We start from the raw sequence: 72,089 nt of genomic DNA, 5'->3' as shown, positions 1-72,089 counted from the left end.
CACCCACACAATAATGCACTGAACTCCCAGATGCTGACACTACACTGCTATTGTGTCTTGTGGGATCCTGCCTAAGACTTGTGGCTCAGTGCAAATGATGCTAATATCACTGTCTCACCCCTTAGCCCTTCTGTGTTTATGCCTTCTTGGAACCCATCTGCCTAATTCTCACTTACACCACAGAGAGCAAGCACAGCCTTCAGAGTCAGAAAGTAAGTGCAGATGTCTGGACTGAAGGTAAAAGCTACCCAGACAAAATATCAAGATACAAGCAATACATATAGGGGACTCCTCTGTAGAAAGAGGTTCTGAGGAAAGAGCACACTGAACTACAGGGCACTATAGGAAATCTTCAAGAGCACCAGAGTGGCTCAGTCTGTTAAGCATCTGTCTTTGACTCAAGTCTGGATCCAAGCCAGGGGCTTGGAATTGATCCTCAAATCAGTCTTTCTGTTTAGTGGGGAGCCTGCTTCTTCCTCTCCTGCTCTTGCCGCCCCCCCATGCTTGTGCTCTCTCTCTCTCTGTCAAATAAATAAACAAAATATTTTTAAAAGAGGAACTCTTCATAAAGTTGCTTTTCTTCTTCTTCTTCTTCTTCTTCTTCTTCTTCTTATTTTTCTTCTTCATGTTCATCTTCATTTTCATCTTCTTCTTTGAGAAAGACAACATAAAAGTGTGGGGAGGGACAAGGGGAAAAGGAGAAAAAGAATATTTTCTATATTTTTAGAAGATTTATTTATTTATTTATTTATTTATTTATTCATTCATTCATTCATTCATTTATTGAGATAGAGACAGAGAAATTACAAACAGGAGGATGGGCAGAAGGAGAATCAGACTCCCCGCTGAGAGGGAACCTGATACAGGGCTCCATCCAAGGATCCTAGGATCATGACTTGAACAAAAGGCAGTTGCTTAACTGACTGAGCCACACAGGTGCCACAGAAGAGGGATAATCTTAATCAGGTTATATGCACAGCACAGAGCCCAATATGGGCTTGATCTCATGACCCTGACATCATGACCTGAGCTGAGATCACGAGTGAATGTTTAACCAACTGAGTCACCCAGGTCCCTTTAAAGTCACTATTTTTTAAGACCAGAAGATGTAGCTGATTTTTCTAACACAAAGAAAAGGGCACAGAGAGATCAACAAAATAAGAACATAAGCTTTTGTCTTAAATAAAAGAATATGATAAAATCACAGCAGGAGATCTAAGTGAAACAGAAATAAGTAATATACCTGAATGAGAAATTTATTTAGTGTTCATAAAGATACTCACTGAGCTTCAGAAAAAGGTGGAAGACCTTTTTGTGACCCCTCACAGAGATAAAATGAACATATCAAAAATAAAGACCTGAGTAAGTATAATTACAAATAATAGTAGATGGAATAAGTAGTAGATTGCAAAAGGCAGAGGAATGTTTAAGGTCCTGGAGGATAGAGTACTAGATAGCAATAAAGCTGAACAAATGAGACACAAATAAACACTAGGTGATGGAAATAGACTTGGAGGACTCAGGGAATCCATCAAGTATAACATTCACATTATAGGGATACTAGAAAAGAAGAGAGAGAAAGGGAGAAGAAATTTTTTTGAATAAATAATAGATAAAAATCCCCAAATCTGCGGAGGAAAACAGAGTTCTAAATTCATTAGCCAAAGAGATCCCCAAATAAATTCAACTCAAAGAGGTTCACACCAGGACTCACAGAAATTAAAATAGCAAATAGTACTTAAAAAGAAACAATATTAAAGGTGGCAAGATGAAAGAATACAGTTATAAACAAAGAAACCCCCAAAAGTTGTCAACTGATTTTTAACCAAAAACATTGCAGACCATAAGGGAGTGTCATGATATGTACAAAATGCTTAAAGGGAAAAATATTGAGCCAAAAATACTCTATCCAGCAAGCCTGCTATTCAGAATAGGAGGAGAGATAAAGAGTTTTCTACCAAAAGAAGAACAAAACAGTTCATAACAAAGAAACCAGGCCTGCAAGAAATACTAAAGAGAACTATTGATTGGAAAAAAAAAAGAGAACAAAAGTGACAGGATAAATTAGGGAATACAAAAACAGTAAAAATGAATATTTCTGTAAAAATCATTAAGATGTAAAATAAAATTCCAAGTGTGTGAAATCTGCAAGGGAGAGGAGAAAAGAATTATTTCAAAATTAAGCAAATAATAAAGAATAGGAATAAGAATAAGGAGAAGAATCAGCAGTGACTATCAGCTTAAAGGAGATGTGTACACAGAGGACATTATATATAAACCAAATGATAACCACAAATTAAAAAAAAATAGTTATGTCAAAAGCAGAGTGAAAAATTTAAGGATATTATTAAAGAATACCAACGGACCATGAAAGAGCAAGAGAACAAAGATCAGGGGGAAAAAAAAACTGCAAAACAAACAAAAATCAAGCAATAAAATGACAAACAATGCAGATTTTTCAACGATTATATTGCACATAAATGGATGAAATGCTCTAATCAAAACACATAGGATGATAAAATGCATAAAAAAGCATCCACAGACCCTTATCAATTTTCACATATCTTAATATCTTTTCACTCATAACAGTTCAATTCATGAGACCAAATGCTGAGCAATAAATAGAACATTTAGCCAAAAGCAGACAAAAAGAAAAAAGAAAAAAACCCTAATAAAAAAAAGGGACATTGTTATAACTTCTGGATATTCATTATTCATATATAATAATATTCTGAATATTCTGAATAGCACGCTCCTGTTTGCTAAAATTTGTGATTGTTTATTTATCATATAAAACAAAACAGAACAAGGAAAGAAAATGAAAACAACCAAATCTGGTTTCCACCAGGAGGCTGAGATGTCTTGCCAATAATTGCTGCAATGGATGGAGGTGAAGACCCTGCACTCAGCTGGTTCTCCATCAGGATTGCAGCTGCATTCACTTTCTTTGAGGCCAGAGAACTATACTGAGATAGTAAAAATGTACCCACAGAACAATGTTTCACTTTTATTTTAGGGTGAGATTATTTTCATTTATTCATGACCATACAGAATGATGCTCCCTGGGTTTCTGTTATATATAACCTATCAAAAATAAAGACAGTCCAGAACACAAAATAAAAATATATTCAGCATAGGACGAAGAAGAAGAAGAAGAAGAAGAAGAAGAAGAAGAAGAAGAAGAAGAAGAAGAAGAAGAAGAAGAAGAAGAAGGAGAAGAATCCATTTGCTGACTATAAGAGATTTATTCAGGGGCACCTGGGTAGCTCAGTGGTTTAAAGCCTCTGCCTTCAGCTTGGGTCATGATCCCAGGGTCTTGGGATCAAGCCCAATGTCTGGCTCTCTGCTCAGCAAGGAGCCTGCTTCCCTTCCTCTCTCTCTGCCTGCTTCTCTGCATACTTGCGATCTCTGTCTGTAAAATAAATAAATAAAATCTTTAAAAAAGAGAGAGATTTTTTTCAGACCTAAAGACATCTGAAGAGTGAAAGTGAGGGGGTAGAGAAACATACATCATGCAAATAGAGGTCAAAATAAACCAGAGTCCTAAAACTCTAATATTGGATGGAGTAGATTTTATAACAATGACCATGACAAAAAAACAAAGAAGGCACTATATGATAATAAAGGGAATAGTGCAAAAAAATTAATTAAAAAATAAGTTAAAATAATTGTAAATATTTGTGCACCCAGTATGGGAGTGCCCAAATACATAAAGCAGCTACTAACAAACATAAAATAAACAATATTAAAACGCCTCATTTATATCAATGGACAGATTATCTAAACAGAAAATCAACAAGGTAACAGTGTCTTTGAATGATATAGTGGATGATGCTTATAATAGCTGTATTCAGAATGTTACAACAAAAACAGCAGAATATGCATTCTTCTCAATACACAAAGAATATTTTCTCAGGATAAATCACATACAAGGATGCAAAACAATACTCAACAAATAAAGAAAAAAAAAAAAAGGATTGAAGTCAAGTGTGCCTGGGAGGCTTAGTCAATTAAGCATCTGCCTTTAGTTCAGTTCATGATCTCAGGGTCCTGGGATTGAGCCCCACATTGGACTTTTTGCTCAGCAGGGAGTCTGATTCTCTCTCTGCCCAACCCTGCTTGTGCTCTCTCTTTCTCTCTTTATAATAAATAAATAAAACATGTTAAATATATTGAAGTCATACCCTGCATCTCTACTGACCACAATACTATGAAAGTAGAAATTTTCCATAAGAAAAAATATGAAAAGAGCACGAACACATGGAAGTTAAACAACATACTACAAAAGAATGAATATTTTAAGCAGGAAATTAAAAAAAAAGAAATAATAAAGCACGTGAAAAAATGAAAATGAAGACACCATGGTCCTAAACCTTTGGAACACAGCAAAAGCAGCTCTATGAGAAAAGTTTATAGTAATACAAGCCTAGCTGAAGGAGAAAGAAAAATCACAAACAACGTAAACTTATGCCTATGGGATCTAGAAGAGGAACATACAAACAACAGACGAACAGAAAAAAAAAAAAAGAAACAAAGAAAGAGAAATAATAAAAATTAGAGCACAAATAACAACAACAACAAAAAGGCTATAATAATGAATGGAGCATTAAAAAGAATACAATTCCTCCTCCCCAAAATAGAACAGATTAAACCTGGAGCTAATATTTTAAAAGGTCAAACAAAATTGATAAAACTCTAGCCAGTCTCATAAAAATCATTAATTAATAAAAACAAATAAAGAAAAAAAAGAAAGTTAAAGGACTAAAATAGACAAAAATCACAAAATGAAAGAGAAGAAATAATGAATATCTCCACATAAGTACAAAGAATTGTATGAGAATGAAAAACTGTATGTGAAAGATTGGTCAAGTTAGATGGAATGGATAAATTTCTAAAAACATATAAACTATTAAAACTTAATCAGCAAGAAATAGAAAATACAAACAGAACAATTACCAATAAGAAATTTAATAATAAAAGACTTCAACAAAGTACATTTAGAGGGAACATATGTCAACATGATAAAGACCATTAATGAAAACATTACTGTGAACATTACACTCATTTGGGAAAAACTGAGAGCCTTTTATTCTACGTCAGGAATAAGACAAGAATGTTCATTCTCATTATTTTTATTCAACATTGTAGTGGAAGTCCTAGCCACAGCAAATAGACAACAAAAAGAAATAAAACTATATGGCTTAATAAGGAAGAATTGAAACTTTCCTATTTGCAGATGACATGATACTATATACAGAAAACACAAGAGACTCAACAAAAAAATTAAAACTGATAAATTAATTCAGTTAAAATTGCAGTACATAAAATCAGTGCAAAAAATATGTTGCATTTTTATAAAGCAATAATGAAGCAGCAGAAAGAGAAATAAAGAAAACAGTATCACAACTGTACTAAAAATAATAACACACCTAGAAACCTAGAAATACACTTAAGGAAATGAAAGATCTGTATTCTGAAAACTATAAGACATTTATGAATAAAATTAAAGCTGACATGAAGAAATGGAAAGATAATCTATGTTTATGATCTTGAAGAACAAATATTGTTAAGACAACCCACATAATGGGAGAAGGTATTCACAAATAGCAATACAGATGAAGGGCTGATATCCAAGATCTATAAAGAACTCCTCTAAATCAACACACACAAATCAGATAATCATGTCAAGAAATGGGCAGAAAACATAAACAGATGGGGATTAAGGAATGCATTTGTTGTGATGAACATAGGGTGATGTATGCAAACGTTGAATCACTATATTGTACACCTGAAACTAATATAATAGTTTATGTTAAGTATACTAGAATTAAAACATTAAGAACTGAATTTAACTTTACCACACAATCTTACAACCATGCCCCTATATATTTATCCAAAGGATATTTATGTACTAATAAAACTGCAGAAGGAAGTTTATAGCAGGTTTATTTTTAGTTGCTAAAATATGGAGGCAACCTAGATGCTCTTTTGTACATGAGTGGGTAAATAATTATGGTACATGAAGAAAATGGGATATTATACATCAATAAAAGGAAATGATCTAGCCACAAAATCACATGGAGAAAATTTAAATGTATAGTACTAAATAAGAAAAGTGAATATGAATAGGTTGTATATTGTATGATTCCAGCTACATGACATTCTGGGAAAGTCAAAAATATGGAGACAATAAAATGATTATTGAAAACCTGGTCTGATGGGGGTTAGGGGACAAAAATGGGCAGGGTATGATGTAGTTTTGTGGTAGTTAGTACAAATGCTCTATGGAACATTATATAATGAATGTATGTCATTATGTGTTTTTCCAAATCCATAGATGTTAAACACTAAGAGAATCCCTAATGTAAACTATGAACTTTGGATTAATCATAAGGTTTCAGTGTAGGTATACCTTTGTAAAAAAAATGTGATTCTGATGACTTATTACTCAGGAAGGTTATGAATTTGTGGATGTAGTTGTTAAACAGAAAATTTCTTTATTCCCTATCAACATTTTAATCTAAAACTGTTCTAGAAAAAAAATGAAGAAAAATACTAAGAAATAATGTGTGTAAAATTGTAGTTGATACTTTTTATTAAAAATGCAACAAAAACAACAACCTCTGCAGTGACATTTTCATGGAATTATTTCTTAGACTGTATATAATGGGATTGAAGGTTGGAGGCACAATTGTGTAGAATATAGAAATTAAAAGGTCACTAATGGAAGGAATCCTTGAAGTTGGTTTCAGATAAGCAAAGATGCCAGTGAAGAGAAATAATACAACTACGACCAGATTATCCATTCATCTGTTGATGGACATCTAGGTTCTTTTCATAGTTTGGCTATTGTAGACATTGCTGCTATAAACATTCAGGTTCACGTGCCCCTTCAGATAACTACATTTGTATCTTTATGATAAATACCCAGTAGCACAATCGCTGGGTCATAGGGTAGTTCTATTTTCAACATTTTTAGGAAACTTCAAGCTGATTTGCAGAGTGGTTGCAACAGCTTGCATTCCCACCAACAGTGAAAGAGGGTTCCCCTTTCTCCGCATCCTCGCCAGCATCTGTCATTTCCTGACTTGTTAATTTTAGCCATTCTGACTGGAGTGAGGTGTTATCTCATTGTGGGTTTGATTTGTATTTCCCTGATGCCGAGTGATGTGGAGCACTTTTTCATGTGTCTGTTAGCCATCTGTATGTCTTCTTTGCAGAAATGTCTGTACATGTCTTCTGCCAATTTCTTGATCAGATTACTTGTTCTTTGGGTGTTGAGTTTGCTAAGTTCTCTATAGATTTTGGAAACTAGCCCTTTATCTGATATGTTGTTTGCAAATATCTTCTCCCATTATGTCAGTTGTCTTCTGGTTTTGTTAAATGTTTCCTTTGCTGTGCAGAAGCATTTGATCTTGATGAAATCCCAATAATTCATTTTTATCCTTGCTTCCCTTGCCTTTGGCGATGTTCCTAGGAATATGTTGCTGTGGCTGAAGTCGAAGAGGATGCTGCCTGTGTTCTCCTCAAGGATTTTAATGGATTCCTTTCTCTCATTGAGGTCCTTCATCCATTTTGAGTCTATTTTCCTGTGTGGTGTAAGGAAATGGTCCAATTTCTTGATTCCACATGTGGCTGTCCAATTTTCCCAACACCATTTATTGAAGAGGCTGTCTTCTTTCCATTGGACATTCTTTCCTGCTTTGTCGAAGATTAGTTGACCATAGAGTTGAGGGTCTATTTCTGGGCTCTATTCTGTTCCATTGATCTATGTGTCTGTTTTGTGATACTACTATGCTGTCTTGGTGATGAACGCTTTGTAATAGAGCTTGAAGTCTGGAATTGTGATGCCACCAACTTTGGCTTTCTTTTTCAATATTCCTTTGGCTATTCGAGGTCTTTTCTAGTTCCATGTAAATTTTAGGGTTATTTGTTCCTTATCTTTGAAAAAAAATGGATGGTATTTTGATAGGAATTGCATTAAATATGTAGATGGCTTTAGGACTAAATATATAGATTGCTTTAGGTAGCATAGACATTTTCACAATATTTGTTCTTCCAATCCAGGGGAGGAGTCAAGATGGCGGAGAAGTAGCAAGCTGAGACTGCTTCAGCTAGCCGGAGATCAGCTAGATAGCTTATATAAAGATTGCAAACACCTGAAAATCCATCGGCAGATCGAAGAGAAGAAGAACAGCAATTCTGGAAACAGAAAAACAACCACTTTCTGAAAGGTAGGACCGGCGGAGAAGTGAATCCAAAGTGACGGGAAGATAGACCCCGGGGGGAGGGGCCGGCTCCCGGCAAGCAGCAGAGCAACCGTGCACAAAATCAGGACTTTTAAAAGTCTGTTCCGCTGAGGGACATCGCTCCAGAGGCTAAACCGGGTGAAGCCCAAGCGGGGTCAGCGTGGCCTCAGGTCCCGCAGGGTCACAGAAGGATCGGGGATGTCTGAGTGTCGCAGAGCTTGCGGGTATTGGAACGGGAAAGCTGGCTGCAGAGACAGAGCCGACAGTAAGCTTACAGCTCGGTGTTACCTTGAACCGGTCGCAGGCTCGGTGAGCTCGGAGCGCGGCCGGAGGTCAGGCAGACGGGAGTAACTGGGCGCTGTTCTCTGAGGGCGCACTGAGGAGTGGGGCCCTGGGCTCTAGGCTCCTCCGGGCCGGAGACCAGGAGGCCGCCATTTGTATTCCCGACCTCCGGAACTCTACGGAAAGCGCTCAGGGAACAAAAGCTCCTGAAAGAAAACCTGAGCGGATTACTCACCCCGGCCCGGGGTAAGGGCGGTGTAATTCCACCTGGGGCAAAGACACTTGAGAATCACTACAACAGGCCCCTCCCCCAGAAGATCAACAAGAAATCCAGCCGAGACCAAGTTCACCTACCAAGGAGTGCGATTTCAATACCAAGGAGAGCAGCAGAATTCCAGAGGAGAAGAAAGCCAAGCACGGAACTCATGGATTTTCCTGTGATTTTTTTTAGTCTTGCAGTTAATTTAATTTTTTCTTTTTCATTTTTTTTTTTCTCGCCTTCGGGTAAAATTTTTTTTTAACTGTTACCTTTTTCTTTTTTAACGATTTTTTACTAGTTTATCTAATATATATATATTTTCTTTTTTAAATTTTTCTTAGGTGTTTTCTTTTTTTAAAAAATTCTTTTCTTTTCTTTTCTTTTTCTTTTTTTTTTTTTTCTTTCTTCCTTTTTGAACCTCTTTTTATCCCCTTTCTCCCCACTCACGATTTTGGATCTCTTCTAATTTGGTTAAAGCATATTTTCCTGGGGTTGTTGCCACCCTTTCAGTATTTTACTTGCCCCTTCATTTACTCTGATCTGGACAAAATGACAAGACGTAAAAATTCAACACAAAAAAAAGAACAAGAGGCAGTACCGAAGGCTAGGGACCTAATCAATACAGACATCGGTAATATGTCAGATCTAGAGTTCAGAATGACAATTCTCAAGGTTCTAGCCGGGCTCGAAAAAGGCATGGAAGATATTAGAGAAACCCTCTCGAGAGATATAAAAGCCCTTTCTGGAGAAATAAAAGAACTAAAATCTAACCAAGGTGAAATCAAAAAAGCTATTAATGAGGTGCAATCAAAAATGGAGGCTCTAACTGCTAGGATAAATGAGGCAGAAGAAAGAATTAGTGATATAGAAGACCAAATGACAGAGAATAAAGAAGCTGAGCAAAAGAGGGACAAACAGCTATTGGACCACGAGGGGAGAATTCGAGAGATAAGTGACACCATAAGACGAAACAACATTAGAATAATTGGGATTCCAGAAGAAGAAGAAAGTGAGAGGGGAGCAGAAGGTATACTGGAGAGAATTATTGGGGAGAATTTCCCCAATATGGCAAAGGGAACGAGCATCAAAATTCAGGAGGTTCAGAGAATGCCCCTCAAAATCAATAAGAATAGGCCCACACCCCGTCACCTAATAGTAGTAAAATTTACAAGTCTCAATGACAAAGAGAAAATCCTGAAAGCAGCCCGGGAAAAGAAGTCTGTAACATACAATGGTAAAAATATTAGATTGGCAGCTGACTTATCCACAGAGACCTGGCAGGCCAGAAAGAGCTGGCATGATATTTTAAGAGCACTAAATGAGAAAAACATGCAGCCAAGAATACTATATCCAGCTAGGCTATCATTGAAAATAGAAGGAGAGATTAAAAGCTTCCAGGACAAACAACAACTGAAAGAATTTGCAAATACCAAACCAGCTCTACAGGAAATATTGAAAGGGGTCCTCTAAGCAAAGAGAGAGCCTACAAGTGGTAGATCAGAAAGGAACAGAGACCATATACAGTAACAGTCACCTTACAGGCAATACAATGGCACTAAATTCATATCCCTCAATAGTTACCCTGAATGTGAATGGGCTAAATGCCCCTGTCAAAAGACACAGGGTATCAGAATGGATAAAAAAACAAAACCCATCTATATGTTGCCTCCAAGAAACACATTTTAAGCCCGAAAACACCTCCAGATTTAAAGTGAGGGGGTGGAAAAGAATTTACCATGCTAATGGACATCAGAAGAAAGCAGGAGTGGCAATCCTTATATCAGATCAATTAGATTTTAAGCCAAAGACTATAATAAGAGATGAGGAAGGACACTATATCATACTCAAAGGGTCTGTCCAACAAGAAGATTTAACAATTTTAAATATCTATGCCCCCAATGTGGGAGCAGCCAACTATATAAACCAATTAATAACAAAATCAAAGAAACACATCAACAATAATACAATAATAGTAGGGGACTTTAACACTCCCCTCACTGAAATGGACAGGTCATCCAAGCAAAAGATCAGCAAGGAAATAAAGGCCTTAAATGACACACTGGACCAGATGGACATCACAGATATATTCAGAATATTTCATCCCAAAGCAACAGAATACACATTCTTCTCTAGTGCACATGGAACATTCTCCAGAATAGATCACATCCTCCTCGGTCCTAAATCAGGACTCAAACCGGTATCAAAAGATTGGGATCATTCCCTGCATATTTTCAGACCACAATGCTCTAAAGCTAGAACTCAACCACAAAAGGAAGTTTGGAAAGAACCCAAATACATGGAGACTAAACAGTATCCTTCTAAAGAATGAATGGGTCAACCGGGAAATTAAAGAAGAATTGAAAAAAATCATGGAAACAAATGATAATGAAAATACAACGGTTCAAAATCTGTGGGACACAACAAAGGCAGTCCTGAGAGGAAAATATATAGCGGTACAAGCCTTTCTCAAGAAACAAGAAAGGTCTCAGGTACACAATCTAACCCTACACCTAAAGGAGCTGGAGAAAGAACAAGAAAGAAACCCTAAGCCCAGCAGAGAAGAGAAATCATAAAGATCAGAGCAGAAATCAATGAAATAGAAACCAAAAAAACAATAGAACAAATCAACAAAAAGTAGGAGCTGGTTCTTTGAAAGAATTAATAAAATTGATAAACCCCTGGCCCGACTTATCAAAAAGAAAAGAGAAAGGACCCAAATAAATAAAATCATGAATGAAAGAGGAGAGATCACAACTAACACCAAAGAAATACAAACTATTATAAGAACATACTATGAGCAACTCTATGGCAATAAATTTGACAATCTGGAAGAAATGGATGCATTCCTAGAAACATATAAACTACCACAACTGAACCAGGAAGAAATAGAAAGCCTGAACAGACCCATAACCAGTAAGGAGATTGAAACAGTCATTAAAAATCTACAAACAAACAAAAGCCCAGGGCCAGACGGCTTCCCGGGGGAATTCTACCAAACATTTAAAGAAGAACTAATTCCTATTCTCCTAAAACTGTTCCAAAAAATAGAAATGGAAGGAAAACTTCCAAACTCATTTTATGAGGCCAGCATCACCTTGATCCCAAAACCAGACAAGGATCCCACCAAAAAAGAGAGCTATAGACCAATATCCTTGATGAACACAGATGCAAAAATACTCAACAAAATACTAGCCAATAGGATTCAACAGTACATTAAAAAGATTATTCACCACGACCAAGTGGGATTTATTCCAGGGCTGCAAGGTTGGTTCAACATCCGCAAATCAGTCAATGTGATACAACACATCAATAAAAGAAAGAACAAGAACCATATGATACTCTCAATAGATGCTGAAAAAGCATTTGACAAAGTACAGCATCCCTTCCTGATCAAAACTCTTCAAAGTGTAGGGATAGAGGGCACATACCTCAATATCATCAAAGCCATCTATGAAAAACCCACCGCAAATATCATTCTCAATGGAGAAAAACTGAAAGCTTTTCTGCTAAGGTCAGGGACACGGCAGGGATGTCCATTATCACCACTACTATTCAACATCGTACTAGAGGTCCTAGCCTCAGCAATCAGACAACAAAAGGAAATTAAAGGCATCCAAATCGGCAAAGAAGAAGTCAAATTATCACTCTTCACAGATGATATGATACTATATGTGGAAAACCCAAAAGACTCCACTCCAAAACTGCTAGAACTTGTACAGGAATTCAGTAAAGTGTCAGGATATAAAATCAATGCACAGAAATCAGTTGCATTTCTCTACACCAACAGCAAGACAGAAGAAAGAGATATTAAGGAGTCAATCCCATTTACAATTGCATCCAAAACCATAAGATACCAAGAATATACCTAACCAAAGAGACACAGAATCTATACTCAGAAAACTATAAAGTACTCATTAAAGAAATTGAGGAAGACACAAAGAAATGGAAAAATGTTCCATGCTCCTGGATTGGAAGAATAAATATTGTGAAAATGTCTATGCTACCTAAAGCAATCTACACATTTAATGCAATTCCTATCAAAGTACCATCCATCTTTTTCAAAGAAATGGAACAAATAATTCTAAAATTTATATGGAACCAGAAAAGACCTCGAATAGCCAAAGGGATATTGAAAAAGAAAGCCAATGTTGGTGGCATCACAATTCCGGACTTCAAGCTCTATTACAAAGCTGTCATCATCAAGACAGCATGGTACTGGCACAAAAACAGACACATAGATCAATGGAACAGAATAGAGAGCCCAGTAATAGACCCTCAAATCTATGGTCAACTAATCTTCGACAAAGCAGGAAAGAATGTCCAATGGAAAAAAGACAGCCTTTTCAATAAATGGTGCTGGGAAAATTGGACAGCCACATGCAGAAAAATGAAATTGGACCATTTCCTTACACCACACACAAAAATAGACTCAAAATGGATGAAGGACCTCAATGTGCGAAATGAATCCATCAAAATCCTTGAGGAGAACACAGGCAGCAACCTCTTCGACCTCAGCCGCAGCAACATCTTCCTAGGAACAACGCAAAAGGCAAGGGAAGCAAGGGAAAAAATGAACTACTGGGATTTCATCAAGATCAAAAGCTTTTGCACAGCAAAGGAAACAGTTCACAAAATCAAAAGACAACTGACAGAATGGGAGAAGATATTTGCAAACGACATATCAGATAAAGGACTAGTGTCCAGAATCTATAAAGAACTTAGCAAACTCAACACCCAAAGAACAAATAATCCAATCAAGAAATGGGCAGAAGACATGAACAGACATTTCTGCAAAGAAGACATCCAGATGGCGAACAGACACATGAAAAAGTGCTCCATATCACTCCGCATCAGGGAAATACAAATCAAAACCACAATGAGATATCACATCACACCAGTCAGAATGGCTAAAATCAACAAGTCAAGAAATGACAGATGCTGGCGAGGATGCAGAGAAAGGGGAACACTCCTACACTGTTGGTGGGAATGCAAGCTGGTGCAGCCACTCTGGAAAACAGCATGGAAGTTCCTCAAAATGTTGAAAATAGAACTGCCCTATGACCCAGCAATTGCACTATTGGGTATTTACCCTAAAGATACAAATGTAGTGATCCAAAGGGACACATGCGCCCGAATGTTTATAGCAGCAATGTCCACAATAGCCAAACTATGGAAAGAACCTAGATGTCCATCAACAGATGAATGGATCAAGAAGATGTGGTATATATACACAATGGAATACTATGCAGCCATCAAAAGAAATGAAATCTTGCCATTTGCAACAACATGGATGGAACTAGAGCGTATCATGCTTAGCGAAATAAGTCAAGCAGAGAAAGGCAACTATCATATGATCTCCCTGATATGAGGAAGTGGTGATGCAACATGGAGGCTTAAGTGGGTAGAAGAATAAATGAAAGAAGATGGGATTGGGAGGGAGACAAACCATAAGTGACTTTTAATCTCACAAAACAAACTGAGGTTTGCCGGGGGGAGGGGGTTTGGGAGAAGGGGGTGGGATTATGGACATTGGGGAGGGTATGTGATTTGGTGACTGCTGTGAAGTGTGTAAACCTGGTGATTCACAGACCTGTACCCCTGGGGATAAAAATATATGTTTATAAAAAATAAAAAAATTAAAAAAAAAAACAAATGTAATAACATTCATATTACAGAAATCTAGGAGAAGAATGAGAAAAGGGGAAGAAAATTTATTTGAAGGCATAATAGCTGAAAACTTCTTTCAGCTGGGGGAAGAAACAGATACCCAGTTCCAGGAGACAAAGAGAATCCCTATACAAATCTACAAAAGCAGATACACATCAAGACATTTGTTAATTTGCAAAATATATGAATTTTTTAAAAACCAGCAAAATAAGAAAACAGTAACATACAAGAGAAACCCTGAAAGGCTAGCTGGGGAGTTTTCAACAGAAACTTTGGAAACCACAAAGAAGTGGCATGATATATATTAATAAAAGTGCTGAAAGGGGGAAAATAGGAAGCTGAGAATCCTCTATCCAGGAAGACTATCATTTGGCATAGATGGAGATATAAAGTGTTTTCAAACAAAACAAGAACAGAAACAGGAAAGCAATTCAAGACCACTATGTCACACCTGCAAGAAATATTAAAGGGAACTCTTTGAGTGAAAATGAAAGAGCAAAATTGAAAGTATGGAAGGAAACACAAAAGCAGTGAAAATAAATATTTCTGTTAAAAATAACTTAAGGAACTCACAAAGTAAAAGTATATGAAATATGACAGCATATAATCGTCCAGTTTACACACTTCACAGTACTCACCAAAGCACATACCCTCCCCAATGTCCATAATCCTACCCCCCTTCTCCCAACACCCCTCCCCCCTGCAACCCTCAGTTTGTTTTGTGAGATTAAGAGTCACTTATGGTTTGTCTCCCTCCCAATCCCATCTTGTTTCATTTATTCTTCTCCTACCCCCTTAAGCCCCCATGTTGCATCACCACTTCCTCATATCAGGGAGATCATATGATAGTTGTCTTTCTCCGCTTGACTTATTTCCCTAGCCAATCTTATTATATAGAAAAGAGAAAGACCCAAACTAATAAAATCATGAATGAAAAATTAAAGAAAACAACCAACATCAAGGAAATACAATTTTAAAAGCATATTATGAGCAATTAAATGCAAACAAATTAGAAAATCAGCAAGCAATGGATGCATTTTTTGGAAATTTATGAGGTACCAAATCTGAAGCAGGAGGAAACAGAAGACCTGAACAGACACATCACCAGCAAGGAAATTGAAATAGTAATAAAAAAAAAATCTCACAGAACTCAAGAATCCAGAACCAGATGGCTTCCTGGGGGAATTCTCCAATCATTTAAAGGAGAGCAAATGCCTACTCTTCTGAAGCTATTTCAGAAAGTAGAAACGTATGGAAAACTTCTAAACTCTTACTATCAGGCCAGCATTACCTTGATCCCAAAACCAGACAAAGATCCTATCAAAAAAAAGAATGACAGACCAATATCCATGATGAATATGGGTGCCAAAATTCTCATCAAGATACTAGCCAATAGGATCCCTCAGTGCATTAGAAATATTATTCATCACAACAAAATGGGATTTATTCCTGGGCTTCAAGGGTGGTTCAATATCTACAAATCAATCAGTGTGGTACATCACATTAACAAAAGAAAGGACAAGAAACATATGATCTTCTTAATTGATGCAAAATAATTGACAAAATACCGCATTCTTTCTTGATTAAAAGTCTTCATAGTGTAGGGATAGAGGGAATCTACCTTAATAATATAAGGTGAACATATTGACTATAATTCAATGTAAGTCCACATCGACTATCATTCACAATTGGGAAAAGCTGAAATCTGTTTCTCTAATGTCAGGAATATGGCAGGGACACCCACTATCACCACTGTTATTGAACACAGTAATAGAAGTCCTAACCTCAGGAATCAGAAAACAAAAAGAAATAAAAGATATCCAAATTGGCAAAGAAGACGTTAAACTCCCACTCCACAGAGATGCCATGATACTGTATGTGGGATACCCAAGCACTCAATCCCACAATTGCTAGAACACACACAGGAATTTATCAATGTGGTAGGATTTAAAATCAATGCACAGAAATATGTTGCATTTCTATACGCTGACAATGAAACAGATGAAAGAGAAATTCATGAGTTGATCCCACTTAGTATTGCACCCAAAACCATAAGATACCTAGGAATAAACCTTACCAAAGCAGTAAATTATCTGTACTCTGAAAGATACAGAAAACTTATGAAATAAATTGAGAAAAACACAAAGAATTGGAAAAACATTCCATGCTCAGAAGTTGGAATAAAAAATATTGTTGTAATGTCTATGCTACCCCAAGCAATCTATGCATTCAGTGCAATCCTTATCAAAATGCCATCGACTGGGGCGCCTGGGTGGCTCAGTGGTTTAAAGCCTCTGCCTTCAGCTCAGGTCATGATCCCAGGGTCCTGAGATCGAGCCCCGCATTGGGCTCTCTGCTCCATGGGGAGCCTGCTTCCTCCTCTCTCTCTGCCTGCCTCTCTGCCTACTTGTAATCTCTGTCAAATAGATAAATAAAATCTTTAAAAAAATAAATAATGCCATCGACTTTTTTTTTTTTCACAGAGCTGGAACAAACAATCTCAAAATTTATATGGAACCAGAAAAGACCCCCAGATAGCCAAAGGAAAGTTTAAAAAGAAAATCAAACCTTGGGGCGTCACAGTGCCAGAATTCATGCTATAATACAAAGCTGTGACCAGTATGGTAGTGGCACAAAAACAGATGTATAGATCAATAGAATAGAATAGAGAGCCCAGAGGTAGATCCTCAACTGTATGGTCAACTTAATTTCTACCATGCAAAAAATAATATCCAATGCACAAAGCACAGTATCTTCAATAAATAGTGCTGGGAATATCAGACAGCCACTTGCAGTAGAATGAAATTGGAGCTTTCTCTTACACCATACACAAAAATAGACTCAAAATGAATGATAGACCTAAATGTGAGATAAAAATCTATCAAAATTCTAGAGGAGAACACAAGCAGTAACTTCTTTGACAATGGCCACAGGGACTTCTTCCAAGACATGTCTCTAAAAGCAAGGGAAATAAAAGCATAAGTGAACCATTGGGGCTTCATCAAAATGAAAACCTTCCACACAAGAAAGGAAACAGTCAGTTGGGTGGCTCAGGGGGTTAATGACTCTGTCTTCAGCTCAGGTCATGATCTCAGGGTCCTGAGACCAAGCCCTGCATTGGGTTCTGCTCAGCGGGAAGCCTGCTTCTCCCTCTCTCTCTGCCTTCATCTCTGCCTACTTGTGATTTCTGCCTATCAAATAAATAAATAAATAAAATATATACAAAAAGAAATAAACGAAACAGTCAACAAAAACTTTAAATGCAACCAACAGAATGGGAGAAGTTATTTGTAAATGGCATATCAGATAAAGGGCTAGAATTTAGGGTCTATAAAGAACTTATCAAACTAAAGACCAAAGAACACATAATCCTATCAAGAAATGGGCAGTGGATATGACCAGACACTTCTCCAAAGAAGACATACAAGTGGTGAAAGACACAAGAAATATGCTCAACATCACTTGGCACTAGGGAAATTCATATCAAAACCCAAATGAGATACCATATAACACCAGCCAGAAATGCATAAAATTAACAAAACAGAAAACATAAAATTTTGGTGAGAATGCATAGAAATGGTGATACTCTTACATTGTTGGTGGGAGTATCTACTGGTATAGTCACTCTGGAAAACAGTATGGATGTTCCTCAAAAAGGTGAAAGGAGAGGTACCCTTCAACCCAGCAATTACACTACTATAATTTATCCTAAATTCATATGTAAAGAGATCATCCAAAATCTTACACAAAGGGAAGGACATTGATAGGGAAGGACATTGTTAGGGAAGATTGGGACACTGGAAAATGGATTGAAGATATTTATGTAGATTCAAAATTGCTGGCAAGTATGAACCTGAAGCCTCTGAACATTTTTGATAATGTAATAATTCCAAACTATCCCCCTTATTTGAGAGAATCAACTAACATCACAGCATCTCCCTTATTTGAGAGAATCAAGTAACCCACACAAAGAATTATTCTATTGGATTCACCTGTGAGAATTCTGTACAAGGATGTGAAATTCTCTTTTTGACAGATTTCTAAATTTTTCTCAGTTCTTCCAGTGACATAGGGAGATTACAATTTCAACAGAATATAGAAAGAACTACTTGTATTAAAAACAGTGTTTATGCACTAGATGAGTCACAGGATATTGACAACTTATGTTGGAAGAAATCTAGATTGTATGCATGGAAGTTGATTCTAAGGGTGTTTGATTCAAGATAATGTTATATAAAGTAGAAACAGTACTCATTTCCGCAGATATATTCATTCAAAGTTTATAACTCAATGTGTTGTTTGAGTACATAAAAATGTATTGAGTACGATTTTGTTACAATTTTGCACTCCTGTTATTTCACCTTCCCAGTGCCAGAGCTTAATGGCAGCTCCCTCCCCTTTCCTTTTATCTTCTGCTATCTGCCTGCAGAATCACAGATCCCTGATTTATGCCGTAGATAGATAGATAGATAGATAGTTAGGGGACAAGATGGTGGGGAAGTAGGAGGAGGCGCCTTTTCAACCTGTACCCTAAAGTGAGCTGATTACCTACCAAGGAACTCTAATCACCCATGAAATCAGCCTGAGATCAGAATTATACACTCTGGATCTCTACAGGGGCAGAAGACAAAAGTGGGCAGGTAAAGCGGACTGGGAAAGGCAGACTGATATCGGAAGATAAACAAAAGGGGGAGGGAGCCACCAAAGGCAACTGGTTGGAAAGTAATACCCCAATACGAAAATGCTCTGTGTCTGGGGACCAGCATTAACTTGGAGACTGGTTGAAAGCACTCAAAAAGAGCAAAGGATCATGGGGGGGGGGGGGGGGGAAGTGTAGGAATTCCAGCGGCTAGGGAAAGGGGCTTAAGTCTTGGTCCCAGCACAGCCTCTCCTGGCGCTGAGCCAGAGAGAGTGCAGTGGAGAAACCAGAACTTGGTCCCTAAGCTGCCAGCGTGCTTGAGAATGCGTGGGTTCTGGCTCCTGTGAGGGGATGGGAGCCACGCCAGATGGCAGAACATGCAAGCCCTGCTACAAAGCCTGAGATACCAGTGTGAGTCCCTCATACTCCCCTGAGAGAGTTACGACAGCCCAGCTGGTGCTCTTTGACCCATGCCATTGTTTCAGAGCCTAAGACGGGCATCCCAATCCCTCATCTGACAGAGGTTCGCAAAAGCCCAACCTGGTGCTTTTGGACCTGCACCCCTTTCTCAGTGCCTGAGATGCACGCGAGCGACCCATAGCGGCCCCTGAAAGAGGTGCGCACAAGCTGGGCACTCTTAGACCCAGAAAGACCAGGAACTCCCAGCCTGAGCCAGCAGGAAAATCTCAGTGTGTGATCCTTGCTTGGAATCTCTTTGGCGGGTCTGGAGCTCCCAGACTGCCACCACTGCTGTGGTTTTGGGTACAAGCAAAAGATTCTGCTTCTCCAGGGACTGTGATTCTGAAACTGGTCTGCCAGCGGCAAAGGGGGAACTCGTATGGGCTTTGCAGCCAGACTGAAGCTTCTCTCTGAGAGGGAGGTCAGGGTGCAGTCTGTTTACCTCTAAAACTAGGGGGAATTAACTCAGGGAACATCATTGACTGAAAACCCACGTGGCAGGCCCCTCCCCAAGAAAACAAACCAAGAAAAGAAAAAAAAAAAGACTGCAAGAGAACAACCACCACTACTTCATAGGACAACTTCTATTTTTAACTCATTCCCACTATTCTGGTATATATATATATATATATATATAAATTTTTTATCCAATTTACCATCACAGTGAGCTGTCCTGTATTCAAATTCTATAATAAACTTCTAACCTGAACTTTTTGATACATACACCTGTTTTTCTTTTACATTTCTATTTTTTTTGAATTTCTTTTTCTTTATTAACATAAAAAGCTATGGATGACCAAACGGAAATGAATAGGGCCGAACTGAAGCGACCAGACAGTATGTTCACAATGTTAGGGCTGAGCTGAAAGCTACCAGGGATGAACTTCACAATGCTCTCAATGAGTTCCAATCTAGTCTAAATTCTCTCAAAGCTAGGGTAACTGAGACAGAAGATAGAATTAGTGATCTGGAAGACAAACAGATAGAGAGAAAAGATCAGGAGGAAGCCTGGAACAAACAGCTTAGAAGCCACGAAAACAGAATCAGGGAAATAAATGGTGCCATGAATTGTTCCAACATCAGAATTATTGGAGTCCCTGAAGGGGAGGAGAAAGAAAGAAGTCTAGAGGATATAGTGGAACAAGTTCTTCATGAAAATTTTCCCAATCTTGTGAATGGAACCAGCATTCATGTACTAGAGGCTGAAAGGTCTCCACCCAAGATTATACATTACAAAAAAACACCAAGACACCTAATAGTCAAATTGAGGAATCATAATTGTAGGTATAATCTACTGAAAGCTGCCAGGGCAAAGAGGCTCCATAATTACAGAGGAAAGCCCATCAGAATAAAGTCAGACCTGTCCACAGAGACCTGGCAAGCCAGAAAGGGCTGGCAAGACATATTCAGGGCATTACTGAGAAGAACTTGCAGGCAAGAATACTTTATCCAGCAAGACTGGAGTTTCCAAGACCAGCAAGGGTTAAAAGAGCATGCAACCACCAAGCTGAAACTGCAGGAAATATTAAGGGGGGTTCTATAAATGAAGAAAAATCCTAATAATAGCATTGAACAGAAATATAGTGACAATCTACAGAAATAAAGACCTCAAAGGTAACTCAATGTAAATAAAAATGTATCTATTAATAACCATTCTCAATGTGAATGGCCTAAATGCACCCATAAAATGGCACAGGGTTGCAGATTGGATAAAACGATAGGACCCATCCATATGTTGTCTACAAGAGACCCATTTTGAACCTAAAGATACACCCAGACTGAAAGTGAAGGGATGGAGAAGCATCTTTCATGCCAATGGGCCTCAAAAGAAGGCTGGGGTAGCGATTCTCATATCAGATAAATAAGATTTTAAACTAAAGAATGTAATCAGAGATACAGAAGGACACTACATAATCCTTAAAGGGACAATCCACCAAGATGATCTAACAATTGTAAATATCTATGCTCCCAGTATGGGAGCAGCCAATTACAAAAGAAAACTGTTAATCTAGGTAAAGAGTCATATGGATATGAATACACACTAATCGTTGGAGATCTTAACACGCCTCTCTCAGAAATAGACGGATCATCGAAGCAGAAAATCAATAAAGACACAAGAGCATTGAATGACACACTGGACCAGATGGACCTCGTAAATATATACAGAACATTCCACCCTAAAACAACAGAATACTCATTCTTCTAAGGGCACTTGGAACCTTGTCCAGAAAAGACCACATACTGGGTCACAAATCAGGACCCAACTGATACCAAAAGACTTAGATGATTCCCTGCATATTCTCAGATCACAATGCTTTGAAACTGGAGTTCAATCACAAGGAAAAGTTCAGAAGGAACTCAAACACCTGGAAGCTAAAGCCCACCTTGCATAAGAATGCCTGGAACAACCAGGAGATCAAAGAAGAACTGAAACAATTCATGGAAACCAATGAGAATGAAGACACTTTGGTCAATAAAATATGGGATACAACAAAGGTGGTCCTAAGGGGGAAATACATAGCCATCCAAGCCTCCCTCAAAAAAATGAAAAATTCAGAACACAGCAGCTGTCTCTACACCTTAACGGACTGGAGAATCAACAAGAAATCAAACCAACTCCACACATAAGAAGGGAAATCATCAAGATTATAGCTGAGATCAATGAGGTACAAACCAGAGATACAGTAGAACGTATAAATGAAACTAGAAGCTGGTTTTTTGAAAGAATCAATAAGATCGATAAACCACTGGTCACACTAATCCAAAAGAAAAGAGAGAAAGCCCAAATTCATAAAATTATGAATGAAAAGGGAGAGATCACAATGAACACCAAGGAAGTAGAAAAAATCATCAGAAGTTATTATCAACAGTTATATGCCAATAAGCTTAGCAACCTAGATGAAATGGATACATTCCTGGAAAACTAAAAACTCCCACAATTGAACCAGGAAGAAATTGACAACCATAATAAAACAATATCTAGTAACGAGATTGAAATGGTGATCAAAAAGCTCCCCCCAAAAAAAAGAGCCCAGGAAATGACGGATTCCCTGGGGAATTCTACCAAACTTTCAAATAAGAAATAACACCTATACTCCTGAAGCTGTTTCAAAAAATTGAAGCAGAAGGAAATCTCCATGACTCTTTCCAAGAAGCCAGCATTACCCTGATCCCCAAACCAGGCAAAGACCCTACCAAAAAGGAGAATTTAGACCAATATCACTGATCAATATGGATGCTAAGATTCTCAACAAGATACTAGCAATCAGGATCCATCAACACATTAAAAAGATTATCCACCATGACAAGATGGGATTCATCCCTGTGTTACAAGGATGGTTCAACATTCTCAAATCAATCATAGTGATAGAACAAATATGAGAAGACAGAAGAACCACATGTTCCTCTCAATTGATGCAGAAAAAGCATTTGACAAATTCCAGCATCCGTTCCTGACTAAAACGCTTCAAAGTTTCTGGATAGAGGGAACATCCCTGAAGTTCATAAAATCTATCTATGAAAGACCCACAGCAAATATTATCCTCAATGGGAAAAAGCTTGCAGCCTTCCCGTTGATATTAGGAACACAACAAGGATGCTGACTCTCACGACTCTTGTTCAACATAGTATTAGAAATCCTAGCAACAGCAATCAGACGACAAAGAGAAATAAAATGTATCCAAGTTGGTAATGAAGAAGTTAAACTCTCTCTCTTTGGAGATGACATGATTCTTTATATGGAAAACCCAAAATAATCCACCCCCAAACTACTAGAACTCATACAGCAATTCAGCAATGTGGCAGGATACAAAGTCAATGTACAGAAATCAGTGGCTTTCTTATACACAAACAATGAAAATACAGAAAGTGAAATTAGAGAATCGATTCCATTTACCATAGCACCAAGAACCATAAGATACCTGGGAATAAACCTAATCAAAGAGGTAAAGGATCTGTACTCGAGAAACTACAGAACTCTCATGAAAGAAATTGAATAAGACACAAAAGGATGGATGACCATTCCATGCTCTTGGATGAGAAGAATAAAAATTGTTAAAATGTCTATACTGCCTAGAGCAATCTATACTTTTAATGCCATTCTGATAAAAATTCCACTGATATTCGTCAAAGAGCTGGAGAAAATCCAAAAAATTTGTATGGAACTAGAAGAAACCCCGAATTGCTAAGGAAATGTTGAAAAACAAAAATAAAAGTGGGGGCAACACGCTACCTGATTAAGCTTTACTACAAAGCTGTGATCACCAAGACAGCATGGTCCTGGCATAAAAGCAGACACAAAGACCAGTGTAACAGAGTAGAGAGCCCAGATATGGACCCTCAACTCTATGGGAAAATAATCTTTGACAAAGCAGGAAAAATATGCAGTGGAAAAAAGACAGTCTCTTCAACAAATGGTGTTGGGAAAACTGGGCAGCTATATGTAGAAGAATGAAACTCAACCATTCTCTTACACCGTACACAAAGATAAACTCAAAATGGATAAAAGACCTCAATGTGAGACAGGAATCTATCAGAATCCTAGAGGAGAACATAGGCAGTAATCTCTTCGATATCAGCCACAGCAACTTTTTTCAAGATATATGTCCAAAGGCAAACGAAACAAAAGCAAAAATAAACTTTTGGAATTTCATCAAAATCAAAAGCTTCTGCACAAAAAAGGAAACAGCCAAAAAAACAAAGAGGCAACCTACGGAATGGGAGAAGATATTTGCAAATGACAGCACAGACAAAAGGTTGATATCCAGGATCTATAATGAACTCCTCAAATTCAACTCATACAAAACAGACAAGCATATCAAAAAATGGGCAGAAGATATGAACAGAGACTTCTCCAATGAAGACATACAAATGGCTATCAGACACATGAAAAAATGTTCATCATCATTAGCCCTCAGGAAGATTCAAATTAAAACCACATTGAGATATCACCTTACACCAGTTTAATGGCCAAAATTAACAAGACAGGAAACAACATGTGTTGTAGAGGATGTGGAGAAAGGGGAACCTTCTTCCACTGTTGGTGGGAATGCAAGTTGGTGCAGCCTCTCTGGAGAACAGTGTGGAGATTCCTCAATTAATTAAAAATAGAACTTCCCTATGACCCTGCCATTGCACTCCTGGGTATTTACCCCAAAGATAAGATGTAGTGAAAAGAAGGGCCATCTGTACCCCAATGTTTATAGCAGCAGTGGCCACGGTCGCCAAACTGTGGAAAGAACCAAGATGCCCTTCAACAGATGAATGGATAAGGAAGATGTGGTCCATATACACGATGGAATATTATGCCTCCATCAGAAAGGACGAATACCCAACTTTTGTAGCAACATGGTCGGGACTGGAACAGATTATGCTGAGTAAAATAAGTCAAGCAGAGAGAGTCAATTATCATATGGTTTCACTTATTTGTGGAGTATAGCAAATAGCATGGAGGATATGGGGTGTTAGAGAGGAGAAGGCAGTTGGGGGAAGTTAGAAGGGGAGGTGAACCATGAGAGACTATGGACTCTAAAAAACAATCTGAGGGCTTTGAATTGATGGGTGGGTGGGAGGTTGGAGTACCAGGTGGTGGGTATTATAGAGGGCACGGATTGCATGGGGCACTGGGTATGGTGAAAAAATAATGAATACTGTTATGCCAAAAATAATTAAAACAAAACAAAACAAAACAAATAGATAACTTTAAAAGCGCAAATATTTATCTTAATATGTGAAATTCCCTCCTATTGATTTTGCAATCAGGCTCAATAATTAATATTTAGCATAACCAAAACAGAATTTAAGATTTAGCATTAAATATTCCTATAGTTCAATATTGTTTCTATTGATTAAGTTAGACGTGTAAAACCAAACAAGTTCTTTTTTTTATCTTAAAATAAAGAGTACTTTGAAACCAACCACCTATTTCCAATTAATTACTGTGTTAAAGGGATATAGGTCCATATTTTGATGTAAAAATATGTGCATACAAATATAAGATAATTAATATTTGGCTATAAAAGAGAATGAAGTCTTGCCATTTACAATGACATGGTTGATCTAAAGAACATAATGCTGTGTCCCTGTTCCCATCAAACTCACAATGATTTATTTTTTAAAGATTTTATTTATTTGTCAGAGAGAGAGAGAGAGGGAGAGGGAGAGAGGGCACAGGCAGACAGAATGGCAGACAGAGGCAGAGGGAGAAGCAGGCTCCCCGCTGAGCAAGGAGCCTGATGTGGGACTCGATCCCAGAATGCTGGGATCATGACCTGGGCCAAAGGCAGCTGCTTAACCAACTGAGCCACCCAGGCTTCCCTCACAATGATTTTTGATTGAGCATCTCTGACATGCGACACGCCAATATGTGTTTTCCTTGGTCTGCCTCCAAGTTCTAAGAGGAAAAAGGGTCCCTAATGTTTTTTGCCTCTGACAATACTTTCTCTGATAAAGGGCAAGGCTCTTAACACAGGTTCAAATAGACCTTTATAAAGTTCATGGGATTCTCCAGGACGTCAGACTTTGATATGTGCCTAAATTTCATTTCTCAGATTCTAAAGCCTTTGAGACTCTGACCTCATCTCTTATCTCTGATTTGAGAGTTGACACTACTGTATTTTCCCCACTGATATAAAAGATGAGATCTCACTGGATCTCATTAGAATAAGCCAACCAGCATCCCTTTAATCATTCATTATATGTTTTTTTATGATTGAATTCTAATACATTTATTTGCTTCTCAAGTTTGTAACAATTTACATCTAGGTCTGCATACACTGGGCTAGCGGGAAAATCTCAGTGTGTGATCGCTGCTTGAAACTTCTCTGGCAGTCTGGAGCTTCCCAGACATCTGCCGCTGCTGTGGTTTGGGGTACAAGCAAAAAATCCTGTGTATCCAGGGACCGCGACTGGGAACCTGCTCTGCCAGCGGCGAAGGGGGGATTTATTTGGGCTCTGCATCCAGACTGAGGCTTCTCTCTGAGAGGAAGGTCAGGGTGTAGTTCACTTTCCTCTAAACCTACAAAAACCATCAAAAGTGGTCAAGGTGAGAAAGAAAAACAAAAGTGAACAAATATAAAAACCTCCAGAGAACAAAAGCCTGAAAAAAAAAAAAAGTTTCCTAAGAGCCCACCCGCTTGAGGGGGAGCAGGAGGACTTAACTGAAAGAACATCATTGACTGAAAATCCATGTGGTATGCATGCCCCTCCCCCAGAAAATCAACCAGGAAAGGAAAAAAAAAAAAAAAGACAGACAAGAGAACAGCCACCATTACTTCATAGGACAATTTTTATTATTAATTAATTCCCACTATTCTGGCTCATTTTTTATATAGTTAATTTTTTATTATTATATAGATAATTTTTAACCTATTTACCATCACAGTGAGATGTCCAGTACATCAAATTCCAAAATAATCTTCTAACCTGAGCTTTTTGATACATACACCTGTGTTTTCCTTCTGCATTTCTATTTTTTAAATTTCTTTTTTTTAATTTTAGTTTAGTTTAGTCTAGTTTATTCCTTTTTTAAATTTTTATTTTCTAATATTCATATAGAGTTAAACTTCAATTTAATCCCCTTTCCCCAGTTAATCCTCTCCTATAGGTAAAGCAATTCCTAATCCCCCCTTATCTTAGGAAAGTTGAGTCCTTTAACAAAGATACCAAGATAAAGCCAGGAAGAATCAAAACAACCTTCCTCACCCACACTGAGAATTTACAACCACTCCCCCATCTTTTTCTTCCACCAGTATTTCTGTATTTCTGTTTTTGTATTTATCCTGATAGTATATAAATCTTGCACTCAGGGTTGTTTTTGACAAGGTTCTTACTTTATTGGCATATATATATATTTTTTTTTCGCTTGTCATATACTTTTATCAGTCTTTTTGTTTGTCTGTGTCTTTTTGTATACTTCATAAATCTTAACTTGGGGCTCAATTGGGCTGAACCTTCTCTTTTATCTCACCTCTTTCCTGTCTTTCTCCCTCTCTCTTTGTTCTTTACCTTTTCTTTTTCCTATCATTTGGGTGGGGAACCCTGATGGCTCAGAAGCATTCCAGGGTGCACCTGACTGCACCACAGTCAATACACCCAGCTACACCCGTTCAGCCATCTCTCACCAAAATTACTAGAAGGAGGAATGCCCAACAGAAGAAAAATACAGAGGATGGGCCTTCTGCAACAGAGCTAATGGCTCTCAACATAGACAATATGTCGGAAAGAGAATTCAGGCTAACAATTATCCAGGCAATAGCTAGGTTGGAGAAAGCCATGGGTGACCAAACAGAACTGTTTAGGGCCGAACTGAAAAGGACCAGACATCATGTTTTCAATATTAGGGAAGAGCTGAAAGCTACCAGGAATGAGCTTCACAATGCTCTCAATGAGTTCCAATCTAATCTAAATTCTCTCAACGCTAGAGTAACCAAGACAGATGATAGAATTAGTGATCTGTAGGACAAACAGAGAGAAAGGATCAGGAGGAAGCCTGGAACAAACAGCTTAGAAGCCACAAAAGCAGAATCAGGGAAATAAATGATGCCATGAAACGTTCCAATGTCAAAATTATTGGAATCCCTGAAGGGGAGGAGAAAGAAAAAAGTCTAGAAGATATAGTGGAAAAAGTTCTTCATGAAAATTTTCCAAATCTCGCTAATGGAACCAGCTTTCATGTACTAGAGGCCAAAAGGTTTCCCCCCAAGATTACAGATTCTCGAAAGTCCTCGAGACACCTAATGGTAAGAATGAAGAATTATAATTGTTGGCAGAACCTCTTGAAAGCAGCTAGGACAAAGAAGATCCTTACATACAGAGGAAAGCCCATAAGAATAATGTCAGACTTGTCCACAGAGACCTGACAAGCCAGAAAGGGCTGGCAAGATATATTCAGGGCACTGAATGAGAAGAACATGCTGCCAAGAATACTTTATCCAGCAAGACTGACATTCAAAATGGATGGAGGGATAAAGAGTTTCCAGGACTGGCAAGGCTTAAAAGACTATGCAACCATCAAGCCGATACTGCAGGAAATATCAAGGGGGGCTTCTTTAAAGGAGGAAAAAGCCCAAGAATAGCATTGAACAGAAATATTCTTTTCCTACCCTGCAAGCCCCTGCCATTGCATCTCAACTTCCTCATATCAAGGATATCATATGATAGTTGTCTTTCTCCAAATGACTTATTTCTCTAAGCATAATACCCTCTAGTTCCATCTGTGTCATCAAAAATGGCAAGATTTCATTTCTTTTGATGGCTGCATAGTATATATAATATCTTTTTATCCATTCATCTGTTGATAGACATCTAGGTTCTTTCCATAGTTTGTATATCTTGGACATTGCCGCTATAAACATTTGGGTGCATGTGCCACTTCTGATCACTGCATTTGTATCTTTCTGGTAAATACCCAGTAGTGCAATTGCTGGGTTGTAGGGTAGCTCTATTTTCAACTTTTTGAGGAAACTCCATGCTGTTTTCCATAGTGGTTCCAAGAGCTTACCTTCCCACCAACAGTGTAGGTGGGTTCCCCTTTCCCCCCATCCTCAACAGCATCTGTCATATCCTGACTTGTTAATTATAGCCATTCTGACTGGTATGCAGTGTTATCTCATTGTGGTTTTGATTTTTATTTCCATTATGCTGAGTGATGTGGAGCACTTTTTCATGTTCTGTTTGCCATCTGGATTTCATCTTTGAAGTCCTCTGCTCATTTCTTAACTGTATTCTTTGCTCATTGGGTGTTGAGTTTGATAAGTTCTTTATTGATTTTGGATACTAGCCCTTTATCTGATATGTCATTTTCAAATATCTTCTCCCATTCTGCCAGTTGTCTTTTGGTTCTGTTACCTGTTTCCTTTGCTGTGCAAAAGCTTTTAATCTTGATGCAGTCTCAATAGTTTATTTTTGTCCTTGTTTCCCTTGCCTTTGGCAATGTTCCTACGAAGAAGTTGCTGTGGTTGAGGTCGAAGAAGTTGTTGCCTGTGTTCTCCTCAAGGATTTTGATGGATTCCTTTCTCACATGGAGGTCCTTCATGAATTTTGAGTCTATTTTCATGTGTGGTGTAAGGAAATGGTCCAGTTTCATTTTTCTGCATGTGGCTGTCCAAGTTTCCCAACACCATTTGTTGAAGAAACTGTCTTTTTTCCACTGGACATACTTTCCTGCTTTGTCAATGATAAGTTGATCATAGAGTTTGGGGTCTACTTCTGGGCTCTCTATTCTGTTCCAATTATCTATGTGTGTTTTTGTGCCAGTGCCATCCTGTCTTGATGATGACAGCTTTGTAATAGAGCTTGAAGTTTGGAACTGTGATGCCACCAACTTTGGCTTTCTTTTATAATATTCCACAGGCATTTTGAGCTCTTTTCTGGTTCCATATAAATTTTAGGATTATTTATTTCATTTCTTTGAAAAGATAATGGATGGGATATTGATAAGGATGCATTAAATGTGTAGATTTCTTAAGGTAGCATAGACATTTTCACAATATTTGTTCTTCCAGTCCAGGAGCATGGAACATTTTTCCATTTCTTTGTGTCTTCCTCAATTTCTTTTATGAGTACTTTATAGTTTTCTGAGTACAGATTCTTCGCCTCTTTGGTTAGGTTTATTCCTAGATGTATTATGGTTTTGTGTGCAATTGTAAATGGAATTGACTCCTTAATTTCTCTTTCTTTTGCCTTGTTGTTGGCGTAAAGAAATGCAACTGATTTCTGGGCACTGATTTTATATCCTGACACTTTACTGAATTCCTGTACAAGTTCTAGCAGATTTGGAGTGCAGTCTTTTGAGTTTTCCACATATAGTATCATATCATCTGCAAAGAGTGATAGTTTGACGTATTCTTTTCCAATTTGGATTCCTTTAATTTCTTTTGGTTGTCTGATGGCTGAGGCTAGGACCTATAGTACTATGTTGAATAGCACTGGTATTAATAGACATCCTTGCTGTGTTCCTGACCTTAGCAGAAAAACTCTCAGTTTTTCTCCATTGAGAAGGATATTGGCATTGTGTTTTTCATAGATGGCTTTGATGATATTGAGGTATATATCCTCTCTCCCTACACTTTGAAGAGTTTTGGTAAGGAAAAGATGCTTTACTTTGTCAAATGCTTTCTCATCATCTATTGAGAGTATCATATGGTTCTTCTTTCTTTTAATAATGTATTGTATCACACTGATCGATTTGCAGATATGTTGAACCAATCTTGCAGCCCTGGATTAAATCCCACTTGGTTGTGGTGAATACTCCTTTTAATGGACTATTTGATCCTATAGGTTATTGTTTTGGTGAGAATTTTCAGATCTGTATTCATCAAATATATTGGTCTGTAATTCTCTTTTTTTTGATGGGATCCTTGTCTGGTTTTGGGATCAAGGTAATGCTGGCCTCACACAATGAGTTTGGAAGTTTTCCTTCCATTTCTATTTTTTGGAACAGTTTCAAGAGAATAAGACTTAATTCTTCTTTAAATGTTTGGTAGAATTCCCCTGGGAAGCTATATGGCCCTGGGCTCTTGTTTGTTGGGAGATTTTGATGAATGCTTCAATCTCCTTACTGGTTATGGATCTGTTCAGGTTTTCTCTTTCTTTCTGGTTTGGTTGTGGTAGTTTATATGTGTCTTGGATTGCATCCATTTCTTCCAGATTGTCAAATTTGCTGGCGTATAGTTGCTCATAATATGTTCTTCTAATTGGTTGTATTTCTTTGTTGTTGGTTGTGATCACTCCTCTTTCACTCATTATTTTATTTATTTGTTTCCTTTCTCTTTTCTTTTGGATAAGTCTGGCCAGGAGTTTCTCAATCTTAATTCAAAGACCCAGATCCTAGTTTTGTTGATATGTTCTAATTTTTTTAAACTATTTCATTGATTTCTACTCTGATATTTATGATTTCTCTTCTCCTGATGGGTTTAGGCTTTCTTTGCTGTTCTTCCTTCAACTCCTTAGGTGTAGGGTTAGGTTGTGTATTTGAGACCTTTCTTCTTTCTTAAGAAAGGCTTGTACCACTATATATCTTCCTATCAGGACTTCCTGTGCAGTGTCCCACAAATTTTTAATGGTTGTGCTTTCATTATAATTTGTTTCCATTTTTTTTTTCAATTATTCTTTAATTTCCTGGTTGACCCATTCATTCTTTAGAAGGATGCTCTTTAGTCTCCATTTATTTGGGTTCTTTCCAATTTCCACTAGTGACTGAGTTCTAGTTTCAGAGCATTGTGGTCTGAAAATATGCAGGGAATTATCCCAATCTTTTGATATTGGTTGGGGCCTGATTTGTGACCCAGCATGTGATCTACTATAGAGCATGTTACATGGGCACCTGAGAAGAATATGTATCCTGCTGCTTTAAGATGGAATGTTCTGAATATATCTGTGATGTCCATCTGGTCCGGTGTGCCTTTTAAGGCCTTTATATCCTTGTTTATCTTATGCTTGGATGATCTTTCCATTTCAATGAGGGGAGAGTTAAAGTCCCCTACTATTATTGCATTATTGTCAATGTGTTTCTTTGATTTTGTTATCAAGTGCTTTATATTGTTGGCTGTTCCCATGGTAGGGGTATAGATCTTTAAAATTTTATATCTTGTTGGACAGACCTTATGAGTATGGTATAGTGTCCTTCCTCGACTCTTATTATACACTTTGGCTTAAAATCTAATTGGTCTGATATAAGGCTTCCCACCTCAGCTTTGTTTCATTCTTTTAAATTTCTTTTTATTTATTTTTAGCATAACAGTATTCATTATTTTATAACCACACCTAGTGTTGCATGTAATTCATGCCCTCTATAATACCCATCATCTGGTACCCCACCATCCCACCCACCCGCCAAATCAACCACTCAGATAGTTTTTTAGAGTCCATAGTCTCTCATGGTTCACCTCCACTTCCAATTTTTCCCAACTCCCTTCTCCTCTCTAACTTCCCATGTCTTCCATGCTATTTGTTATACTCCACAAATAAGTGAAACCATATGCTAATTGACTCTCTCTGCTTGACTTATTTCACTCAGCATAATCTCTTCTAGTCCCATCCATGTTGCTACAAAAGTTGGGTATTCGTCCTTTCTGATGGAGGCATAATAGTCCATAGTGTATATCGACCACATCTTCCTTATCCATTCGTCCGTTGAAGGGCATCTTGTTTCTTTCCACAGTTTGGCAACCGTGGCCATTGCTGCTATAAACATTGGAATACACATGGCCGTTCTTTTCACTATATCTGTATCTTTGGGGTAATTACCCAGTAATGTAATTGCAGGGTCATAGGAAGTTCTATTTTTAATTAATTGAGGAATATCCACTGTTCTCCAAAGAGGCTGCACTAACTTGCATTCCCACCAACAGTGTGAGAGGGTTCCTCATTCTCCATATCCCCTCCAACACATGTTGTTTCCTGCCTTGTTAATTTTGGCCATTCGAATTGGTGGAGCATAGATATTTACAATTGTTAGATCATCTTGGTGGATAGTCCCTTTAAGGATTATGTAGTGTCCTTCTGTATCTCTGAGTATAGTCTTTAGTTTGAAGTCTAATTTATCTTATATGAGAATCGCTACCCCAGCCTTCTTTTGACCCCCCATTGGCATGAAAGATGCTTCTCCATCCCTTCACTTTCAGTCTGGGTGTATCTTTAGGTTCAAAATGGGTCTCTTGTAGACAACATATGGATGGGTCCTGTCGTCTTCTCCAATCTGCAACCCTGTGCCATTTTATGGGTGCATTTAGACCATTCACATTGAGAGTGATTATTGATAGATATGTTTTTATTGACATCCAGTTACCTTTGAAAAATTTCTTTCTGTAGACTGTGTCTATATTTCTGTTCAATGCTATTCTTAGGATTTTTCCTCTTTTATAGAAACCTTGATAATATTTCCTGCATTGTCGGCTTAGTGGTTTCATAGTCTTTTAAGCCTTGCTAGTCTTGGAAACTCGTTATCGCTCCATCCATTTTGAATGTCAGTCTTGCTGGATAAAGTATTCTTGGCTGCATGTTCTTCTCATTTAGTGCCCTGTATATATCTGGCCAGCCTCTTCTGGCTCTCCAGGTCTCTGTGGACAGGTCTGACTTTATTCTGATGGGCTTCCCTCTGTATATAAGGAGCCTCTTTGCCCTGGCCACTTTCAAGAGATTATACCTACAATTATAATTCCTCAATTTGACTATCAGGTGTCGTGATGTTTTTTTGAATGTATAATCTGTTTGTCTTCCAGATCACTAATTCTATCTTCTGTCTCAGTTACCCTAGCTTTGAGAGAGTTTAGATGAGATTGGAAGTCATTGAGAGCATTGTGAACCTCCTTCCTGGTAGCTTTTAGCTCCGCCCTAACATTGTGAACATCCTGTCGGTCGCTTTCAGTTCAGCCCTAATCAATTCCATTTGGTCATCCATGGCTTTCTCCAACCTAGCTATTGCCTGGATAATTGTTAGCCTGAATTCTCTTTCCGACATATTGTCTATGTTGATAGCCATTAGCTCTGTTGCAGAAGGTCCATCCTCTGTATTTTTCTTCTATTGGGCATTCCTCCTCCTAGTCATTTTGGTGGGAGATGACTGAACAGATGTAGCTGGATGTATCAACTGTGATGCAGTCAAGGTGCACCCTGGAACACTTCTGAGCAATCAGGATTCCCCTCCTAAACTAGAGACAAAAGAAAAGAAAAAGAAAAAGAAAAAAGAAAAGAAGAAAAAAAGAGAGAAAGAGAGAGAGACAGGAAAGAAAGGGAAGATGAAAAAGAAGGTTCAGCTCAGATGGGCCTCAAAGTAAGATTTATGAAGTAGACAAACAAAAAGAGATAAAAAGACTGATACAAGTATATGAGAAGAGAAAAAAAAATATATATATGCAAATAAAGAAAGAACCTCATCAAAAAGAACCACAAATGTAAAATTTATATGCTTTCAGGACAAACACAAAAAACACAGAAACACTGGTGGAAGAAGATGGGAGAGTTCTTATAAATTCTCAGTGTGTGCTAGGAAGGTTGTTTTGTTTCTTCCTGGATGTATCTTGATATATTTGTTAAAGGACTCAACTGTGCTAAGATAAAGGGGATTAAAAATTGGTTTACCTATAGGGGTAGTATTGATTGGGGGAAGGGGATTACTTTGAAATTTAATTCTATATGAATATTAGAGGATAAAAATAAAAAGGAATAAACTAGACTAAACTAAACTAAAATTTAAAAAAAGGAATTTAAAAAATAAAAATGCAAAAGAAAAACATAGGTGTATTTATCAGAAAGTTCAGTTTAGAAAGGTATTATGGAATTTGTTGTACTGTACAACTCTCTGTGATGGTATATAGTTTAAAAAAATTACCTATGTGTAAAAAAAAAAATGAACTGGAATATTGGGAAGGAGTGAACAACACATGTTTTCCTATGGAGCAGTGGTTGTTCTCTTATAGTCCTTTTTTTTTTCCTCTTTTATTTTATTTTTTTCTTTCTTGGTTTGGTTTCTGGGGGAGGGGCCTGCCACGTGGGTTCTCAGTCAATGATGTTTATGGAGTTAAGTCCTCCCGCCCCCCTCAAGGGGGTGGACTCTGTGGAAACTTGTTTTTCAGGCTTTTGTTCTCTGGTGGTTTTTATGCTTGTTCACTTTTTTTTTTCTCTCACCTTGACCGCCTTTGATGGTTTTTGTAGTTTTAGAGGAAAACAAACTGCACCCTGATCTCCCTCTCAGATGGAAGCCTCAGTCTGGGTGCAGAGCCTAAATAAGTTCCCCCTTGGCCGCTGTCAGAGGAGGTTCCAAGTTGCAGACCCTGGGGGTGCAGGATCTTTTGCTTGCACCCAAAGCCAAGACAGTGGCAGCTGTCTGGGAGCTCCCGACCACCAGAGAGGTTCCAAGCAGCAATAGCACACTGAGATTTTGCAGCTGGTCCGGGTTGGGAGTGCCTGGTCTTGCTGGGTCTAAGAGTTCCCGGCTTGCGCGCACCTCTTTCAGAGGTGTCTATGGGTCGTGCGTGTGTCTCAGGCACTGAGAAAGGGGTGCTGGCCCTTAAGCACCAGGCTGGGCTTTTGCACACCTCTGTCAGGGGAGATTTTGGGGTGCGCGGCTTAGGCTTTGAAACAATGGCGCGGGTCAAAGAGCGCAGGCTGGGCCTTTGTAACTCAGTGGAGCATGAGGAACGTGTGCGTGTATCTCAAGCTTTGTGGTATGGCTCGCGTGTTCTGCCAACCAGCATGGCTCCCATCCCCTCACAGGAACTAGAACCCATGCATTCTCAGGCTTGCTGACTGCTTAGGGACCAAGAGCTGGTTTCTCCGACGCACTCTCTCTGCCTAAGCGCCGGGGAGGCTGTCCTGGGACTGGGGACTTAAGCCCCTGTCCCTAGCCACCCAGATTCCCACAATTTCCCCCTGCAATCCTTTGCTCTTTTGAAGTGCTTTCAACCAGTCTCCAAGTTAATGCTAGTCCCCAGACACAGGCCACTCTTGCTCATATTGGGGTATTACTTTCCAAAAGGTCGCCTCTGGTGGCTCCCTCCCCCTTTTGTTTATCTTCTGATATCCGTCCTATGTTCCCACTCTGCTTTACATGCCCACTGGCGTCTTCTGCCCCTGGAGAGATCCAGACATGTATAATTCTGATCTCAGGCTGATTTCATGGGTGATTGGAGTTCTTTTGGTAGGTAATCAGCTCTCTTTGGGGTACCAGCTGAAAGGGCGCCTCCTCCTACTCCCCCACCATCTTGTCCCCCTGCTGTATTTATCCTTTATGATGGCTGAGTAATATTCCATTGTATATGTGAACCCCATCTTCTTTATCCATTCATCTTTTGAAAGATATTTGGGTCCTTCCACAGCTGGGATATTGTGGACATTGCTGCTATGAAAATTGATGTTCAAGTGTCCCATATTTTCACTACATGTGCAACAACATGGGTGGAGCAAGGGACTATTATGATAAACAAGTCAGCCAGAGAAAAATACTTGATTTCACTCACATGGTATGGAATCACTCTTATGGTATTTAAGAAAGAATACACATAAACATGCGGAGGGTGAAAGAGAGATAACCAGAAAACAGACTCTTAACTATAGGGATCAAACTGAGGAATCCTGGAGGGGAGTTGGTCAAGGAGATTGTTAAATAGGTGATGGGTATCAAGGAGGTTACTGGTTGTGTTACTGAGAATTTTATGCAAGTGATAAATCACTAAATTCTATACCTGAAAGTAATTATTATTCTGTGTTAAATAACTGAAATTTATTTTTAAAAATATTATATTTATGTATTGGACAGAGAGTGAGAATGAGCACAAACAGGGCTAATGAGAGAGGGAGAAGCAGGCTCTTCTTCAGCGAAATTTTGAGAAATCTACTTGAATATTGACAGGAAGTGCACTGTGTATTCTTCCAAGATCAACTGAAGACTTTTCTCATAAAGGGGATGGTAACGTATCCAAGAGAAACAAGTGATCTTTTTTCCCTGATTCAGTTATAGTATCATGAGAGATGGATAATTAAAACGTGACTTGTGTTTATTTAATTTACTTGGTTGGCTACTTTGGCACTACTTTCAAATTCAGAATTATTTTTTCCTGTTTGAGAGAATGAAAATCCAGCAAAATGTTTTATTTTATTTTATTTTTATTTTTAAAAGATTTTATTTATTTATTTGTAGAGATCACAAGTAGGCAGAGAGGCAGACAGAGACAGAGGAGGAAGCAGGTTCTCTGCCGAGCTGAGAGCCCAATACAGGGCTTGATCCTAGGACCCTGAGACCATGACCTGAGCTAAAGGCAGAGACTTTAACCCACTGAGCCACCCAGGCACCCCCAGCAAATTATTTAGATAAATCTTGTCCTTCTGGCAATAGGGCCGAAGGAAAAAAGGAGAAAAAGAATAATATCTCTAAAAAGGGCCTAAACCTAAGGAAGTATGTTTAGAAATAAGACCTTTTGAAGTTTATTGGAGACCCCGGTATTTTAACTATTTTAGTACTCTCAGGAAGGGGCTTCTTTATAGCAGTGGGGTTGAACACTGAGAGTGTAGCCTCAGTGTCAATAAGAACACAGATTCATTCCCAATTTATTTTTCTGAGTTAGTTAAGAGGGAGGCTTGATAAAAGCGCTGTTGTTCCTTGGAACCTCATCTTTGGTAATTAGAACTTTCCAAAAGCTGGCTAGAGGACTAAGAGAGCCTGGAGCACTCACCTTTGTGACATTTCCCTCCATCCTCCATCCTGGCTCCTTTCAGTAATAGCAAAAACCACACACTTTGGAGTTCTGTGTAAAGGCATCAATTTTCCAGGGATGAATGTTAAGAATTTTAGTGTTCTTTATTTTAGTTGAATCCTCTAAGATGCAGGTAACTTGATTTGCCAAGTTAACTAAATCTGGAGTGCACATTGATTCTAATTTTATCCTTTTACTTTTACACTATGCTGGATTGATCATGGTTTAGCCCATTAATGGACATGCTTTTAAAAGTTACCCCAGTGGATTCAATATTTCAAAGACTAGAACTTCATTTAAAAAATATTTGGGGCTGGCTCTAATAAATTTAAACTGGGATTTTGAGTACAAACCTGAATCTTATTTTTATTTTATTTTGGTATAATTTATTTTAATTCAAGTATAGTTATCATACAATTTTATATCAGTTTTAGGTGTACAATATAGTGATTGAATAATTCCACACATTACCTAGTGATGTCATCATGACAAGTGCATTACTTATTCCTCTATCTTATTTTGTTTGTTTGTTTTATTTAAATTCAAGCTAGTAAACCTAGAGTGTATTATTAATTTAGGTTTGGAATTTAGTGATTCATCAGTTGCATATAACCCCCAGGGCTTAATATATAAAGTGCCCTCATCAATTCACATCAACAAATTGCCCCATCACCTTATCCATGTCCCCTCCAGCAGCCTGCAATTTGTTCTCTATAATTGATTCATTATGGTTTGTCTGTCTCCCTCTCTATTTTTATCCTACTTTATTCTTACTTCTTTTTCCTTATGTTCATCAGTTTTGTTTCTTAAGCTTCACATAACAGTTAAATCACATGGTATTTGTCTTTCTCTTACTGACTTATTTCATTTAGCTTAATGTCCTCTATTTCCATCCCCATTGTTCCAAATGCAGTATTTCATTATTTTTTTTTATGGTTGAGTAATATTTCATTGTCTATACACAACATCTTTCTCCATTCATCCATTGTGTACATCAAGCTCTTTCCAGTTTGGCTATAGTGGACAATGCAGCCATAAACATTCGGGTGTTTGTGCCCCATCAGATCACTAATTTTGTATCCTCTGCACAAGGACCTACAAGTGCAATTGCTAGCTCATAGACTAGTTCTATTTTTTTTAACTTTTTGAGAAGCCTCTGTACTATTTTCCAGAGTGGCTGCACCAGGTTGCATTCCTACCAACAGTGTAAGAGGGTTCTCTTTTCTCTGCATTCATTCCCAATGTCAATTTTAGCCATTCTGACTGGTGTGGGGTGGTATCTCATTGTGGTTTTGATTTGTATTTCCCTGATCCTAAGTGATGTGGATCATTTTTCCAAGTGTCTGTTGGCCATTTGTATGTCTTCTTTGAAGAAATGTCTGTTCATGCCTTCTGTCCATTTCTCCACTGGATTATTTGTTTTTTTAGGTGTTGTGTTTGAGAAGTTCTTTGTAGATTTATGATACTACCCCTTTATCTAATAATGTCATTAGCAAATATCTTTTCCCATTCTGTAGATTGCTTTTTAGTTTTGTTGACTGTTTTCTTTGCTTTGAAAAAGCTTTGTATTTTGATGAAATCCCTATAGTTCAATTTCCCTTTGGTTCCCCTTGCCTTTGGAGACGTGTCTAGCAAGAAGTTTCTGTCGCTGTGGTCAAAGAGGTTGCTGTCTCTATTCTATTCTAAGATTTTGATGGATTACTGTTTCACATTAAGGTCTTTCATCAATTTTCAGTTTATGTTTGTGTATAGTCTATGAAAAATAGTTCAAGTTCATTCCTCTTGACATGGTCCTTTATTTTTCCCAATAGTTGGATGCTGTGCTTTGTAAAATGCTTCTTCTGCATTTATTGAAAGAATCATATGTTTCTTATACTTTCTTTTATTAATGTGGTGCATTATGTTCACATATTTCCCAAAATCGAACAACCCTTGCAAGCCAGGAATAAATCCCACTGAACATGATGAATGATATTTTTAATGTACTGTTGGATTATATTTGCTAGTATTTTACTGAGAATTTTTGCATCCATGTTAATCAGAGATACTGGGCTATCATTCTCTTTGTTACTGGAGTCTTTATGTGGTTTTGTTATCAGGATATTGCTGAGGGAATGCTGACCTCATAGAATGAATTTGAAAATTTTCCTTCCATTTTGATTTTTTAGAATAATTTGAGAATAAGTATTATTTTTTCTTTAAATGTTTGGTAGAATTATGTAAAGTCATCTGACCCTAGATTTCTGTTTCTGGGGAGTTTTAATTACTTGTTCATTTCCTTTGCTGGTTATCAGTCATTTCAATTTTTTTTATTTCTTTCTATTCCAGTTTTGGTAGTTGATATTTATGTAGAAATTTATCTATTTCATCCAGGTTGTCCAGTTGTTTGGTGTATAGTTTTTCCTAATATTCTTTTATAATCATTGTATTTTGGTGGTATTAATTGTTATTTCTTCTGTCTCATTTGTGGTTTTATTTATTTGGGTCCTTTATCCCTTTCTTTAATATGTCTGGCTAAGGACTTAGCAATTTGATTAATTTTTCAGAGATCCAGTACCTGGTTTCATTGAATTCATTTATTCTTTAAGTTTCTATATCATTTGTTCCTGCTCTAATCTTTATTTTTTTTTCTCATTTTCTGCTGGATTTAGGCTTTATAGTATCTATCCTAGCTACTTTAAAAGTAAAGAAAGTTGTTTATTTGAGATTATTGTTGCTTTTTGAGGTAAGCCAGCACTGCTATATAATTCCCTCTTCTGGCCATTTAGGCTGCATCCCAAGTTTTTGGACTATTGCTTTATTTTCATGTGTTTCTACGTATTTTTTTAAATTTCTTGTTTGAATTCCTGGTAGATCCATTCATTGTTTAGTAGCATATTGTTCAACCACCATGTATTTATGAACATGTTTTTGTGTGTGTGTGTGGGTACGGGGGGTTGCCTTCAAGTTTCATTGCTTTGTGGTTGGAAAATATGTATGATGTGATCCTAACTGTTTTTTTTTTTTTCTTGTTGTGGCCTGATTTGTGATCTAATATTCTTTCTGGAGAATTTCTCATATGCACTTGAAAAGAATATGTATTCTGCTGCTTGAGGGTGTAATGTTCTGCATATATCTGTTAGGACTATCTGGTCCTATTTGTCTTTCAAAGTCATTGTTACCATGTTGATTTTCTCTTTAGCTGATTTGTCCATTGAGGTAAGTGCAGTGTGAATGTCCCTTATTATTATTTTGTTATTATCTATGCCTGCCTTCTCTGCATGAGTAGCTTAGCACATGCATGGATCTATCTCAGTCAAGTTTGCAGACCTTTTAACTCTAGTCTTCAATCCCTTGCTGGTTGTGAAAACTGAACCCCTCTCCTTTCTCCAGCCAATGGGTTAGAGGAAGTCTTCTCCATGAACATTTCCTTGAACATTCTCTGTGAATAGGGCTTTCTCCCTTCCATAGCACTCATGATCTATTTGCCCTGCAAACCACAACTCTATACTCCCTACCTTCCTCAATGAAGCCTATTCTTTTATTTGTGGAATTTGTTCAATCAGTCCTCAAGCCAATTTCTAGGGTATTAAGAATGATTTGATAGACACCTAGTTGAGTTCAAAGAATGAGATGAGCTTAGGATCTCTTACTAAAGTGTCATCTTAGCTCCTTACCCTTCACTTTTGTTTAATATAGTATTTTGTTTTTAAGTTGGACTTAATTTACTTTCGTTAAAAAATGAATTCCCTTTAGTTAAGAACCTAGATAATCACATTTCAAGTCCCAAAATAATTTAATGGAAAAATCTTGCTGGTAAATGTTTAATGAGAATTTGGTCCCTGAAATTAAGCAGTGAATATCTTCTTTTTTGCAGATTTGAAAATTATGTTATGTGATAAGAAGTAAGTGTTCCATCTCAAGCAAATGCTTACTTTTGAAAATATTACCATATTATCATATAGTTTCTTTATTTTTTTAAAGATTTTACTTATTTATTTGACACAGAGAGATAGAATATAAGCAGGCAGAGGGAGGCAGAGATGGGGGGGGGAAGCAGGTTCCGTGCTGAGCAGAGAGCCTGACATGGGGCTTGATCCCAGGACCCTGAGATCATGAACTGAGCTGAAGGCAGAGGCTTTAACCCACTGAGCCACCCAGGCGCCCCTATCATATAGTTTCTTGTGATTATAATATTTCCCATTATATATTTTCGGGAAATTCATACATATGCCATTACAAATCAAGCTCATAATCAGTTAACAGTCTATAAATCTCTAAAGGCTCACTTAGTTTTAGTATAAAAATATCCAAACTTATATATACATTCTAGAATGTGGATCTTTATTTTTGAAGAAAATTATTATTTCCAATTTGAATACATCAGTGATAAGTCACTGTCATGTTTGGGATAATACAAAGCCTCTTGCATTTTTATTCTAGCTTCCTTATTTATCTCTTTCCTCAGAAAATAGAGAATATAACAGAATTAGCCCATCAACCATGATGGTTTTATATATATATATATATATATACACACACAAATACATGAAACATACATACATATATATGTATATACATATATATATACAAACAAACACATATATATATATATATATATATATAACCATCACTGTTGATGTGCTAATTATGTTATATTCTCTATTTTCTGAGAAAAGAGATAATAAGAAATATATATATATTAAATATATATGTATATATATAATGTATTATTATATAAATAAAATATATAAAATTATATATAACTGTGGTACAAATCAAACCCCCAATTCTCATTGATTAGAGTTATGAGAATACAAAATGTATAATGAAATATCCATAACATAAATTATCTTCAACAAAGGTCAACCATGTCTGGGGGATGTAAATTTCAGTGCTTAGAGGAATGCTTTGGAAGTGGCTCTGATTTTTTACTCAGCACTATACAGTATGTAACTTCCATCAATTCTTTTATACTATGGTTCTTCTTAAAAAATAAGAACCCAATCATAATTATTTCTATGTGGTATATGTGTAATAGGTTGTTTTCTTATGAGTCATCTAGATTTACCCAGAGTCCCTTTCATAAGATATATAAACTTAATATACTTTCTTTTTTTAGCATTTTTTTCATTTATTTATTTTCAGCATAACAATATCATTATTTTTTCACCACACACAGTGCTCCATGCAATTCGTGCCCTCTATAATACCCACCACCTGGTACCCCGACTTCCCACCCCCCCGCCACTTCAAACCTCTCAGCTTGTTTTTCAGAATACATAGTCTCTCATGATTCATCTCCCCTTCCAATTTACCCCAAACCTCTTCTCTCTAACTCCCCATGTCCTCCATGCTTTTTGTTATGCTCCACAAATAAGTGAAACCATATGATAATTGACTCTCTCTGCTTGACTTATTTTACTCAGCATAATCTCTTCCAGTCCCATCCATGTTGCTACAAAAGTTGGGTATTCGTCCTTTCTGATGGAGGCATAATACTCCATAGTGTACATGGACCACATCTTCCTTATCCATTCATCCGTTGAAGGGCATCTTGGTTCTTTCCACACTTTGGCGACTGTGGCCATTGCTCCTATAAACATTGAGGTAGAGATGGCACTTTTTTTCACGACATCTGTATCTTTGGGGTAAATACCCAGGAGCGCAATGGCAGGGTCATAGGGAAGTTCTATTTTTAATTTCTTGAGGAATCTCCACACTGTTCTCGAAAGAGGCTGCACCAACTTGCATTCCCACCAACAGTGGAAGAGGATTCCCCTTTCTCCACATCCTCTCCAACACATGTTGTTTCCTCTCTTGCTAATTTTGGCCATTCTAACTGGTGTAAAATGATATCTCAATGTAGTTTTAATTTGAATCTCCCTGATGGCTAGTTAATATACTTTCTAATGTGGGAGGACTTCTATGTTCATGTTTATAAGTTTATAATTTTCATGTTTATAAATTTATCCTTAATCTCTATATCTATCATTTTCCTTGAAAACTGGGAATTAGGAGAACCAGTGTTCATTATTTAAGAGTAAACTTTAATAGAAATAAAACAAATATTCATCTATCAATATTGATAAGTAGATACAAGATATATTTTTTAATAGAAATCTGGCAATGGTGTTACATGTATTGTTGTTTTGTTCTCTTTTAATTATTTTAAGGATATATACTATGTATATTTAAAGTAATGTACTGGATAATCCCATCAAGCTGGATTGTTTCCATTTTAACTTCTACATATTAGCAAAACCTTATTGCCCCCAAGTTAGGAGGAAATAATGACCTTTTTCTTTATTCGAAAATTATCACAAAGAAAACAGAAAAAGTGATAAAGAATATACATTTTGTCAAATCTCAATTATTTTATTCTCCTAAATTATTTTAGTCCCTGCCTTAATCCTGGAATAATATTGCTAAGGACTATACAAGGTGCAAGTAATCTACTTCTGGCCAGAGGACTAATGAGAACTTTCTCTACATTTTTACAGAGCATATCCTCTGAATAACTCTTCTCAGGGCCCCTATCACCTCTTTGTTTCTCAGGCTGTAGATGATGGGGTTGAGCATGGGGGTCAGGATGGTGTAGAAGACAGCCAAAACCTTGTCCTCTGTTGGAGAGCGGAAGGATCTTGGACGTAAATATGTGTAAGCAAAGGGTGCATAGTAGAAAGTCACCACAGTGAGATGGGTGCTGCAGGTCGAATAGGCCTTCTTCCTGCCCTCTGCTGACCGCATGTGGTAAATGGCAAAGAGAACCCGGCCATAGGAACATACAATGCCAATAAAAGGAAACACAAGGAACAGGGTGGTGCTCACAAACACTGTGTACTCATAGACCCAGGTGTCCATGCAGGCCAGAGTCAACATGGCAGGAACATCACAGAAGAAATGGTTGATAGTCCTGGATGGACAGTAAGATATATTGAGGACATATGCAGTGTGGGCACAGGAGTTGATTGAGCTCATTGTCCAACATCCTATTATCATCAAAGCACATATTCTTTTACTCATATGAATGGGGTAGTGGAGAGGAAAACAAATAGCCACATAGCGATCGTAGGCCATTGAAGCCAATAGTAATCCCTCTCCACCTGCTAAAGTCAAGAAGAAGAAGCTCTGAACCCCACACCAAATGAAAGAAATAGTCTTATTACCAAAGAGATAATCAAAAGCCATCTTGGGGACAATAGTGGAGATGAAGTTTAGGTCCATGAGGGAGAGCTGACTAAGTAGAAAATACATTGGTGTGTGGAGATGGGTATCCACAAGGATGAGGATGATCATGGACAGGTTGCCAAAAAGAGCCATTTGGAAAATAAGAACAATGAGAATAAAGAAGAATAAGCCAGTTCTTGATGGTGGAAACAACCCCGATAAGAAGAAATCTGTAGAAGTTTGGTTATTATATTCCATGGGGCATTAATTTAGTTTCCCCTAAAGATAGACATACATAAAGTATAAAAAATAAATTCTTATTAATTTGTTCTTTAAATTACATTGTGATTTACTAAGAAGACACTGCAACTTAAAATAGTAAAATAAATAATTTTTAAAAGTAAAATAAAATAATTAAAAAATAACTAAAATAAAATAGTAATAATAATCAGAGTGGCTCAGTCTGTTAAGAGGTTGCCTTTCGCTTAGGTCATGATCCCAGGATCCTGGGATCCTGCACTCTTTTTCAAATGATTACTCTTTTTAAAAAATCGAAAAACAATAATTAATACTTATTTCAAAAACTCACATTTTTTCCTCATAGATAAAATTTTATAAGACTAACATCTATGTCCAAATATTTAAAAATATTTTATAGAAATATGTAAATTTGTGAGAATTAGTCATTTTTGTAATGACTTTATTAAGATATGTATATTTTATTTCACTACATAAATTTAACTATTAACAAAATCAAAGTTGTACCTTATATGTAGTCATTATAAATCAATATAAATAAATTAAATTACAGACTCATTTGAATATAATTTTATGACTCTTAGGGGATGCTTGTTTAATAATTAAGCCCAATATTTCTGAAATTATAGTAGCCTATCAAGTCATACTGCATATATATATTCATATCCTTTGATTTCTGCTCAAAAAGCCTGCCAAATCAAGCTTTTTGGCAAGTGTCATTTTTTCCTCCTTTTTTTCTACAGAAATATACAATGAATTATTTTTGCCTAATACTATTTTCACAGAAACAATTTTATTCTTCCTTCTCACATAACTTCCAAAAACACTAGTTTAGGTAAACACTTTTCAAAAGAACTTAGTCTTTAATTTTTTATAATTTCCATGACTCTGTTCAAGTTCTTTGAAAAAATATTTGCATTCTGTTCATCTGTTTCCCAATAGTTACATGATATTATGCACTGTGTTATGACACATCTTTTTTTACTTGTTCCTTTTTTTTTGTTTTTGTGTATTTAAAACTCATTTCATTCTAAATAAATGTGAGTTCAACAAATATATGTGTCCCCCTTCTGTCATAAAACTCAGTTAACATAATATTAAACAAGTAGAAGAATGTTGTTTTTTCATGTTTTAACATGTTTTTCATGTTAAGGAGGACTTAACATGATGGAGAATTAGGGGGGCCTTAGACTTATCCAATTCCTTGAACACAGCTATATAGTTGTCAAATCATTGTGAAAAGTGAATAAATCAATTCAAGGTCTGAAAGAACAAAAACTGCAAATCTACAAGTAGAAAAATGACCAGAGATATAGCTGTGGATAAGGCAGTGGAGAGGGATCTTGATTATGGAGGCTATAGGAAAGTATTAGAAGCAGTGGAGGACAAAATCTGAACTTTTAGAAGGTTACTACAGTGTCCTGATTAAGGTACTTAGGTTTCAAAGTGACGTGGACTCACAGGTGTGACACTATGGTCTGAGGATTCCCTGGGTTAAAAGAATGGCTGGCTCCTTAGAGCTGCAATGTTCTCAGAGATAAGGGAGTGGGAGCCAGCTGAGAGCAGCTAGTGTTGGCACTGGATTTCTGCTCTGTTTTGTTATAAACTGTGAAGCTACACAACGGTGTGACCACTTCTCTTGAGACAACTCAGCAAACAGCAAAAGCCTGGTGAGACCCTCTTCTAAAGGATCAGCAGTGGTCCACAAAATGCCAGGCCCTAAAATATGGAGATGTGTAAGTTAGTCATATGCCTGAGATAAAAACCTGTAACAGACAAAGTGTAGGTGGGGTTCTAATGGAAACAAACCACACAGGAGTGATTTATTTCTCTTATGTGGGTCTCCCTGAATAGTGGGGTGGCACCAAATTTCATCTCCAAAGCTAGAGAGCAAATCATCACAGTATTCATCCCACCCACCAGTGCTAAACAGAAACAAACAAACAAACAAACAAAAAACAAACAAGCAGCACAACATGGAGACCAGAGCTGCTTACAACAGTCCCTGCCCTAGATGCATTTCCACTAGGGCAAATCCACTGAGAATCAGCACAACAGGTCTTTCGTCCTGAAGATCACAATGAAGAACTTGCTCACAGAATGTTTAATAACCATAAAGCACTGCAAAGCCTCAGCTCTAGGAGAAAATAATATCTAGGTGCTATTTTACTTTACTCTCTGTTTTTTAATATTATTTTTCTCCTAGTTTCTCATTTTTAAAAATTCACTTTATTTTTTATCTATTTTCATTTTTATTTATATATATACACTTTGTATATCTATGTAATTTATGTTTATTTTTACTTTCTTATTATTACATCATCATCATTATTATTTATGTTGGAATCTAGAGGGTTCTTTTGTCTATTTGTTTGTTTTTGTTTTTGTTTTTTTAACAAGTAGCCCAAAACACACGAAGGACATAGATTTTTTTTCCCTTTGTTTTTGTTGTTCTTGGTTCTGTTTGTTTGTTTGTTTGGGTGGTTGGTCATTTTGTTTTATTTATTTCTTCTTTTCTCTTCTGGACCAAATGATGAGAGAGAAAAATTCATCACAAAAGAAATAGCAGGAAGCAGAACTCATGGCCAGAGATTTAATCAATACAGATATAAATAATTTGTCTGATCTAGAATTTAAAATAATGACTATATGTATAGTAGTTGGGTTTGGGAAAAGCATAGAAGACATTAGAAAATCTCTTACTGCAAAGATAAAAGAGCTAACATCTAGTCAAGCTGAAATTAAAAATGCTATAACTGACATGCAATTCCAAGGAGAGGCCATAAAAATGAAGATGGACAAAACAGAGGGGTAACTTAGTAATCTAGATGAAAATATTATGGAAAATAATAAAGCTGAAAAGAAGAGGGAAACACAAGATGGGATTGGGAGGGAGACAAACCATAAGTGACTCTTAATCTCACAAAACAAACTGAGGGTGGCTGGGGAGAGGGGGGTTGGGAGAAGGGGGGTGGGGTTATGGACATTGGGGAGTGTATGTGCTTTGGTGAGTGCTGTAAAGTGTGTAAACCTGGCGATTCAGACCTGTACCCCTGGGGATAAAAATATATGTTTATAAAAAATAAAAAATAAAAAAAATGATCAGAATAAATTCATGAAAGCTTTACAAAATATATCTTTTCAGATAAATATGAGAAGTTGTTACATCCAAAGTAAAATCATCATGTGTTACATAAAATGAAAATGCCAGATAACAATAAAGGGCTTTTGAAAACTAAAAGGATTAAAATTATATAATTAATGTAATGAGAGTTTCAAAAGATAAGTTGAAGAAAACTAACTATAAAGATAAAAAAATAATGAAACGAATTTTGAGATTCAGAGCAGATAAGAGAATGCGAGGATTAATATAAGATAACTCAAAATAAGAACCCTTGGTTGTCTTGGTTGGTTAAGTTGCCAAATCTTGGTTTTGGCTCAGGTCATTATCTCACAGGTCATGGGATTGATCCCTTAGTTACCTTCTACACTCATTTGGGACTCTACTGAAAAAATTATCTCCCTCTTTGCCCCCCACTCATGCAAGCTTTCTCTTTCTCTCAAATAAATAAATCTTAAAATAATGAGGATAATATTTTTTTAAATATGACCTAATATATACTTCTAGTCAATCCTGATAATGAATGTGACATGAATATTTTCAGGTGAATACTACTAAGCAAAAACTTTTCTCAGACCCATTATATATGAGATACAATATTCAAATAGAATGCAATAAATATAATAAATGAGAAATAATCTATTAAATAAATTATATTTCTGAAAAAAATTATCTTTCTGAAAAAAAATTCTTAATGATTCTCAATATCTCCTAAAAAGAGGTCTTAATGTCTTTTTGAGTGAAAGGATAGTAATATGAAAAGAAAGATATAAAAATATGAATAAATCAGCATCAGTAGTTATATACTACATATGCAACCAAGAGGTTCTAAAGATGGAACAATGCTGTCAATGCATGTATCTGAAAATAAAATGGGATGTAACTATGTTGAAAGAGGGGGGAAGGAGGAGCTAAATGTGGTAACATAGGGAGGTGGCAACACATAATCCATAGTGGCCTGAGGTACAAATTATGATCTTGTCTTTGGGTTTAGAAATCAACCATTAGATGGTAAGCATATTGTTTAAAATATCAAAAAAAGGAAAATTATAAAATAATTTAAAGTTCTTGTCTTGAGCTTCTGGAGGAGTTGGTGATGGAACCATAATTTTACCTATAGTTTGTTAATGCCCTATCCTTGCATTATTTGGATAAAATATTAAATTGATGTTAAAGTTATTTCAGTTAATAACTCGCATGTACTCCAAATACTGCATATGTCAATCTCTAAATCTATTGTGAAAAACCTAGATTATTTTCCTGGTTGTATACAGAGCAATTAATTTCAGTTACTATGCAGTCATAGTTAACTTTCAGAGGAAAACTTGGAGAGTTATTTCAGTGTGTCAGTTAGCATTTGTATAAGAATGGGACCAGCATATTGGACTTATGTCATAGGATATAATTTCCATTATTAGTTTTAATTATTGACAGGATTAAAAATAAATTATTTGTAGTTACCAAAGAAATTAACATTTGTAGTATTACTACCATTTGCATTTTCTACTTAACCAGCTATGGCAAAGATTTCATGAGATACAACTAATGAATCATTGATCATTTTATCAAAAAATAATGATGAATTATGTCTTGGCTAATTGAATTTAAGTTAGAAAAAGATTAAATGAGGTATATGGTATTAACTCTGCTTAATCACAAGAAAAAAAAACAGAACAGAAATCATGAATCGCAATTTTTTTTTTACCTTTGATGTCACATGACTACTAATACAACATCATTTTGACGATCTAGGTCTCTTTGTTCTTACATGCTAATAACTTGCCATGTGATGTCACTTAAAGAAGTATTGCATCTGACATGGAAATCCAGTATGGTATTGAATACCTGATTCAATGTGTAAAGTAAATAGCACTATTTTTTGTATGTAAAAATGAATTATATTGTTTCCCCTTTATTTCGATTTTACCCAATGAAATAATAATCTATTTAAAACCACTTACAAAAGATTTTTACCTGTCGTGATATTTTAAATTTCACTAAAACTTTTTGAATTTGTAATCAACATTATTGACAATATACAGTGGATAAAAAAGAAAGAAGTGGTTTCTTAGTGAATTGGAGAACTAAGCCTTAAGGATGAACAAAGTCCATTCATGAAGAGAAGATAGAACTATACACTTTTACTCACCATATCCACTGGGGGGAACCTGATATGTGTCAAGAATTTGTGCCAGGAATAAAATTTATTTAAAATTTGAGGTTGATATAACCACCCATTTGGTTTGGAAATGTGTGCAAACAATAATAATTCAAGATTCAGAGATGTAAGTTACTTTCCCTGTTTTTCTGCTAGTAAATTGGATGCCAGATATGGAGATAGATATTTTTATATTAAATTTGTATTTAAGTTTATCTTATTTTATCCCTCAAAAAAATTTAGGTAACAGTTCTGAAATAAAACTAATTATTTTAACTGCTCAAAATTTTAAAAAGGTAAAGAAAATAAAAAAATAAAGGCTATTAAAATAAAAAAAATCAATATATATGAGAGATAAAAATGTGTTTGAGTTCCTCCACATCCAAATAAATTGGTTTACTGTTTATATTTTGCTCATTTCAAGATCCTTGTCTTTTTCCTTTTATTTGATGTCTTAATCATACTATGACTTTGTCACTGCAACTTTAATAAATGGCTTAGAGAATACAACTCCTAGATTCTCTAAATGAACTCCAGTTCATGCTTTGGCCCAATACCATGTGTCCCTAGGTTCTATTTTTCAGAAGAAAAAAAAACACTCTTCTCTATATTATCCCTTCTGTAAAGCAGGTTGTAAATATGTATATTCAGCTCATTCCAACATCATAATGAGGAAAAGCCATCAATTGATGCCCAGTTCAAGAATAAAATTCATGTTACCATCACATGCATTTAATAATAATTATTTTTCTTAACATGTTATTTTCTGTGTCTCCATGTTACTGTTAAACTGCAAACAAAAACTGAAAAAAATCACATTTGTATTCATTTGTATACAGAAGAAATAGATTTTTTATATATAGACTCATTATTTTAAGGATGAAAAGCAGATTCCCAGTGATTGGAAGTAAATTATTTAAAACTATATAGTGATCTAGCTGTAGATCTGGAGAGGTATCCACTAGATACCAGATGATATAGAAATTCCTTCTGAAGCAAACTAATTATATATATATATATATATATATATATATATATATATATATATATATGATATATGTCTGGTCACATTAGATTTGGCATGAGGATTTGCATAGTTGTAGCAATAATGTGAATTTACAAATCATGAGAGCTCTGGACTTCAAAAAACAAATTTACAAATCATGAGAGACTCTGGACTCCAAAAAACAAATTGCAGGTTACAGAAGGGTGAGTGGAGGGATGGGGTAACCAGGTGATGGGTATTAAGGAGGGCATGCATTTTGATGAGCATTGGATGTTATACACAACAAACGTCTCCTTGAATACAACATCAAAAGCTAATGATGTACTATATGTTAGCTAACTGAACATAAATAATTTTAAAAGTCTAAAAAAATAATGATTCATGATATACAAAAATAAATAAAGTTCAAATGAATTTTCCATAAGTAAATGTTACAGAAACACAGACAAACCCATAAAAAATGAGCCTTTACCAAGGAAATCTTACATTGCTTTGCTGGAAATTTTATAAGGAATATCATCAAACTTTTCAAAAGAATATGAATGGGGGTGCCTATATGGCACAGTCATTAAATGTCTCCTTTCAGCTCAGGTCATGATCCCAGGGTCCTGGGATTGAGCCCCATATTGGGGTCCCTGCTCAGCAGAAAGACTGCTTTCCCCTCTTCCACTTCCCCTGTTTGTGTTCACTCTCTTGCTGTGTCTCTCCCTGTGAAATAAATAAATAAAACATTTAAAAAAAATAAAAGACTCTGGATGCAAAAAAAAAAAAAGTCTCTACTAGTTTTCATATAAACTTGGAGTATTTCCTCTCTTTTCAAGAACTGACATAGATGAGACTGCTGAACTTTACCAAAAGTGAATTTCTTACTCGTTATAAGGGAGTGATCATATAAAACATTTATCAAATCATATTTTCCAGGACAAATTTGAACCTATTGTTTCCACACAGCCTATCCTAGTTTTTGAAATGTTTGGTCATACTCATATCTCCATGTTGATAGATAGTAATTACTTCACATTGCTATCAGTTGCCTAGAATTTACATAATTGTAAAATGTGAGGAGAATCCTATAGCTAAGCCCAGTTCTTTATGGTATCTGCATGGAGTCATATATTATTTTTTTTCATCCTTTCACATTTGTCCACAGCAGATTCTTCTATAAAGGGACCAAGAATATATAGTTCATAATAGTGTTCTGACCTAAGAACTAATAATCTTTTTAAATATTTAAGCAATGTATGGTTTTAGTTGTTTAATAGGTTATAGAGCTTGTGAACTATAAGGATTTTATTGTAAAAAGGTATCTAAAATGTGCAGGATTTATGTGTGCATATATCCATGTGTTTCTTAATATAACTTCATCTAATTCCACAATGTGATTCAGCATTGATGCATAAATAGGATAATAGGCAGACAGATATAGAGAAATATCTAATTTATCAGATACACTTTGAATTTGGATCAGGTGATTGAAGATATATCTATTTACTGTATTACACAAGCATGTTGCAGAAAATCTGGAGTCAATACTAGATCTAATTCTAGTTCTGCCACTTACTGAAAATGTAAGCTTGGATTAGTGAATTCAACTCTGTGAGACTTTGATAAGTAGAGCAAATCAAAGTCACAGTGAAATATAATCTCACACTTGTTAGAATGGCTATTAACAAAACAAAACAAAACAAAAAAACAAGTATTGAAGAGTATGTGAAGAAAAAGACACACTTGAGTACTTTTGATAGGAATTTGAATTGATACAGCCATAATGGAAAACAGTATAAAGGATCCTCAAGAAGTGAGAAATAAAACTATCATATGATCCAGCAATTCCACTTCTGTGAATATACCCAAATAAAATGAAATCAGTTATATGAAGAGACACTTGCACTCCTATAATCATTGTTGTAATATTATTAATAATATCTAAAGTATGGAAATTACCTTACATGTCCATTGACAAATGAATTGATAAATGAAATATATCATAACAACCACAACAGCATACATGGACCTAGAGGATATTAAGCTATATAAAATAAGTAGGACACAGAAAGACATAACAGTGCCGAATTGCATTGGTATGTAGAATCTAAAACAGTCAAAATTTAGAAATAAAGAGTAGAATGATGGTCATTGGATAAAGGGAGGATGACATAGGAAGATGTAGGACAAAGGCCACAGTTTACATTATACAAGATAAGTAAGTTCTGTAGATCTAATAATCTAAATCTATGTAAACTGTTAATACTGTGTATTTGAAATTTGGTGGAAGAGTAGATCTCACTATTTGGTGGTATTCTCACAAGCAAAAATAAATAAATAAAATAACTATGTGAGGCAATGTGAGGTGATGGATGCTGTTAACTAGCAGTGATTATTTTAATTTAAATCAGTTAAAATAACTTAAATCACTTAAATATATAATTATTTTAACTTAATTTAACTTAAATCATCAAGTTGTGCTATATATATGTTATGCCTCAATAAAACTGAAAATAAAAAGTTATTACAAGATTGAGATCATTTATAGTGGATATGTCATATGTGAGTTATATGAGTGAGCAGTGAACAGTAGCTAGGACATTTTTTTACCATCTTCATCATCATCATTGTCCATAAAATTAACATAATTAACATTGTATCAAAATTTTCCATACACCTATAATCCTTAGATTTCTCAGTGACATTGTTCCCAAATTGCTTGAAATATTTGATTTTCAGAAAGTATCCTATGTTGTTAACACAAATGTAATGATTATTTCAAGAGAAGGTTAAGGGTATGTGCAGAAAATAAAGATATAATACAAGAGTTAAACACAGAATGTAGTACAATTGTGTAAAATTTATGCTTAAAAAATAACCATAACATATCCACTATATCTATGAATGTCTGAATTATTTCCAGGTGTTGTTTACATTGAGAAAATATATTACTGCCTCCACAGGCAGAAAAATTTAGTCATTTCTGTATAACATTTATTATAAATTCCCTTTGATACTTTTGAATAAAATCTGGGCAAGAAAATAATTCATTAGAAAGAGAATATCCATATGTAGTGTAAATAAGCAATTTTATTGAATTTTACTGAATTTATGAAGTGCAAATAAGCAACACGGCTAGGTTTATTCATTGAATTTCATGTGAGACCATTTAAAGCCTACCCAAATATGACTCAACCCTGTATCTTACAAAGATCCTCATCTTCTTCCCATCTAGAGGAACAGTTATGAAGTAACTTCAAAATCACTTTTTTGTTTTAAAAAGTATAGTCAGTCCCACCCAAACTCCACTTAGATATTCTGACTCTGAAGTTGACCAATTCTTATATAGATTATGTAACTCATTTTCTAACTGCTCATCTTAAATCTGGAATGATTTCAATCCAGTAAATAATCTACAATGTCAAAATAATTAACTCCAGAAATCAACAGCTATCTTATCATATCCCATGCTTGCATAAAAAGCAGCTGTACTCTTGTAGGGTAAAATACATGTTATATATGTCGTACTAAAACTTTCTTTATTTAACTGCAATATCATTAACCTGTAGAGGATCCATTACAAGCTCTGGATACTATGTTCCCTTTCTCAATGGATAACATATATCTCTCAAATTCAGTCATTTTTCTAGAAGTGTCTTGCTTCAAACAAAATGTCACATGTGAAGGTCCATTTGCATTCATATATTTAATATATTTTTGTCACACAGAATTATCATTTTAAAATGATCATATTATTATTTTTAAAGTGATCATGAGTCTAGTATCATTTAGTGCACACCTTAGTTTTATTCAGCAGAAGTCTGGGAAAGATGCTCATGCATGCTCATAGATAACATCAGCCATTTATTATATTGTCAAATTCAGCATATTTCACTGTTATTTCAAAATATATTGTCAGGAATAACACCATTTCTTTTCAGAATTATTTAAGGAATAATGTTGTAGGTTTCAAGATAATTTGTTCAAGTATAGAGGCATTTAGGCAATCAATTATTTTTTAGAATTCTATATAGAAATGTAATATATATTACATATATATTTTATTTTTTATAGTTAATCCTTTAAACCCACTTTTTTCACATACAATTTTGTTTCAAAGTTCTGTCATTAATGAGATGCCTGGATATAACAATTGCTTATTCTATTAGTTTATAAAAGGTAGGTCTTAATTAGTTCTAAACAAAATTATCTTAAAACACTTACAGAAGTATCTCCACTTTTAAATGAGAAATAAAAATAGAATTAAGACATGTACCTTTTATTATCTCCAACTTTTACAAACTTACTGGTTTGACATTGGTCCTCCACTTACCACATGGAGAGAGTCATTTTTCTGAATAGACTTCTTTTAGCATTTTCAAACCAATATATATACTCAATTCTCATCCCTGCAGTTGACATTTTAGATAATTCCATAAAGACTAAACAACAATCATGATTTTAGGACATCTTTGGAGATTAAGGAAAACACTTGGTGTTTTTTGTGTATGTTCATTTGGGAATGTCCACTGAGACTTCAATAATGTAGGTTAAATCAACATGGCCTTAGGCCAAAGTTGGAAAATGAATTATGATAACTTGTTTAGATGTTTCCAAAGATGTGTTAAAGGTCAATTCAGTGGGGAAACTAATTTATTTATTCTGATGTTGTGAATATTATATCTCTAAAATTTTATGGAGTCATATATTTTATAGTTTGTTATTTATTAAGTACATAAAAATAATGAGTCTACATATTAATTTATTTTGGACATTGGAGTATATTCCTATAAAACTTCATACAGTGAAATGGGATGTAATATATGCAATATAAACACATAAAAAGAAATTTTTATAAAATAACAATTTACATGTGATCTTTTGTTTTGTTTTGTTTTTTTAAATTTTTAATTTTTTATAAACATATATTTTTATCCCCAGGGGTATAGGTCTGTGAATCACCAGGTTTACACACTTCACAGCACTCACCAAAGCACATACCCTCCCCAATGTCCATAATCCCACACCCTTCTCCCAAACCCCCTCCACCCAGCAACCCTCAGTTTGTTTTGTGAGATTAAGAGTCACTTATGGTTTGTCTCCCTCCCAATCCCATCTTGTTTCATTTATTCTTCTCCTACCCACTTAAGACCCCATGTTGCATCACCACTTCCTCATATCAGGGAGATCATATGATAGTTGTCTTTCTCTGCTTGACTTATTTCGCTAAGCATGATACACTCTAGTTCCATCCATGTTGTCGCAAATGGCAAGATTTCATTTCTTTTGATGGCTGCATAGTATTCCATTGTGTATATATACAACATTCATCTGTTGATGGGCATCTAGGTTCTATCCATAGTATTGCTATTGTGGACATTGCTGCTATAAACATTCGGGTGCATGTGCCCCTTTGGATCACTACGTTTGTATCTTTAGGGTAAATACCCAATAGTTCAATTGCTGGGTCATAGGGCAGTTCTATTTTCAACATTTTGAGGAACCTCCATGCTGTTTTCCAGAGTGGCTGCACCAGCTTGCATTCCCACCAACAGTGTAGGAGGGTTCCCCTTTCTCCGCATCCTCGCCAGCATCTGTCATTTCCTGACTTGTTGATTTTAGCCATTCTGACTGGTGTGAGGTGATATCTCATTGTGGTTTTGATTTGTATTTCCCTGATGCGGAGTGATATGGAGCACTTTTTCATGTGTCTGTTGACCATCTGGATGTCTTCCTTGCAGAAATATCTGTTCATGTCCTCTGCCCATTTCTTGATTGGATTATTTGTTCTTTGGGTGTTGAGTTTGCTAAGTTCTTTATAGATTCTGGACACTAGTCCTTTATCTGATATGTCGTTTGCAAATATCTTCTCCCATTCTGTCAGTTGTCTTTTGATTTTGTTAACTGTTTCCTTTGCTGTGCAAAAGCTTTTGATCTTGATGAAATCCCAATAGTTCATTTTTGCCCTTGCTTCCCTTACCTTTGGCGTTGTTCCTAGGAAGATGTTGCTGCGGCAGAGGTCGAAGAGGTTGCTGCCTGTGTTCTCCTCAAGGATTTTGATGGATTCATTTCGCACATTGAGGTCCTTCATCCATTTTGAGTCTATATTTGTGTGTGGTGTAAGGAAATGGTCCAATTTCATTTTTCTGTATGTGGCTGTCCAATTTTCCCAGCACCATTTATTGAAGAGGCTGTCCTTTTTCCATTGGACATTTTTTCCTCCTTTGTCAAAGATTAGTTGACTGTAGAGTTGAGGGTCTATTTCTGGGCTCTCTATTCTGTTCCATTGATCTATGTGTCTGTTTTTGTGCCAGTACCATGCTGTCTTGGCGGTACAAGCCTTTCTCAAGAAACAAGAAAGGTCTCAGGTACACAACCTAACCCTACACCTAAAGGAGCTGGAGAAAGAACAAGAAAGAAACCCTAAGCCCAGCAGGAGAAGAGAAATCATAAAGATCGAGCACAAATCAATGAAATAGAAACCAAAAAAACAATAGAGCAAATCAACGAAACTAGGAGCTGGTTCTTTGAAAGAATTCATAAAATTGATAAACCCCTGGCCCGACTTATCAAAAAGAAAAGAGAAAGGACCCAAATAAATAAAATCATGAATGAAAGAGGAGAGATCACAACTAACACCAAAGAAATACAAACTATTATAAAAGCATACTATGAGCAACTCTACGCCTATAATTTGACAATCTGGAAGAAATGGATGCATTCCTAGAAACATATAAACTACCACAACTGAACCAGGAAGAAATAGAAAGCCTGAACAGAACCATAACCAGTAAGGAGATTGAAACAGTCATTAAAAATCTCCAAACAAACAAAAGCCCAGGGCCAGACGGCTTCCCGGGGGAATTCTACCAAACATTTAAAGAAGAACTAATTCCTATTCTCCTGAAACTGTTCCAAAAAATAGAAATGGAAGGAAAACTTCCAAACTCATTTTATGAGGCCAGCATCACCTTGATCCCAAAACCAGACAAGGATCCCACCAAAAAAGAGAGCTATAGACCAATATCCTTGATGAACACAGATGCGAAAATACTCAACAAAATACTAGCCAATAGGATTCAACAGTACATTAAAAGGATTATTCACCACGACCAAGTGGGATTTTTTCCAGGGCTGCAAGGTTGGTTCAACATCCGAAAATCAGTCAATGTGATCCAACACATCAATAAAAGAAAGAACAAGAACCATATGATACTCTCAATAGATGCTGAAAAAGCATTTGACAAAGTACAGCATCCCTTCCTGATCAAAACTCTTCAAAGTGTAGGGATAGAGGGCACATACCTCAATATCATCAAAGCCATCTATGAAAAACCCATCGCAAATATCATTCTCAATGGAGAAAAACTGAAAGCTTTTCCGCTAAGGTCAGGAACACGGCAGGGATGTCCATTATCACCACTGCTATTCAACATAGTACTAGAAGTGCTAGCCTCAGCAATCAGACAACAAAAGGAAATTAAAGGCATCCAAATCGGCAAAGAAGAAGTCAAATTATCACTCTTTGCAGAGGATATGATACTACATGTGGAAAACCCAAAAGACTCCACTCCAAAACTGCTAGAACTTATACAGGAATTCAGTAAAGTGTCAGGATACAAAATCAGTGCACAGAAATCAGTTGCATTTCTCTACGCCAACAGCAAGACAGAAGAAAGAGAAATTAAGGAGTCAATCCCATTTACAATTGCACCCAAAACCATAAGATACCTAGGAATAAACCTAACCAAAGAGACACAGAATCTATACTCAGAAAACTATAAAGTACTCATTAAAGAAATTGAGGAAGACACAAAGAAATGGAAAAATGTTCCATGCTCCTGGATTGGAAGAATAAATATTGTGAAAATGTCTATGCTACCTAAAGCAATCTACACATTTAATGCAATTCCTATCAAAGTACCATCCATCTTTTTCAAAGATATGGAACAAATAATTCTAAAATTTATATGGAACCAGAAAAGACCTCGAATAGCCAAAGGGATATTGAAAAAGAAAGCCAACGTTGGTGGCATCACAATTCCGGACTTCAAGCTCTATTACAAAGCTGTCATGATCTTTGTTTTAATATCATTTATTTTTAATTATTGCCCTTATGCTAGAAATTGCTATCAAATTATGAAACATTTTAAAATTTTAAATACTAATTATTATTATCGATATGGTTATATTATTACTTTCTTTGTTGGTATACTATTTAAATAATATTCAATAATAATGTCTTTTAAGCAGGTAATGCTTAAATATTTTTAGATTTCCTATACTCTCCAATATTTCCTTTGACTATATGTGGTTTTTTGTTTTATTTTAAAGAAAGGATACTCTCAGCCTAGTTTAGATCCTTTTTTAAAAGTTTTTTCCTGTAATTAAAATATATGTACCATCAAATTTACTATTTTCAACTGTACAATTCTGCATATTAGGTACATTCACATTTTTACAGAACCATCAATAAAATCAATCTCTATAAGATTTTCTTCATTCGAAACCATAGTTTTTCATCCTATAAACAATAAATTCCTTGGGCGCATGGGTGGCTCAGTCATTAAGCGTCTGCCTTCCACTCAGGCCATGATCCCAGGATGCTGGGATCGAGTCCCACATCAGGCTCCCTGCTTGGCAGGAGGCTTGCTTCTCCCTCTCCTATTCCCTCTGCTTGTGTTCCCTCTCTCACTGTGTTTTTTTTTTTTCTGTCAAATAAATAAATAAATCTTTAAAAAATTAAAATAAAATAAATTCCTGTTCTCTACTCTTCATAGTCCTTCTAAACATGATTCTACTTTCTGCTTCAATGAATTTCCCTATACTAAGTACCTCATAAAAATAGAATCATGACACTAGTCATTTTCTGTCTTATTTAACTTGGAAAAATTGGGGCACCTGGATGGCTTACTTGTTGAGTGTCTGCCTTCTCCTCAGGTCATGATCCCAGGGTCCTGAAATCAAGACCTCCATAGAGCCCCCTATTGAGCTACCTGCTTAACAGGAAAACTGCTTCTCCCTCTCCCACTCCTCCTGCTTGAGCCCTCTCTCACTGTCTTTCTCTATGTCAAATAATGTAAATAAAATAATAAAATAAAAGTATTGTCAAGCTTCACCAATGTGTAGCTTGTATAAGAATTTTTTTTATTTTTCATTTTTTATTTAAATTCTAGTTAATTTACATATAGTCTAATATTGATTTTAGGTATAGCTTAGTGTATGTAACACCCAGTGCTCATTGCAAGTGCCCTCCTTAATGCCCATCACCCATCCAACCCAACCCCGACATACTCCATCCATCAATACTCAGAGTGTTCTCTGTAGTTAAAGTCCTTTATGGTTGGCTTCCCTCTATTCCCCCCCTTCCCCTATTTTTATTTGTCTTATTTCGTTAATTCAATATATGAGTGAAATCTTATGGTATTTATCTTTCTCTACCTGGCTTATTTCACTTAGCATAATATATTCTAGTTCCATCCATGTCATCACAAATGGAAAGAGATAATTATTTTTTTAAAGACCAAATAATAGTCCATTGTACATGTATATCACATTGTGTTTATCCATTCATATTTCTATGAGGATTTGGGTGGATTCCATTTTTTTTTGTTATTATGAGTAATGTTGCTATGAACACTGGTGAGCAGATATATGTTCAATTTCCTATCTCAATTCTTGTATGTATATAACTTGAAGTGAAATTGATCATATGGTAGTTTTACATTAAACACTTGAAGAGAGAGACAAGATGGTGGGGAAGAAGGAGGAGGTGACATTTCAACCTGTACCCTAAAGTGAGCTGATTACCTAACAAAGAACTCCTATCACACATGAAATCAGCCTGAGATCAGAATTATACACGTCTGGATCTCTATGGGGGAAGAAGACGCCAGTGGGCAGGTAAAGTGGAGTGGGAACATGGGACTGATATTGGAAGATAAACAAAAGGGGGAGGGAGCCACTAGAGGTGACCCATTGGAAAGTAATACCCCAATACGAGAGTGCCCAGCGTCTGGGGTCCAGCATTATCTTGGAGTCTGGTTTAAAGCACTAAAAAAGAGCAAAGGATCACAGGGGGAAATTGTGGGAATTTGGGCGATTAGGGACGGGGGCTTAAGTCCCTGGACCCAGGACAGCCACCCATGGCGCTGAGCCAGAGAGAGTGCGATGGAGAAACCAGGTCTGGGTCCCTGAGCCACCAGCCCACCTGAGAGTGTGTGGGGTCCTGTGAGGGGCTGGGAGCCTCGCCAGCTGGCAGAAGAATAGGCTTTTTAGAGTATCCACACGCGCGCCATACCCTGCTATCAGAGCCTGAGACATGCATGCCCCACACCCTCCTCTGAGAAGGGTGCGCACATACACAGTGCACTAGGATCTGGAAAGATCAGACACTCCCAGCCTGGGGCAGTGGGAAAATCTCAGTGTGCGATCTCTGCTTGGAACCTCTCTGGTAGGCTGGAGCTTCCCAGACAGCCTCTGCCATTGTGGTTTTGGGTACAAGTAGGAGTTCCTGCCTCCCCAGGGACCATGACTTGGAACTTGCTCTGCCAGCGGCCAAGGGGAAAGATGCTCCACAGCATCTAAAGGGGAACAGACTGAGGCTTTTCTCTGAGAGGGAGGTGGGGGTGCAGTTTGCTTTCCTCTAAACCTCCAAAAACCATCAAAAGCTGTCAAGGCGAGAGAAACACACACACACACACACACACACACACATAAATGAACAAACAAACATAAAAACCTCCAGAGAACAAAAGCCTGGAAGAATGGTTTCCTCAGAACCCGCCCTCTTGAAAAGGGGCGGGAGGACTTAGCTCAGGCAACATTGCCTGAAAACCTGAAAACCCACGTGACAGGCCCCAGGAAACCAACAAGGAAAAAAAAAAAAAAAGAAAAACAAAAGATGACAAGGGAACAACCACCACAACTTCACAGATACAACTTTTACTTTTAATTCATTCCCACTATTCTGGTTAATTTTTTTATATATAGATAATTTCTTTAACCTATTTATCATCACAGTGAGATGTCTAGTGCATCAAATTCCATAATAACCTTTTAACCTGAACTTCTTGATACATATACCCATGTTTTTATTTTGCTTTTCTATTTTTTCTTAATTTTTTTTTAAATTTAGGTCAGTTTAGTTTAGTTTATTCTTTTTTTATTTTTATTTTTTCATAATCATATAGAGTTAAACTACAAGGTAATCCCCTTTCACTAATCAATGCTACCCCTATAGGGAAACCAATTTTTAAACCCTATTTATCTAAGGAAAGTTCAGTCCTTTAACAAAGATATCAAGATACATCCAGGAACAATCAAAATAAACTTCGTCACCCACACTGAGAATTTATAACCACTCTCCCATCTTTTCTTCTGCCAGTGTTTCTGTGTACTTGTGTTTGTCCTGATAGTATATAAATTTTATACTTGGGGTTCTTTTGGACGAGGTTCTTTATTTTTCTTTGCATATATATATACTCACATATATATGTATATATATATATATATACATATAGAATACATATACATATGTACATATACATATATACATATAAAAGTGTATGACAAGAGGATATATATACATACATATATATGTGTATATATATACACATACATATATATGTGTATATATATACACATATATATGTATCAGTCTTTTTGTTTGTATGTTGTTGTTTGTATATGTCATAAATCTTACCTTGGGGCCCATTTGGGCTGAGTCTTCTCTCTCTCTCTCTCTCTCTTTTAATTTATTTTCAGCATAACAGTATTTATCATTTTTTGCACCACACCCAGTTCTCCATGCAATCTGTGCCCTTTCTATTACCCACCACCTGGTTTCCCCAACCTACCACTCACCACCACTTCAAACCCCTCAGATGACTCTTCTCTTTTATCTTTCTTTTTTCCTCTCTATCATTTCTCTCTATGCTTTCTTTTCTTTTCCTTTTCTTTTTTCTCTCTTTATTATTTTTCTTTCATTTGGGTGGGGATTCCTGATTGCTCAGAAGCGTTGCAGGGTGCACCTTGACTGCATCACAGTTGATACATCCAGCTACATCCATTAAGCAATCTCTCACCACAATGACTAGGAGGAGGAATGCCCAATAGAAGAAAAATTCAGAGGATCGGCCTTCTGCAACAGATCTAATGGCTACTGATATCTATAATATGTTGGAAAAGGAATTCAGCCTAACAATTATCCAGGCAATAGCTAGGTTGGAGAAAACCATGGATGACCAAATGCAATTGATTAGGGCCAAACTGAAAGAAACCAGGGATGATGTTCACAATGTAAGGGCAGAACTGAAAGCCACCAGGGATGATGTTCACAATGCTCTCAATGAGTTCCAATTGAATCTAAATTCTCTCAAAGCTACGTTAACTGATACAGAAGATAGAATTAGTGATCTGGAGGACAAACAGAGAGGAAGGATCAGGAGAAAGCCTGGAACAAACAGCTTAGAAGGCACGAAAACAGAATCAGGGAAATAAATGATGCCATGAAATGTTCAAACGTCAGAATTATAGGAATCCCTGAAGGGGAGGAGAAAGAAAGAAGTATAGAAAATATAGTGGAACAAGTTCTTCATGAAAATTTTCCCAATCTCGAGAATGGAACAAGCATTCATGTACTAGAGGCAGAATGGTCTCCCCGCAAAATATAGATTCTTAAAAGTCCTTGACAAATAAGAGCAAGAATGAAGAATTATATTTGTAGGCAGACCCTCTTGAAGGCAGCTAGGACAAAGAAGTTCCTTATGTACAGAGGAAAGCCCATCAGAATAACGTTAGACCTGTCCATGAAACCTGACAAGCCAGAAAGGGCTAGCAACATAAATTCAGGACACAAAATGAGAATAATATGCAGCCAAGCATATTTTACCCAGGAAGACTGACATTCAAAATGGATGGAGAGATAAAGAGTTTCCAAGACCAGCAAGGCTTAAAAGAGTATACGACCACCAAGATGGCACTGCAGGAAATATTAAGGGGGGTTCTATAAAAGAGGAAAAATCCTAAGAATAGCATTTAACAGAAACATAGAGATAATCATAAGAAAGAAAGACTTCAAAGGTAACACGATGTCAGTAAAAATGTATCTATCAATAATCATTCTCAATGTGACTGGCTTAAATGCACCCATAAAATGACACTGGGCTACATATTGTAGAGGACTACAGGACCCATCCATATGTTGTCTACAAGAGACCCATTTTGAACATAAAGATACAGCCAGACTGATAGTGAAGGGATGGAGAAGCATCTTTCATAACAATGGGCCTCAAAAGAAGGCCAGGGTAGCGATTCTCATATCAGATAAATTAGATTTTAAACTGAAGACTGTAGTCAGAGATACAGAAGGACATTACATCATTCTTAAAGGGACTATACAAAAGATTATCTAATAATTTTAAATATCTGTGCCCCCAATATAGGAGCTGCCAATTACATATGAAAACTGTTAATCAAAATAAAGAGTCATATTGATATAAATACATTAATAGTAGGAGATCTTAACACGCATCTCTCAGTAATAGACAGATAACTGAAACAGAAAATCAATAAAGATACAAGAGCATTGATTGGCACATTGGACCAGATGGACCTCATAGATATATACAGAATATTGCACCCTAAAACAACAGAATACTCATTCTTCTCAAGTGCACATGGAACCTTCTCCAGAATAGACCATATATCACATATGAATGGATACCAAAAGACTCATATTATTCCCTGAATATTCGCAGATCACAGTACTTTGAAACTGGAGCTCAATCACAAGAAAAACCTTGGAAGGAACTCAAAAACCTGGAAGCTAAAGATCACCTTGCTTAAGAATGCTTGGATCAACCAGGAGATCAAAGAAGAACTTAAACAATTCATGGAAACCAATGAGAATGAAGACACTTCGGTCAAAATCCTATGGGATACAGCAAAGGCGACCCTAAGGGGGAAATACATAGCCATCCAAGCCTCCCTCAAAAAAGTGAAAAATCCAGAATACACCGTCTCTATACCTTAAAGAGCTGGAGAATCAACAACAAACAAAACCAACAACTCCACATATAAGAAGGGATATAATCAAAGTTAGAGCAAAGATCAATGAGGTATAAAGTAGAGATACAGTAGAGCGTATCAATGAAACCAGAAGCTGGATTTTTGAAAGAATCAATAAGATCAATAAACCATTGTCCACACTAATCCAAAAGAAAAGAAAGAGAGCTTAAATTAATAAAATTATGAATGAAAAGGGAGAGATCACAACTAACACCAAGGAAGTAGAAACAATCATCAGAAATTATTATCAACAGTTACATGTGAATAAGTTAAGCAACTTAGGCGAAATGGATGCATTCCAGGAAAACTATAAACTCCCAAAATTGAACCAGGAAGAAATTGACAGCCTGAATAGACTAATATCTAGTAACAAGATTGAGGCAGTGATCAAAAACCTCCCAAAAAGAGAGAGCACAGGACCTGATGGATTCCCTTGGGAATTCTGCCAAACTTTCAAAGAAGAAATAACACCTATTCTCCTGAAGCTGTTTCAAAAAATTGAAGCAGAAGGAAAACTTCCTGACTCTTTCTATGAAGCCAGCATTACCCTAATCCCCAAACCAGGCAAAGACCCTACCAGAAAGGAGAATTTCAGACCAATATCACTGATGAATATGGATGCGAAGATTCTCAACAAGATCCTAGCACTCAGGATCCAACAGCACTTTACAATGATTATCCACCATGACGAGGTGAAATTCATCCTTGGGTTACAAGGATGGTTCCACATTTGCAAATCAATCAATGTGATTGAACAAATCAATAAAAGAAAAGTGAAGAACCACATGGTCCTCTCACTAATGCAGAAAAAGCATTTGACAATACCCAGCTTCCGTTCCTGATTAAAACGCTTCAAAGTATAGGGATAGAGAGAACATTCCTGAACTTCATTAAATCCTTCTTTGAAAGACCCACAGCAAATATCATCCTCAATGGCAAAAGGCTTGCAGCCTTCCCGTTGAGATCAGGCACAAGACAAGGATGCCCACTCTCACCACTCTTGTTCAACATAGTATTAGAAGTCCTAGAAAAAGAAATCAGACAATAAAGAGAAATAAAAGGTATACAAATTGGCAATGAAGAAGTCAAACTCTCTCTCTTCGCAGAGGACATGATTCTTTATATGGAAAACCCAAGGAATCCACCCCAAAACTAATAGAACTCATACAGCAATTTACCAACCTGGCAGGATACAAAGTCAATGTACAGAAATCAGTGGCTTTCTTATACACTGACAATGAAATACAGAAAGGGAAATTGGAGAATTGATTCCATTTACTCTAGCACCAAGAACCATAAGAAACCTGGGAATAAACCTAATCTAAGAGGTAAAGGATCTGTACTGTGGAGCTACAGAATATTCATGAAAGAACTTTAGGACACCAAAAGATGGAAGACCATCCCATGCACTTGGATCAGGAAATAAACATTATTAAATGTCTATACTGCCCAGAGCTATCTATACCTTTAATGCCATTCCAGTCAAAATTCCACCAGTATGTTTCAAAGAGCTGGAATCAGAAGAGACCCCAAATCTCTAAGGAAATGTTGAAAAACAAAAAAATAAAAACTGGCGGTATCATGTTACCTGATTTCAAGCTTTACTACAAAGCTGTGATCACAAGACAGCATGGTACTGGAATAAAAACAGACACATAGAACAGTGGAACAGAGAAGTGGCACTGTGGCCCAGATATGGACCCTCAACTCTATGTTCAAATAATCTTCAGCAAAGCAGGAAAAAAATATACAGTGTAAAAAAACAGTCTCTTCAATAAATGGTGCTGGGAAAACTGGACAGCTATATATAGAATGAAACTCGACCACTATCATACACTGTACACAATGATAAACTTGAAATGAGTAAAAGACTTCAACATGAGTCAGGAATCCATCAGAATCCTAGAGGAGAACGTAGGCAGTAACCTTTGATATCAGTCACAGAAACTTCCTTAAAGGTATGTCTCCAAAGGCAAAAGAAACAAAATCAAAAAGGAACTTTTGGGACTTCCTCAAGATCAAAACCTTGTGCACAACAAAGGAAACAGTCAACAAAACAAGGAGGCAACCCAAGAAATGGGAGAAGATATTTGCAAATGACATTACAGACAAAGGTTGATATCCAGGATCTATAATGAACTCCTCAAACTCAACACACACAAAACAGATAATCACATCAAAAAATGGGCCGAAGATATGAACAGAGACTTCTCCAATGAAGACATACAAATGTCTATCAGACTCATGAAAAAATATTCATCATCACTAGCCATCAGGGAGATTCACATTAAAACCATTGAGATACCACATAACACTAATTAGAATGGCCAAAATTAGCAAGACAGAAAACAATGTGTGTTGGAGGGGATGTGGTGAAAGGGCAACCCTCTTACACTGTTGGTGGGAATGCAAGTTGGTGCAGCAGCCTCTTTGGAGAACAGTGTGGAGATTCCTCAAGAAATTAAAAATAGAGCTTCCCTATGACCCTGCCATTGCACTCCTGGGTATTTACCCCAAAGATACAGATGTAGTGAAAAGAAGGGCCATCTATACCCCAATGTTTGTAGCAGCAATGGCCATGGTCACCAAACTGTGGAAAGAACCAAGATGCCCTTCACCAGACGAATGGATAAGGAAGATGTGGTCCATGTACACTATGGAGTATTATGCCTCCATCAGAAAGGATGAATACCCAACCTTTGTAGCAACATGGATGGAACTGGAAGAGATTATGCTGAGTGAAATAAATCAAGCATAGAGAGTCAATTATCATATGGTTTCACTTATGTTTGGAGCATAACAAATAACATGGAGGACATGGGAAGATGGAGAGGAGTAGGGAGTTGAGGTAAATTGGAAGGGGACGTGAACCATGAGAGACTGAAAAACAATCTGAGGGTTTTGAAGGGGTGGTGTATGGGAGTTTGGGGGCAGGTGATGGGTATTAAGGAGGGCACATATTTCATGGAGCAGTGGATGTGATGCAAAAACGATGAATACTGTGATGGTGAAAAGAAATATAAAAAAGAAATATAAAAAACACCCCCCCCAAAAAAAACATACTATTTTCCATTTGATAAGATGCACAAAAGTTATTTGTTTTGATAGGAATCTTTTACCTTTCTAGCAGTAATGCACAGTAATTCTAATTTCCCCACATCCTTTCTAATGATTGATATTTTTTCTTTTATTTCTTTCCTTTCTTGTTTTTATTTCCTAATGGATTTTAATGTTTACTTCATTGTGGTTTTGATGTGATGTTAGCCATCTTACCATTTGTTTGTTGGCCATTGGTATATCTTCCTTGGAGAAATGTGTTTTTACTTCTTTACTTGCATTTTAATTTGGTTGCTTGCTATTGTAGCTATTGAATTTTTAGGTGTTATTTACATATTCTATATATTTAGTCCTTATATATTTTCTGCAATCATGTTGGTTGTCTTTTCACTCTATTTAATGTGTCATTTGATGCACAAAAATTTGTTTGTTTTTTGATAAGGTCCGTTTTTCCTACTTTTTTGTTGCCTTTGCTTTTCGTATTATATCTAAGAAATAATTGGTGAACTCAACTTGATTAGAATTTTTCCATCATGTTTCTTCAAAAAGTTTGCAAGTTTTAGCTCTTACTTTAGTTGTTTTACACATTTTGCCTTATTCATATATGATGTAGTTAATAGTCCACCTTTATATTGTGCTGTGGATATTCACTGTTATCAGTACAATTTGTTTTCCTTACCTCACTGACTGGCATGGGCTTTCTTGTTGAAAATCGTTTAATCATCTATGTAAGAGTTTGATTCTTATTTTTCTTAGAAAGCCATGATCATCAAGAGAGCATGGTACTCGCACAAAAACAGACACATAGTCCAATACAACAGAGTAGAGAGTCCTCATATGGGCCTGAAACTCTATGGTCAAATAATTTTCAGCAAAACAGGAAAAAAATATATATAGTGGAAAAAGAGAAAGTCTTTTCAATAAATGTGTTGGGAAAATTGGACAACTATGTGTACAAGAATGAAACACAAGCATTGTCTTACACCATACACAAAGATAAACTCGAAATGGATAAAAGACCACAATATAAGGCAGGAATCTATCAAAATCCTAGAGGAGAAAATGAGAAGTAACCTCTTTGACATTGGCTACAACAGCTTCTTTCAAGATATGTCTCGAAAGGCAAAGGAAACAAACAAACAAAAAATGAACATTTGGAGCTTCATAAAGATAAAAGGCTTCTGCACACCAAACTGCTTCTCCCTCTCCCACTCCTCCTGCTTGAGCCCTCTCTCACTGTCTTTCTCTATGTCAAATAATGTAAATAAAATAATAAAATAAAAGTATTGTCAAGCTTCACCAATGTGTAGCTTGTATAAGAATTTTTTTTATTTTTCATTTTTTATTTAAATTCTAGTTAATTTACATATAGTCTAATATTGATTTTAGGTATAGCTTAGTGTATGTAACACCCAGTGCTCATTGCAAGTGCCCTCCTTAATGCCCATCACCCATCCAACCCAACCCCGACATACTCCATCCATCAATACTCAGAGTGTTCTCTGTAGTTAAAGTCCTTTATGGTTGGCTTCCCTCTATTCCCCCCCTTCCCCTATTTTTATTTGTCTTATTTCGTTAATTCAATATATGAGTGAAATCTTATGGTATTTATCTTTCTCTACCTGGCTTATTTCACTTAGCATAATATATTCTAGTTCCATCCATGTCATCACAAATGGAAAGAGATAATTATTTTTTTAAAGACCAAATAATAGTCCATTGTACATGTATATCACATTGTGTTTATCCATTCATATTTCTATGAGGATTTGGGTGGATTCCATTTTTTTTTGTTATTATGAGTAATGTTGCTATGAACACTGGTGAGCAGATATATGTTCAATTTCCTATCTCAATTCTTGTATGTATATAACTTGAAGTGAAATTGATCATATGGTAGTTTTACATTAAACACTTGAAGAGAGAGAGACAAGATGGTGGGGAAGAAGGAGGAGGTGACATTTCAACCTGTACCCTAAAGTGAGCTGATTACCTAACAAAGAACTCCTATCACACATGAAATCAGCCTGAGATCAGAATTATACACGTCTGGATCTCTATGGGGGAAGAAGACGCCAGTGGGCAGGTAAAGTGGAGTGGGAACATGGGACTGATATTGGAAGATAAACAAAAGGGGGAGGGAGCCACTAGAGGTGACCCATTGGAAAGTAATACCCCAATACGAGAGTGCCCAGCGTCTGGGGTCCAGCATTATCTTGGAGTCTGGTTTAAAGCACTAAAAAAGAGCAAAGGATCACAGGGGGAAAATTGTGGGAATTTGGGCGATTAGGGACGGGGGCTTAAGTCCCTGGACCCAGGACAGCCACCCATGGCGCTGAGCCAGAGAGAGTGCGATGGAGAAACCAGGTCTGGGTCCCTGAGCCACCAGCCCACCTGAGAGTGTGTGGGGGGTCCTGTGAGGGGCTGGGAGCCTCGCCAGCTGGCAGAAGAATAGGCTTTTTAGAGTATCCACACGCGCGCCATACCCTGCTATCAGAGCCTGAGACATGCATGCCCCACACCCTCCTCTGAGAAGGGTGCGCACATACACAGTGCACTAGGATCTGGAAAGATCAGACACTCCCAGCCTGGGGCAGTGGGAAAATCTCAGTGTGCGATCTCTGCTTGGAACCTCTCTGGTAGGCTGGAGCTTCCCAGACAGCCTCTGCCATTGTGGTTTTGGGTACAAGTAGGAGTTCCTGCCTCCCCAGGGACCATGACTTGGAACTTGCTCTGCCAGCGGCCAAGGGGAAAGATGCTCCACAGCATCTAAAGGGGAACAGACTGAGGCTTTTCTCTGAGAGGGAGGTGGGGGTGCAGTTTGCTTTCCTCTAAACCTCCAAAAACCATCAAAAGCTGTCAAGGCGAGAGAAACACACACACACACACACACACACACACATAAATGAACAAACAAACATAAAAACCTCCAGAGAACAAAAGCCTGGAAGAATGGTTTCCTCAGAACCCGCCCTCTTGAAAAGGGGCGGGAGGACTTAGCTCAGGCAACATTGCCTGAAAACCTGAAAACCCACGTGACAGGCCCCAGGAAACCAACAAGGAAAAAAAAAAAAAAAGAAAAACAAAAGATGACAAGGGAACAACCACCACAACTTCACAGATACAACTTTTACTTTTAATTCATTCCCACTATTCTGGTTAATTTTTTTATATATAGATAATTTCTTTAACCTATTTATCATCACAGTGAGATGTCATCAAATTCCATAATAACCTTTTAACCTGAACTTCTTGATACATATACCCATGTTTTTATTTTGCTTTTCTATTTTTTCTTAATTTTTTTTTAAATTTAGGTCAGTTTAGTTTAGTTTATTCTTTTTTTATTTTTATTTTTTCATAATCATATAGAGTTAAACTACAAGGTAATCCCCTTTCACTAATCAATGCTACCCCTATAGGGAAACCAATTTTTAAACCCTATTTATCTAAGGAAAGTTCAGTCCTTTAACAAAGATATCAAGATACATCCAGGAACAATCAAAATAAACTTCGTCACCCACACTGAGAATTTATAACCA

General features: G+C 36.6%; 1 protein-coding gene across 1 annotated transcript; it reads right to left on the bottom strand.

Annotated features, from left to right (window-relative positions):
* Positions 1-44,211: 44,211 nt before the first annotated feature.
* LOC101674252 (olfactory receptor 2L8-like) lies at positions 44,212-45,150 on the bottom strand. Its single transcript, XM_004781733.1, has one exon. The coding sequence runs from the start codon at positions 45,148-45,150 to the stop codon at positions 44,212-44,214; it is 939 nt and encodes a 312-aa protein (XP_004781790.1).
* Between the last annotated feature and the right edge of the window lie 26,939 nt (positions 45,151-72,089).

The sequence above is a fragment of the Mustela putorius genome, unplaced genomic scaffold, assembly GCF_011764305.1.
Source record: "Mustela putorius furo isolate JIRA1106 unplaced genomic scaffold, ASM1176430v1.1 tig00001009_pilon_pilon_pilon, whole genome shotgun sequence".
In the NCBI taxonomy this organism is placed as follows: Eukaryota; Metazoa; Chordata; class Mammalia; order Carnivora; family Mustelidae; genus Mustela; species Mustela putorius.
The sequence above is the reverse complement of the archived record's forward strand: the minus strand, read 5'-3'. Positions and strand labels throughout refer to the sequence as shown.

Bases quoted from the DNA above. Each gene is read 5' to 3' on its own strand.
- LOC101674252 (XM_004781733.1), bottom strand. From the start codon at position 45,150: ATGGAATATAATAACCAAACTTCTACAGATTTCTTCTTATCGGGGTTG.